This window comes from Topomyia yanbarensis, chromosome 3 (assembly GCF_030247195.1).
Source record: "Topomyia yanbarensis strain Yona2022 chromosome 3, ASM3024719v1, whole genome shotgun sequence".
NCBI lineage: Eukaryota > Metazoa > Arthropoda > Insecta > Diptera > Culicidae > Topomyia > Topomyia yanbarensis.
In genome coordinates this window covers 53901491-53955600 of record NC_080672.1, presented here as the reverse complement: position 1 = coordinate 53955600, position 54110 = coordinate 53901491, and the positions used below count along the sequence as shown (strand labels likewise).

Here is a 54110-nt window from a genome sequence, read left to right as displayed (position 1 = left end):
TAATACATAATTTGAGTTGACCGACCGCTGCAAACAGTGGTGGATCCAGGGGGAGGGTCCTGGGGGTCCGGACCCCCACCGAAATTTTTTAAGTTGTTGAGAAATTCTTCCAATTTTAATTCGTTCTAAACTGAAATTCACTCCAAACCAAATGCGACCATCAAAAATTAATTTAGTTAAATGAGGTTATTACATATTACGTATTGCACAATGACCATTTAAAAATCGAAATTTCGGACCCCCTCCGATTTTTTTTTCTGGATCCGCCTCTGGCTGCAAACTGAATGAAAGTTTGGAAACTTATTCCGAAACATTGAAAAGCTAGAAAATTGTTCCCTGATATAAGAAATAACTATTTTAAATGTATTTTTTATGTTTATTTACAACGATTTACACAACAATGGCTATTCAAGATATAAAGTGGCAATCGAACCAATCAAAGGGTGTCCGGTTATTTCGTCGAATGCTCTTTGGCCGAACGTCATTTGACCGACTGCCAATTGGCCAAATGGGGAGGCTGGCCACATTAGCCGTTTGGCCAAATGGGCAATTTGGCCGAATGGGCTGTTTGGCCGAATGGGCCGTTTGGCCGAAAATTTTGATCCAAGAGTTATTGACAAGTTAGTTTCTTTTGGTTCTTATTGTTTTTAATCTACTTCTAGTAATTAGTGTAAATAGCGCGCATATGTCATCGATTGTATATCCGACATACCTACATAGATTATCGTTGCAGGTATTTCGGTAAGGTTTATTTTATACCGTTTAAAATGTACCTCAGATAGCATAACAATGCGTGCGAATAATTGTAACATAAGAATCAATCATCCGCAGAGGAAGAAGCCAATACATAATTATCATTAATAATAATATCAAAATTTATACACGATTAATGATGCGAGTATTACGCAAACTTTAATTATATTGATATATCGACAAATGTCGCTTTTCATTATATTGTATTGTTTTTGAAAAGCTGTGTTTCGCCATAATGAACGAGTAAGGAATAAAAAATCGTTCACCTAACGTTTGATTCAATTAAACAATCCCGACTGTCGGCTGCCCGTAGCTGAAGTTGCTTTTTTTACAAACCGAGAACTTCAAAATTAACGCAATAAACGATAAATCTATTATAAATTCTTTGCAGCTGGTTGCCCAGAGCATTAAACACATGATAATACTACTGAGAGTGAATCCAGATTTGTGTAACTCTTTACTCCATCCTACAAATAAAAACTCCTCGTTGCAAACATGGAGATGTTGAGAAATACACGGTCTCCATAACAACGTTTGTTACACTAACATTCTTTTCCTTCCCCGATGACTGTAAACGCGTGGCCGGCGCTGTTATTGGCATTTCAAAGTATAGGACTCTCGAAACGTGCACATTGAGATAGCTACTCCCAGGCACCATTCGTTGGTTCTCTGTGCAATTTCGCTCGCACTGGTCAATCATGGAGTAGCAATTACGAATTGTACGGTCATCATGCTCATGTTCATGCTCATGCTCGCCATAACATACAGTGGAGTGTGCGCTAACAACGGCAGGTTAATCCGTCAAAAGGTGTCGGTTTGTGGTCCGGGTATTCGTATAAAATACTGATGCGGGGTCGCCGGAACGGGAAGCTAACCATCAAGGAGCCAAGTGACACCAGTACCGTTCTTACTGTGGAGGATCATCCGAACGAGCCTAGCTCACGAACACAGTTAATCGATAAAGAGAACAAAGCATGGCGTCGTCTACCTGGTCCATTCACGGAGAGTGAGTGGACCCGGCGATTATTCACACCGTCGCCAGGGAGGGAGTGAAGCTTACCTCCCTAACTAATTGTCAAGGACCAATGCCATGGCAGCCAACTGTAACATCTGGAGAACTCGGCCGTTGTGTTCCCGGTCAGACGCAGCAGAGACTACCCACTTTTCTGCCAGCGACAGCAGATCGTCAAGCAACAATTGGAGGAAATAAAGACGGTTAGCGTGTTATTTGTTTTGTTTACTTTTGTTTATTGTCATAGACAATTTTCGCGCCAACTAGAACAAATGTTGGCAGCACCCAGGGTTGCCACAATTTTTCAAAGAAAATCTGGCAGTTCAATTAAAAATATCTGGCAAAATCTGCCACTTGACAGCGACCTCATTTATATTTTAGTTTTCATAGGATGTGCATCAATCGATTTTTGTAAAATTTGGGACATTTTTAACCAAATTTCCAAAATGTGTATGTAGCCGCTTCCAAAATTTAAAAATCTGGCAGAACGAGAGATTTGTCTTTTTGTCTGGAAGCTGCCAAAACCTCTGGGTGTGCCAGATAAATCTGGCATAATGGCATCCCTGGCAGCACCCCCGTAGATTTTAATGAAACTTTCTGTACATGAGAACTTTGTCACAAAAAGCCAGCGAAGTGGCTTTGTTTTTCCAATATTGATTTAGACTGTCTTTTCAATTGTGTTATTGAAAAATTCTTCATGGACTCCTATACCGAAAAAAATCGATTTAAAGAAATTTAAAGCCGATTTACAAAAAGAAAACATCTTTAATTTTGATTAAATTTTGTTACAAGATAGGTAATTATGTTCCCTACCTACTGTCAAAAATTAAAGTTGGGCACTTTCAAAAGTTATTTGAAAAAACTTTACCTTGTCCAAACTGAATTTTGTTTCAGTGTATTTCTATCGAAAACTAAACCAATAAAAGTCATAATCATCTCAGATTCCAATAAAACTTAGTTTGTGAGAAGATGTTGTCTAGTTCAGCAACTAAGTACAGTTTTATTAATCATATTTGTTTTCAGTGTAGGAGTCGATGAAGAATTTTTTCAACGTTTTTATTCAAACATTAGTCAAATTTTGTGAAAATCACCCAACAACTTTTTTCAGGATTTGTCATTTTTAAGCCATTTAAAAAAACGGTAAAAAAGTTTGACCCTTTTCAAAAGACAGTCTAGATCATTTTTGGAAAAAAACAAAGTATGCAAAATGGCTTTTTGTGACAATTTCTTCATATACAGAAAGTTTCAGGCGGTGGTCAGCTATTTTGGTCCGCGTCCCTTATCACCTATTTTGTAAGGTGATTCATCAACAGTGCTATCTTTGAAAATGAACTACCTTGGTTATTTAACTAATTTTTCGGATCTTATTTTATTGCAAATAATTATATTATTATTATTCATTATATTCAGAATTGCACATCGTATGTAATTTTAAATGTTCTTTGATTTGATGGCATTGCAAGGGAACATGTATCCGCCGGTTGATGCCAATCTAGCTGACATCTCTTTGGACTAAGCAAACTAATTTTGTTTGTTTAGTGTTTATTTGACCAAATAGGGAACTAATCCACTGGGCATTTAATGTGCGTGAGGAATACGCATGGTATTGTCTGAGTGAAAAAATGGAAATTGATAGTTTCTCGAGAAGAATCAGAAGCCAGCTACCAATTCGCAGCAGTCATACTAGCACGAAGAACATACGTTTTATTATCAAATTCATTGGCTCACTTTTAGGCCAATAAATCAATTAAATTAAATCAATAATTTATGGTCCATTTTATATTGTCGACAACACTCCCGACAGCCGGCTGTCCGGAGTTCAAGTTTTTTTTCGATGAAACAAACTCTCGATAAACGGTTATCCAGAGGTCAAACACCTTCGCATCGCGAACATTTACGTCTCCTAGCCAATAAACTATTCAAACTTCTTATGTACGAAAATAAATTCTCAGTCGCATCGCTTGTTTAAGGCGAATCCTAACTAACAACCCACCCACTACCCAATCCGTGGTACTTATGAGAATGTCACTGAGTCGGGGCCTTCCGTTAAGAAAGTACCACATCAACACTTCCTTTCTCATATCCCAAGCTACGGTAAAGATGATCGTGGCCAGCAATGGTGGTTCTCAGGCGAAATTCTCGCTTGGACTCGATCAATTGTTATTAACAAACAATGCTCCTCAAATAGTCTGGCTGGAAATGAGAGTCATCAGTCTGCAATCTACGAAGTATACCGTGCTTACGCAATGCAACGCAATGTCTTTATATACAGAAAGTTTCATTAATATCTGAAAGCGTGCTGCCAACTCTGTATATGATTTAGCGCGAAATACGTCCATAAAAAAATTCCAAAAAATTCTTGGTAGAAGTGCCTAGGTCGCCCTGTCAATAAGGATCTGCCGAACAGGTAAATTGAACCCAAGTAGTAGGGAAGCCTCTACTTACACAGGTAGTTCTAATTCATCGGCATTTGCTTGCAGAGCAATAAAAACCGAACCTGGCACTTGCTCCTTATCAGTCTGTGGGTAACATGCATGAAATACAAAATTCGTTCTTTGGTTGAACATGCCAACCATTGGCGTAGTTTACAAACTTGCTTACAAAGGAAAACTTGTAAAACTGTCAGAGCATTTGCTGCATTTTTCCGAGCGCAATTGCGATATTCTAGCCAGGCACTAACTGGACATTGCAAACTCAATCAGCTACGGCTACTATTCAGCGTGCTGAGTATTATTTGCGTGATCTATGTGAATCCAATTACGAAACTTCATATCATTTGATAAGTAACTTCCCAGCAGTAATGCAATTGCGTATCCTGATTTTAGGTTATCCATATATAGATGAACCTATGTACCGAGAACTGTAACTCAAGGATATGATATTGTTCCTAACCTAGTGTGGTAAAGAGCTATAGTTTAAGCCGTATTTGAATGACAACTCTTCGGGGGTGTTGTCGTTCTGTTGTCTCAATATCCCCTCGGGTGTGTTGATATATCCGCTCATCGAGAAGAGTCTTTTAATCCTCTGGGAATGAATAATATTCATATGTTCCTTATCCCTAACCTAACCTCGATTCGATGGCGAGGTGACAGTAGGAATCGGACAATACAAAGAAAGGAAGGGTGACCTACAACAAGCTCATCCCAAACTTGTCGACGTGGGTCAATAGAAATCACGGAGAGGTGAACTTCCATCTGATACGTCTCTTATTGGGTCATGGATACTTCATGATGTATCTTCATCGGCTCGGACACGCAACATCATCGTTGTGAACCTCGAGGAGACACCGGAACACGAGGTTATCGAATGTCTGAAATTTAAAGCGACACACAGGGAGATGCTTGAAATGGTTGGGCCGAACATCAACCCAGATAATGTCGTCCAGTGGCGTAGCCAGAAATTTGGTTTGGAGGGGGTTTTGACGAAAATCTTAGATTTTTCAAAAATGTTGGTGGGTCTATTGATGACATTTAATCTGCAGGCCGCGATCGACTGGGTACTACCGTGTTAAGCAGTAATAGCGAAATGGGATGGTGTGAGCGGGCATGGGCGCTATAACCCTACCGTAGGCAGAGCTAAATATCTGTCCCAGGTATCAGTTATGTTGGGTGGCGGACTGCGAGACAGGTTAGGTCAAGTTCAACGAGTGGCCCAAAAACACCACTTTACTAACAATCAAGCAGAAAAGGATGAGCTGAAAACTCGAAATTTCGAAACTGTAGCATTTGAAGAGCTTTGATAGACGGTGCAGAAGGTGTGGAAATGCGGGGATCGAGCGACGGCACAAGGGCTGGGCAAAATGCGCCAACGCGTGATCAAGTGACAGGCGATCAGCGAAAGGATGTGTGTAGTGTGGATCAAAGGCCATTTCTTCGACTAGAGCATTATCAATGTGCACTGACCTCACGAAGCCGAGAAAGATGCATTTTATGTGCAGCTGGAGCATGTCTATGGTAGCTGCCTATGGCGGAATGTTAAGCTCGTCATCGGTGACATAAACATCCTGATAGGCCGGGGCATTGTCTAAACCGGTTATCGCACAGGATAGTCTGTACACCTTATACATAATGTGCCGAAATTCTCACGATTGATAAGTATATTATAACGAACGCCTAAATAGCGAAGCAGTAGGCGACAAGAGTATTGCAAGAATCAGCTTGGAGACGCGCGTAATCGACGACAGATTCCGGATCTACCTAAGATTCGTGAAAAAATAGGACGGTTGAACCGCTGGCGATGATCAACTGTCATGTGAGCTACTCAAACACAGAGTAGAGGAATTGGCTAGAGCACTCCACTGGGTGCTTTTGAAAATCTGTAAGGAGGAGATTTTACCGAAGTATTGAATGTAGGGAGTAGTATGTATCATCTATAAAAATGGTGTTAAGCGGGATTTTTGCAACTAATTACCGATTAATCATATTACTGAACTGCCATGGTAAACCAAGGTGACGTAAATGCCATCGAGTATATTTTTCAGGAAATTTAATTTTCAAATCTTGCATGGTGCGGGTAAAAGCATGCTTTCGCCCCTTTGCTTTTCGCATTTCAACAGGTTATTTTTTATTTTTATTTGAAGTCGTTTGTTCTGAAACATGCGAATTTTCGTAGTGAACTTAAAAATACGAAAAAGTTAAATTTGACCAAAGTGGCGTTGAAGTCACTTTTGCATACTAGAATAGTAAACGTCATCTACAAGGTGTTTTCCCAAATTCTTTGTTGCCGCCTATAACCGTTAGTAAGGGAATTCGTAGTGCAATATGGCCTATAATGCACAAATACGGGTTGCATTCATATCTTCAACCTATTTACAATAACATTCTTGAAAACTTTGCTGAACAAAATTATGCTGCTAAATAGTAAACCTCCAAAAGCTGATGGTTTCCAAATTGTGGAATCTTGGCGCCATTCACCAGATACCCAAATGTACACCATAAATAGCGAAAAACGTGAAGAATTTTCAATTTTTTTATTACCAATCTTAGCTGGTGGCACTTTATATAAGTGATAACCCAAAAAAAATCAAATGCGCATAAAAACCGATTCTGACCTGTTAGAGACAAGCGTAAACGCAATGCTTCATCAGTTTCTATGTAGGCGTTTTCATCAACTATAGGATCCTCACTAAAATATTAGTTACAAGATCCCACTCTCACAATTTACAAAAAGTCCTCATAACGTTTAAAACATTAGGTTCTAAATTTACTGAACAGATAATAAACTTCCAAAATTATTATTTGAATATTTAATAAACTAGTCAGCATCAAACTTTCTTTTCTTCAATTCAAATATTTTGGTTTGGAGGGGGTTTTAACCCCCAAAACCCCCCCTTGGCTACGCCACTGATGTCGTCTAAGAAATGATAAATGACGTAAACACGTGGAACGCGTTCAACAGACTGGTGACGAAGATCTTTCAGCGGTAATGGCGTGATGAACAGCGAGCAACGATTTCGGGAGAGCAATCACCACGGGAAACTCTACGTCGGACGCCACGCTCTACCCGAAATCACCGGACCGACAACGGTGTCCTACCGGTTGGCCCAATAGAAATATAGCGAAAACAGAAGAATAACAGGTATCGGGAGAACTTTTTTCGTCGGGGAACTCTCCGTTGATGTAAAGTACACGAAGAAGAATCAGACCTTTTTGAAGCAACAAAACGTTTAGTTGAATTTCAAACTTGACGAATGACTGTTTCAAACTGAAATGGGCGTTTCCCAAAAATACGTGTTTTTATTACATTACGTATACATTTTAAATAGAAACATTGTTGAAAAAAATAAAATTTGTTAGATCTAACTGTTCCCTTTGTTAAAAACCAACAGAATCTTTGTTTTATTTCAACTAAATTTGAGTTGATCTCTTCTTTGGTTAATACTAAGATTTTTTTGTTTCTTCGAACATGTTGGGTAGGTTATACTTATCATGATTTTGTTGTTTCAAACGAAATATTTGTTGAAATTACTGAAAAGCCAACAAAAGAATTTATTGGTAAAATCAAGCAACAGTATTGATTAAATCAAACCTGAATCTTGTTTGTCACTATATCAAACGGGAAAATTGTTAATTAAAATCAAAATTTGTTTATTCTTACTGATTTTTTTTGCGTGTAAGTTCATTGCCGGGGACTAGACTGGGTCATATCACGACGAGACACCAGCAGTTGCGGGTCTTTGGGACACCAGCGAAACGAACGCCTTGCTCCACCGGAATCACCGAAACGACCTCAGCACCTGGCTGGTTGGTATCAAAAGAATTTCTCTTTCGCCAGAGAATTCTCCGTTGGAATAAGCTAGGTCCATCGTCGAGGACTAGACCGAGTAGTTCGCAAACAAGTCGGTGAACTGTATGGGTCAGCGAGGTGCTAAATTACACGAGAAGGGAGCCAATGCCCTGGACAGGGAGCCAAAAGGCTCAAGAAGCTGGAGGGCTGCACGACTCAAGGAAATTAAGCGCTCAGTAAATTGTACAATGCATAATTTGACACCCAGATTGTCCGTTAAGGGGAAGAGCACTACTGCTCGATCCACAGCTAGAGTTCGTACTGGCATACAGATATTGCTTACTTTCTGAGGATGGATGAAAACTGGTGGTGTGTCGAGGGGTGGCTCTCCCCCAATTGAAGGAACAAACAACCCCTCCCGGAAGAAATGCCGTAAGATAGTTCCGGGAAGGAATCGGGTTCGGCAGTAAGAGTAGTTGTTTTTGCCACCCGCGGCTCCTCAATCCCGTTCCCTTTCCATGGTGTTTTTGAAATTAAAAAAAGGACACATATAACCTGTCGAGCTGAGTCCATTGATATAAAAGACTTAGCCCGCCAGGCCTTGGAAAAACCGTAGAAAATTTTATTCATATCTTTTATTAGAAATGTAAAAATTAAATGATTAAAATTATTATTCTACCATAAGTTAAAAAACGACTATTAATATTATATGAACATTCAAATATAAAAGTCGTATAGGCAGTAAATGCTTTACAAGACCCGTTTGTATTGTAAAAGATATGAATATAAATATCAAGTGTTAAAATAAACCAAAGCATTAGAATCGCATTAAAAGTTCTCCTCCAAAACAGTTGGCACGGATAAACATCCAGTATAAAAACGAGACGAAACATATATCGTACGCAGAAAACGCCAAAGATTCAAAGATTAAAAGTCGACTAGAAGCTACTTTATATGAACCGGATATTTTTATCCGGTTTTAAGCTGAAAGTTGTTTTAACCACTCTTATACCAAAGTGTGATTTTTCACGCTAGATGTTTATTTCCGACTTTTATATTCTAATATATTTAAGGCGGGTTTTATGATGTATGTTCTGTTCTTCCTAATTTTATTCTCGGTTGCTCATGTTACTGTTAAGAATTTTTTGTAACATGTTATGTACAAAAAGTATCTCAGCTGCAGGAAACTTTCACAATTCCCCTAAAAAGGTAATAGTTAATATGCAAGTTGGCATTCTATTCATGTATTTCAACACCACAACGTACCCTGTGGTACGTTGTGACCGCCAACGAAGTGAAAGCCCTCGACTGTGATGATAGATAACATCTTCACCAGTATCTAGGTCTGTATCGTGTAAACATCGCTATCAGCGTTTCCCCGCCGTCATTGCTGAGGCCATCATACGTAACAGTGCACCTATGTATTCACTTATCTCACGGAAAATGTGTGCGGCTTGACGATAAAACATCGCCCGTTGCAGCGAACTGTGTACTCTTATCAGTCACCAACTTCGATTTTGTCCTCCGTTCGGGCGTAACTACTACCGTTCAAATTTGCTGCCGAACCAGCGATGACTGATTCGATACATGCGACAAAGGGTCAGTCTATATCCGGGAATGATTGAAGTCAGACAGGAAGAAACCCAATCGTGAATTATGGAAAAGGAAAATGATTCTGCCGGAGAAGATGAGCTGGACGTTCTTGGATTTGGAAGCAAGTGAGTAAAGAAAAATGATTCAGCTGGATGGTATGTTCGAAGTTTTTTTTCGCAGATCTAACAGTTCTTCGAAGCTCTCCTCTGAGCGTCCGGTATCGAGACCAACGCTAGAAGAATACTATGACACGACAAACAAACGTCGTGGAGTCGCTTTGGTGTTTTGTCATATGAATTTCAATTCGATGGCAAAGCGCAATGGAACCGATAAGGATCGTGACGACATTTGCAGCATTTTATACGACCTAGATTTTGATGTGCGAGTTTTTGATGACCTCAATCGACAGAGGGTGCTCGAAACACTGAAAGAGGTTTCCCAGGAGGATCATTCTGACAGCGATTGCTTGGTGGTCGTAGTAATGTCCCACGGCGAACAGGGGGTCGTCTACGCCAGAGACAACAAATATAATGTCGATTCGCTGTGGAAGAACTTTGTCGGGAACGCGTGTCCATCGTTGATTGGAAAACCGAAGATGTTCTTTATTCAAGCCTGCCGAGGGGAACAATTTGACCAAGGAGTTCAGTTCAGACCGTTGAAAGCAGCCCCAAAAGATATGGTTGACTCAAAGAAAGACCAGGTTGTGTTTTCAATTCCTGCGATGGCCGATTTACTGGTGATGTACTCCACTTTCGAAGGGTACTATTCGTGGAGAAACCCTCGGCAAGGATCATGGTTCATACAATCGCTTTGCAAGGAACTGAAGGAAAACGGAAAGGTACGGGATCTGTTGACACTGCTGACGGGCGTTTCGAGAAGGACTGCCTACGAGTGGCAATCGTTCGTGCCACACGATGAACGTATGGATGCTATGAAACAGATTCCGTGTATAGTTTCGATGCTGACCAAGACGTTTTATTTTACTAAGAAAACTAGAAGTAAGGTTGTGACAGCTATCGATTAAGGCTAATGTTATTTATTTCGATATGCACTTACCCGAAGCATAAAAAATATAACAATTGCAAAAATATCATATTTTCGGTTAAATATGAAAGCTTAATAACAGTTGTGAAATGCATATAAGACTTCGAAACTGAGGCCGTATGTATGTTTTACAAAAGTTTTTCAAAAAAATGTAACTCGACATCCGTTGGTTGTGACGTAATTGTGTCTGAGAATAAGTTGTAAAGACATGATAAAACTTTATAAAAAATATAAACCGAAAAGAGAATGAATAAGAAATAGATATTAATAGTTATTTTACGAATCCTCCATCTCTAATAAGACAACAAAACATGGACCGAAAAAGATGAAGCGAAAGTGTACAGAAATGTTTACTGAAGAGATTTCGATTTTTGGCGTTTTCGGGTAAATAAGTTAATTTTTATACTGAATCATGATTCTTCAAGAGTGCACTTAGTAACCAACTTCCTAGATGCAACCGTTTTCGAGATATTCGGTCAAGTCACTTTTTTCTCAAAAAACGCTCTTTCCATAAGTCTTAATTCCTAATAATAATTATCCACAATGTATGAGAAATTATCCACAACGTCCTGTACACACTCAAATTAGATTTTTCTGTTCGGTAATTAACGGAATATTGCGGTAATTAGTTGAAATACCTGACAATAGGGGAACTGTGGGTAAGACGGACAGGTGGGGTAAGACGGACACATGGTTATTTTAGGGATATAACATCAAAACTTCAATTGTATTGTATGTGTAGGGTATATTATGAGTAACCATGAATCATGAATCATCACCTAGTAGGCCTTGAATTCTGTTAAACGTGTACAATTTAAGCAAATATTGATAACACTAGTTCACAAAAAAGACATCGAAAAAATACAGAAGAACAGTTACAGTAAAAAAATGAATTCCACCTTTTACGGGTGAATGACCTACTAGGTTAAAACCCGGTCAATAAAATCAATCAATCAATCAATCAATTTCTCCTTTATAATGAAAAGTACATTCAGTAAAATCCAAATTTCTTCGGCTGTAGTGCTTCGATATGAAATATTATTATGTTGAATTAAAGGTAATTGAATGCACTTTTGGTCGTTTAAACATTTTGTTTTAGTGCGACTACTGGTTTTACTGCAGTTTATTGAACTTTTTCTTAGTTTTTCTTCATTTTTTAAAGAAAAATGAGCTTTTGGTCAAGATTTTGGGCAAGATAAAGCAATTCTAAAAAATATAATTTTATGGGAAATTATAGCCTGCTAATATCCAATGAAAAAAAGCTATTACAAGTTGAAATCGGATGAAAATTGCAAAAGTTATTTAAATTTTTGTAGAATGGGAATTTTTAAGTTTCTCTGGGTCAGCTTATTGAACCGTTTCGATCCCAAATTTTTTCTTGGGCTTGCTTCCAATATATGAGAGATTCTCTGTTATAACCCTGTTAAACAAAATGAAGAATTTTGAGAGAATTTAATCCGGGGTAATATTCGACCTCGTTCAGCCAAATGATTCTCGACTACTGATAGCAACAATTTCAGACGCAATGCAGTTATAATTCATCGAATGATTGGTATACAATACTGCGTGTAATATTTACAAGTATATTACCTGCAGTTCGGTTTCTCATCTTTTATTTATTTATTTTATTTATTTATTATTACTTCAACGGACCTCGACGGATCTTATTGAAGGAACCTTACATTTAATGTACAACATCGTAAGCTTATATATAGTAATAACACACATTGCAATCAAATTTAAAATTCATCACCAAAACAATATAAAAGCATCAACGAAACTACATAGACACAAATTTCAATAAGAATTATGAATTCAACTGCCTGGCTTCCAAGTAGTAGTACGCATAGTTACAAATTTTCGAAAAACAACTCCTTGAGGCCAAGTTGTGGTCCGCAAAGCCATTGGCATCCACCTATTATCCACATCAACTTTAAATGATGCATACTCCAATGTATCGCAGTTCTTCCATTTCGGGACAAGTTTCGTTACGTCGATGTGATCAGTTTCTTTGAGGCCAAGAGAATTCGAAACCATCGTTAATAATTCTGCTTCGGTTACTCGGGCATCGATGTTGGAAAGATAGAGCGAAAACATTTGCTCACTCTCTGTCGGAGGATGCTGCGGAGAAAGCATCTCTGCGGTCTTGTTTCTTCTGAAACTTTCCGGCGATCTTGATCTCGTTTTATGGTTCAGTGTTGGTTCTGAAGTAGAGTGATAACACTTAGTTTCATTCGTTGAAGGTAATATCAAGGACAGAGAGTTTAGAATGTCGTTCACTTTCTTACGCAAACAAGATATTTCTTCTTCGATTTTTGGTTGAACGGTGTCACGAAATTCGTAAAATTGCTTTAAACACTCGTTATACATCCAAATAATATTGTTGCCGGTGAGTGACGATAATCCAGCTTCTGATATTCCGACACAATCTGCGTGAAATGTCTTGTTGCAAGCTCCTTCACACACCGTGAACAAATCAGCATCATCGATTGCTTGTGAACACTTTTGGCAGTCCATTGTGTTATTTAGTTTTATTTCGATATTGCGAACAATGGCGAAAAAACTTTCAACAAGTAGCGAGCGAGTTTATTTCAGCAGTTATATCAATTTCTTTTGCCCGTTTGATAAAACTGCTCTTGCTCTTGCTCAGTTCAGAAGCTATAAATCGCTCCGCTTCTGTAGCAGGCCAAGTGATCCAATTTACCCGTGCCCCACCGCTTTCTCTATTTGCAAAAGCAAAATTGGAATCAATTTTCTACCTAGTGCAACGTGAAATGCAAAACAAGAGTATGTCCCGTTGCGGATAAACTGTGTAGCTGTTGACTTCTCGAAATGTCCGGTAAGACCATCGATTCGTCAAGTGGAGCAAATGTTGAAGGTGAACATGAAGCTCAACATAGCAGAAATTAGTGCTGTGCAATTCCATCATTTACGTCATGCGGTATTACGTTCACAAACATTAGCGAAGTAGAATCATTCACTTCGAAGAACAACTTGAAACACGTCGTCGAATGTAATGACACTTTATACAGCATCCCAACGTATATTGATAGTGACAGTATTGAAATATAGCTACATGACCAGGCATCACGTACTAGTTCCGCCGCTATCAAAAAGCTCATGTCAAAATACGGAGAGGTGTATAGTGTTAAGGAAGATACTTGGAGGAATTTCTTCCCACTACTTGGCAACGGCGTTCATGTAGTGAGAATGCGGCCAACAAAACCAAGCTGCGTCAACAAGACCCTATGGATAGCTGAAAGTTAATTTTAATTTTTACACATTGTAAAAATCTTAGAAGACTTACTGCTCAGTTATGCTAACGCATTGAACCGTGTCAAATAAACATGAAAAAGTATATTACATAAAATAACACTCTTGTCATACAAAATTCGTTGTAAAACCTCATACGTCATAAAATTCGAATTTTAAAAAGCAAGCTGCTCAACTGTGTTTTGAACAATGTTATTAGTTATTACGAACTATACGAATCCGTAGATACATGTGATACTACAAACGACAAGTATTATAAAATTAATTATTTGTAAAACTATTAATTTATTTTCCTTCATACAACATCTAACAGTTCGTGTTTGAAACTATGTAGGACATCGCACATCCTCGCTGTTGTGCTATCTTATGACAAACGCCATTTTGGAGTAAACTGAGTTAAATATGCCACATTACTTGTTTGAAAAATCTCTACAAAGTGGCGTTTTCAGAATTTTGAAATTCTACTTGGTTACTTAGATATAGCGAGAAACATGATAAGAAATTGTGAGTTTTTTTTTTTCAAATTACTGTTTCTAGGGATTTGCCCAAGTTATATTGAAGTTTTAGATGTTTTTATGTGTGAAAATGTCTGAGGAACACAATGGCATAAATATTTTCAAAAGAAAATTACACGAGCTGTGAGAAAAACACAGTTTTAGTTTTAAACTGAAAATAAAGGATATTTGGCAACACTGTAGCCAAAAATAACAATTTTTCCTAGATTCCCTGACTCATTTCCTTCAAAATAAATTTCACCGATTGTTTCTAGACCATATGAACGTAAAGATATGAATAAAAGTTAAAAATTGATGATTTTTTTCTATGGAAAATTTTCCATGCACGATTATGACACGTCATACAAATGTTGTCATCAATACACGCCTATGACACGTGTGAGTGCGACTTTTGTTTACATTCGTAGTAAAAACTCACAACATAGTCAACCGATTTTCGTAATATTCGAGAGATTAATGCAGAATAGATAGAAGCATCAATTGTCTTCTTTGGATTGTTTATACCATTTATAAGTTTCAAGATATTCAATCTCAAACTTTAAAAATCGTTTTTCTCAAAATGTGCTAAATGGCGCTTGTCATAAGATAGCACAACAGCGACGACATGACTTATTTTACGTTTAAAATGTGTGTATGCAGAAAGCTGGTGCGCGTAGTATGATGCTGGGTCATTAGGACGAATGGACATTAGGCCGAATGGACATTAGTCCGAATGGACATTAGGCCGAATCGACATTACGCCAAATGGACATTAGGCCGAATGGACATTAGGCCGAATGGTTATTAGGCTGAATTCATCATTCATCCAAAGGCAAAAGTCTGAATGGATATTTAAACCAAATAAACCAAAGAGAGTGATAGATGAAGTGGTTGGAACTAAAAAGAATGATCTGTTTTCAATGAAGGGTGATTTTTTAGGTTTTTCAAAAACTTATGATTATAAACGAAACCTGGACTAATTATAGTTAGTTTTTGTGCCCTTCATGCATAGAGACGGCTTTCAACCAATTTTCTCCTTAGGGAGTAATATAGCATTTGCTAGCATTCGCCTGCTTAGCTGAAAACAAGGTTCGCTTTCAGTAGGTCTCGTCAGCAAACAGAACCTCTTCACCTACGGGGCATCGTAAAGTAGAAGTCGTTTAGTGTGTTCAAAAGTAGTGTTTCCAATTTTGGACTCAGCGTCAACCCGGTGCATTGGTCAAGTGCCGTGGTTCTGAAGAGACGAAGCCGAAACGCAAACACCTGGACTAATTACGATTATAATGTTTAGCATATTTATAACCCATTTCCCGCTACATATTTACTGAGTGCATGGATTGAAAAATTAAATTGACACCAAATGTTGCTACGCCCACATCGCTTCAAACCGGGTGCTGTCCGACATCCGGAGCAAAATCGAACATCAAAATGACAACAAGTAGAATTCATATTTTGATATTAGCATTAAATTGAAATCTTATTGTGCTATTATCTTTAGATTTTTTAAATATGACATCAAATTTGGATCTCAATTTACTATCCTTGTTTCTTTGAAGAATTTTCTATGTTTATATTTCTTTGGTAAAACATCAAAGTGAATACATATTTTGTTATCAAAAAAAAAAAATTCAATATCTCAATGAGCTTTCAATTTACTCTCACTGATAGCGATATTATTTTTTTTTCATTTCGTTTATTTGATAGGCACAAATGCGTTAGCTTGGCGGTGCCAAATTCTTTTGTGTTTACATTTTGGATATTTTAAAACTAGGAGGTTACAATGTTGAAATATTTTTTTTTATGAAAGAGAAAATTTTTACAGCTATCTTAAGACTAGAAATAAGATTCTATATACAAGATAGGGGGTAAAAGATAGCGGAATTAGTTTTCTGTTTGATTTCATAGGACAATTTTGCTGCTCTCCATTTTGATCTATTAACCGATAAAACGTACAAAATGACAACAACCTGAATAATCATTTGCCGAACATCACAACATCAAGTTATGATTTCAATTTGTTGTCAGACTCTGCTCGGGATCGCCATCGCTCTTCGAACTTAAACTAATGCATAGCCTATATGTTTGAATAAACCGGGCAAACAGGTGGATCACAGGTTTGCTTGCGAGGGGCCACCGCTTCCGACGGCGTTAATTAACATAATTGAGAATGAATTTTAGTAAAAGTTGTATTCTTGAAAAGCCACTTGGTTTTATGTACGTGAATTGTCATCTGAGTCAACTTTCGTAATTTGACTGGTTGGATAGAAGTCGTGAAATGCACAGGATATAATTTGAAAGATCAGCTTATATTATAAAGAAGGATAAAAACCTTTCTATATGAGAAAGGCAAAAATCATTGATTTTTTTTTAAATTGAGTTAGTGAAATAATTAGAGATTTTGAGAGAGTATGAAAGAATATGAAATAAGGAAATTGAATTAATACCATTACATTATTGAAAACATTATTACACATGACTTTATAATGCATGAATAATAAAATTGTCATTTTTAATTCAGACAGATTTGATGTGCTTAGCATCCTTCTGCCTTACGGCCTAATGGCGGGACATCGTTGCTGACGTAATATAAAAAATAAATTATATGAACGCCTAACGTAGCTACACCAGCTCGCTTCAATCCGTGTGCCAGACTTAAAATGCTAAAAAAATATTTGTATTATCCAGGCAATGAAAACAATAAGAGATTCGTTCAATCGAGATTCGAAAATTTACCGACAAGCCCCGAAAGCTATGCAGAATAGGCTTCGGTTCCCTTTCCCTCCTCTCTATTAAACGTCCAACCTAATGCACATTCGGCCTAATGTTCATTCGGCCCAATGTCCATTCGGCCTAATGTCCATTCGGCCTAATGTCCATTCGACTTAGTGTCCATTCGGCCTAATATCCATTCGGCCTAATGTCCATTCGGCCTAATGTCCATTCGGCCTAATGTCCATTCGGCCTAATGTCCATTCGGCCTAATGTCCATTCGGCCTAATGTCCATTCGGCCTAATGTCCATTCGGCCTAATGTCCATTCGGCCTAATGTCCATTCGGCCTAATGTCCATTCGGCCTAATGTCCATTCGGCCTAATGTCCATTCGGCCTAATGTCCATTCGGCCTAATGTCCATTCGGCCTAATGTCCATTCGGCCTAATGTCCATTCGGCCTAATGTCCATTCGGCCTAATGTCCATTTGGCCTAATGTCCATTCGGCCTAATGTCCATTCGGCCTAATGTCCATTCGGCCTAATGTCCATTCGGCCTAATGTCCATTCGGCCTAATGTCCATTCGGCCTAATGTCCATTCGGCCTAATGTCCATTCGGCCTAATGTCCATTCGGCCTAATGTCCATTCAGCCTAATGTCCATTCGGCCTAATGTCCATTCGGCCTAATGTCCATTCGGCCTAATATCCATTCGGCCTAATGTCCATTCGGCCTAATGTCCATTCGGCCTAATGTCCATTCGGCCTAATGTCCATTCGGCCTAATGTCCATTCGGCCTAATGCCCATTCGGCCTATTGTCCATTCGGCCTAACGTTCATTCGGCCCAATGTCCATTCGGCCAGATGTTCATTCGGCCGGATGTCCTTTGCCTAGTGACCTTCGGCCTAATGGCCGGACACCGCATAGTACGCACCACTACCGCACTGGCGGATCGCACTCATATTTACAGGGTGACTAACTATCACCACACAGAGATAAATTATTGCTGGGGCATGAAAATATTTTTACGGCTATTCTTCCTTCAAAATACTGCTTAATGGCAAGAAGTTTTTAAATAGTTTATTGAAAGCAAGTTTAAAACAGTTTTGCGTGAAAATGCTAATATGCTGAAAGAAGCATCTGAGACTCAAATAAAATGCTACTTTACTGCATAAACTAGTACATACTCGGTGGTTACTTGGGTAATGTTGGGTTTCGAGATGACTATAGAGCTCAAAAATTGATGTTCGCCGTCATTCTAAAAACAAAGATGGCAGAGACTTCAAAATTCAAAATGGTGACTTCAATCTCTGGCATCTACTCGTCAAGCCCGTTCTGAAAATACTCATATTGATTGGGTTATAGATTCTCAATTTCAGAAATTTGCCACAAAAAATTGGGTGCCGACAACCGATTTTAGTAACCTTTTCAAATCTGAATCAAAAAAAAATGTGACGAACATTTCCTCGCCATTCAATGTTGAATCACAATATAGAATAAATTCACTTCGTAAATATTCGATGCGTATATTTTTTCGATCGATTTACTTCTTGCTATAACACTCAGAAAATGTTAAAATAAACTTTCGAGTAGATTTTGACTTGTTCAAAAAATATTTTGGTTGTAGAACAGAACATACGAAACTGTTTGCTTCAATTTTCGACAGAAAAATAACGTGCGAATATAACACACAAATAAAATTTGTCAGTATGACCATATCTGCTTTCTGTCAAAAGTTACATAAGGGTGCCGACAACCGACCACTTTCTCCTACGTTGTTTAAACAAATGTGAATCAAACATAATTTCAAATTGCAATCTTATAGATGTTTTAATAACATAAAATAAATTGTTAGAAGAACAAAAGTTGACGAAATAGGTGAATAAGTCATCAATCGTGAAGCTAGTGCCAGAATTTAAAATTTTGCTGCGTCATAAGGTTCCGGTATGTGTATCAGGGCGTTGTAGGGCGTGCAGTTTACGATGAATTTTGCAGATGTCTGTATGACACATGTAAATATTATGTATATTTTTAGTGACAATTTTTTGATGACATCACTCCATTGAGCCTGAAATTATTGCTATCAGAAATCTTGAATCATTTGGATAAACGAGCTCGAATATAACCTCAGATTAAATTCTTTCAACATTTCAAATAGCATTGACAGAACTTTTGGATGGGAGTCGACTGTAATAACTATTAGGTTATGTGTTTCGGCTATGCAGTCACAAAAATCACTATTTTGTCTTTATCCGACGTTTCGGTCCGTTTGGGACCTTTTTCAAGAATTCGATAATGTGTGTTCTGTGGTCGAAAATACTGTTTTTGTAAACCGCAGACTGCATAGCCGAAACACATAACCTCATTGACAGAACTAATGAAAAAGAAAAAAAAAGTTTTGAAAGACACTTTTCAAAAAAATCTTCAGATTCCGGAAACTTTTTATAGTCTAAACTTATTACTAGCAAGTAGAGGTTGAAATAAACACCTAACCTTTCGTTGTTATTTTTTTAGTTGTTAAAAAAATTCGTAAAATTGCTGACAATTTTGTATGGATAATTTCGCGGCCTCAAATTGCGTGCTAACTAAATCAAGGAAAACAATATATACACTATATCATAGCAATTAGTTTTCAACAGTGTATTGGTACTAAGAATAGATACTGATACTCACGTATAAGTTTTTACGGAAGCTTTGGTTATTTTACAATTTTAGTCGCAAAAATATCATCTCATATTATAACACGAACAAATAAGGTCGGATGCTGCCTTGCCGCGAAAAGTTAGACAACATAAACCTTTATATCACATGCTAGCTTTTCTTTATCTGGTCGAAGTAGATGCTCACGAGTGCAAAAATTTCAAACTGCTTGCAAGAGTTGATTTTAAAAATTACATCTGCATAAACGGGTTTCAGACTGGGTTGGTTTTGCTCCAACTTACCATTTTTTCATGAAAACCTTACAAACACATCCCCATGAGTACCAAACTGGGTCAGGCTCGCATAATGTCAAGTGCACCCACGTGCTCGATCTTAGAATGCAATAGCAACGGGAATTATTGATTTAACGATGGTTATTGCGAAAACTTCCTATGTAGGGGAACATTAACCAAAAAAACATTAGCCAGTATGGACGGTTCTAGTCAAACCAGCAAAGATCCGTTGATTCGAAAGAACTTTTCCCAAAACATTCTGGACATTTTACGGCCACTATCGTCCACAAAAATGCCATCATTCCAACCGGTTGATAGCCTTTCCGAACACAGCGAGCTTTCCGAGCCGTTCTCGGATTTGGATGAATCCTACATTCTGCTGGATCAGCGGAAACGAGTGAGCTACTAATATTAATTTTAAATATCGAGTGCTTTCATTTAAAGTGTATGGCTATTTCAGAAAACTGACCACGGAGAGGGCGACGAGATGCTACTGAATCAGTTTACGCCGGAGTTCCGAATAGTTTACGATGAAATGATGGCCGAAAAGAAGGACCATGAGTTTGATATCGAAGAGAATGATTTTTTAATCGGCGAAGGAGGAAAAGTACCAGGACCGGAAGAAGAATTCTTGCTGACCGATCCTGGAGAATTTAGTCCTAAATTTAAAGAATTTATAGATGACATGCTGAAAAAGTGCGAATTGAAGTATCATTTAGAGGAAAAAAAGAAACGAGTAAGTTTGAACCAGAACGCCATTAATTGCACATGAGTGATTATATGATTTTTCGTTAGGAAGCCCTTCGGAAAAAGGATCGCCGAGTTCGGCGTGCTCCTACAGATGAATCCTTCGTCCCTCCGGACAACGATTCACTGTCCGGTGTATGGCGAATGCTTGATGCCGTCTCGGTGGAAAACGGATTCCCTATGTCTCACAATTACTATAACCTCTACGACGATCGGCGTTTCGAGTGGCTTTCCCGAGACGAAGTGCCCTGGAATCAAATCGAATCCTCTAAGAAAAAGTGCGAACAGTGGCTTAAAAAGAGCCCCACACCCACCACGAGACCGGACAGCAGGCAGTGAATCGAAAGTGGGATACAACATTGAATAGAGGATTTTAAATGAAATTGTTTGCGAACTTTGTTGAAAACTTTAATAGAACATTGCGTGCAATAGCGTGTTAAAGAATTAAACTTCCCTACAATACTAGACACTGCTTCGTCCCTTTTTGATATAGTTTTCCCGTACGTCGTTCACCATTAGTTCCACTAGCTTTTTGAGGTCGTACTTCGGTGCCCATCCCCAGTCACGACGAGCATCGGAATCGTCAAATACCTGTGGCCACGAGTCTGCAATCAGCTGCCGACTGTCGGGTTTGTAACTAACGTGCAATTCTGGCACATGGTTGGCCAATTCATTCGCCAGTTCCTCCGGTGTAAACGACATCGCCGTAACGTTATACACTCTTCGTTTTAGCTTCTCCGGTGGCGTGATCATAAACTCGTGCAACGATCGTAAGCAATCTTCGATGTACATCATGGGCAGACGGGTATCCGGTTTGAGGTAACACTCGTACTTTCCAGATTTCAGCGCCTCAAAGAATATTGCTACCGCGTAATCTGGAATGAACATAAGTTAGAATAAATTTATTAGAAAATAATAGAACGTTTCAGTTTACCAGTGGTTCCACCACCGGGTGGATCGCTCGAGATGACACCCGGGAATCGCAAGCAACGGAAATCCAGCCCAAATTTGTGATGATAGTACTCTCCTATTAGTTCCCCATGCACCTTTGACACACCGTAGATGGTTCGCGGTCTCTGGATCGTAACGTTCGGAGTAGGGTTCCGCGGACTGTCCGGTCCGAAAGCACCAATCGTACTTGGCACGAAAACCCGTAGTTTGTACTGCTTCGCTAGTTCAATCACATTGTGAAGACCCTCGATGTTGACCCGCACGGCTAGCGGTACGTTCTGCTCCCCGATTGCACTGAGTAGAGCGGAAAAGTGAATGATCCAGTCAATGCGCTGATTCACGACAATTTTCTGGAGGCCCTAAAAATGCATTGCATTTTAGTTTTTATTAGGTCGTAAGCGTAACGGATACAACAAACTTTAAAATCTAGGATATCGGCGAATATGTAGGGCCCACTGTTCACAATCTCTTCGCTCGGTTTAATGATGTCCGAAAGAATAACACTCTCTTCGCCATAGACGCTGCGGAGAAGCTTCGCACATTCCGTTCCGAGCTGACCGAGACCACCTGCAAGTAGGAAATGATTATTAAGGAAGACTAACGTTAAAATTATGCTAGGAAATAGTTATTTGATCGCTCTATGAAGATCAGATGGCTATCGCTCAAAAATTAAAAAAAATTAAAAAGGTGAGATGTTTTGTACAGATAATCAGACCCAAAGAGTCAAAGATTTTGAATTTAAAGAACCAGAGTTTGATTCACGACTCTTCTCTATTTTCTTGGAAGCGTTGCCAATGTTCCAGATTTATCGGTAATTTCCCAGATTTTTCTAAACTAAACCAACATTTGAACAAGCAAGGCCTTTGGTAGATTTCTGGGATTTGGTCAGATTTTTTAAACATTCAGAATTCTCCGTTTTAATCCAGGGTAACCTGTTGACTGCTTTTCAAAATCAATTCGGCTCTCTAATGGGGTTTTTCATTGAAAAACCCCACTGGTTTTTCTAGTAGAAGAGCAGAACACTAGACGTGTTTCATTTCCACTTCTGCTAGAAAGTGCAAAACTGCCCCGGTGCAAACCCCCCCGCCATAAGAAATAGAGTAATACCGATTAACCCCTTTATGCCCATGTTGCTTATAAACAATAGAGCATCGCATTTTTTTTTAAATATCAGGCTATCCTCTCTTCATACTGTGACATATGTCAAAATAAGTTCAGATGCCAAATTTAACATCATTTGGACAATTTTGGACCCCCGCACAGTGGTCAAAATGTGCAATTTCATGCCTTCCACTATTTTGCGGCTAAACCATAACGTTTTGAGTTTAAGTGTCTTCAGACAAGTTTTTGGAGTTATACAGACGGATTTTCAGAAGTAGACGGTCATATTCCAAAATGAAGTGTACAGGCATTTCTGAGATATAAATTATTACTGGAAGGAGATAGACAGTTTGAGTCTTCTGAAAAGTTGCAGCTAATGTTATTTTAAGTAATTTTACTGAAGATACTAACTCTCTAAACACAACCATTTCGTTGTCATAAGATATTTTCGTTAACACACTTTAAAAATCAGTTTTGCCTTTCTCAATAGAAGGGTATTGCAATTGCTCTAAAAACCGACTGCTTAACGGAGGCCCGGAGGGCCGAGTGGCATATACCATTCGATTCAGTTCGTTGAGTCCGGCAAATGTCTGTGCGTGTGTATATATGTGTGTATGTATGTATGTGTGTGTATGAATGTGGCGGAACCGATTTTGACAAACTTAGTCTCAAATAAAAAGTACAACGTTCCCACAGTCTGCTATTGAATTTCTAATGGATCCGACTTCCGGTTCCAGAATTACAGGGTGATGAGTACGATCACGCAGAAAATGTACAAAGGTGAAATTTTTTCTAAAATGTAACCACAACTAAAAAAGATCATATTTTCAGGCCAATTTTCCAAAAAAGTTGCAGAAAAATGTGCAGATGAACAACGGTAAAAATAGAACTAGAATGCACTGATATAATAGTAAAACATTATTTATAAGAGCTGCAAATCCTTGTTGCACTAACCACAATAAATACATGAGAAGATCACATTATTGTTTTTGTTTATTTCTTGGGATGCTATTGATTTACGGTTATCCAACTTTGACAGTGTATGTTCACGGACTTCCGGCTGGTGTTACCATTTTCTAGAAACTTTACCTCATCTTCTCTAGTGGTTTTAACTGAAACATGATTTAACGAACAAATCAACTCGATTAAAGTTAGGATCAAATAGCGCCCTCAACGGCCCAGAATGCAAATTTAGCAGGAATTTTGCGATTTTACTAAAACGAAACAACTTTGCCTTATTAAGTCTTTCGAGAAGTTTTCGTAGTTTGAGAGCCCCTTATTTTTGTTAAAACAATAGTTAGGGTGGTTCTAATTTTATCAAGATCAAAAAATAATTTTTTTAATCATTCTTGCTAGAGCCAAACGACCTTCAACGAAGTTGTAGAACGAAAAATTTTGAAAAAATTCGCTGAGAACATAAAAGCTCTATCTGTCATACTTTTAATTTTACAACTAATTTAAAATCGAAGGTAAGTGTGCTTCCTAGTATTTCTCAGAAAAACTGTTTTATTCAAATAACTCTCGTGGTATTGATTTAAAACTGAAGTAGTCTTCAGGTAACTTTAAGATTGTTTTAAGGCGAATAATTTGTTTCATGGCACCACATATCTAACTATTTTCGCTGTAGAGTTATGAGCACATTTTCGCCAAAAAATGGGGTTCTTTGGAAAAACAACAACACTCATTGGGACCAACAAAAGATTCTTTTTTAACTATAACTAAGGTCATGATTAGAGTTATAATTGAGCAAAAAATGACGAACGCGTTTTTTCTAAAATTTCATAAAGTTGGTTTCAAAAAATCTATTTTTGATATTATAAGTACTTATATATCTTGAATAATAGAAGCTGGCGTTTTGATGTGTTAGAAGAAAATATTCGACATCATCTGAAGGATAGGTTGAAAAAAAAATGAAAACTCAAAAAGTTATAATAAATTTTTGGTTTTTCATGAATAGACCCTTTGTAATATGTTTAAATCACACAATACAATATAAAAAATATAGTTTCGTCTTCATGATAAGAAAATGCACTTTACAATACTTTTCTTTTATTTTAAATAATGGGTAGGGTGATTCTAATTTTTTTTAAATACAAAATATTTACTTTTTAATGGTTCGAGATAGAGCTTCGCTGTTTTCCAGAAAATTGTCCAAAAAAAAATTTAAAAAACTTTTTCAAAGACACTGAAACTTTATGTCATGTACTTTTCATTTTACAAGTAATTTACTAAAAAAATTTGGGTGTTTCTTAAAAAGTGGTTTTCTTTATGTTACTTTTACAAGCTTAATTTTTCATTAAGATCACTTAAAAAATACATTCAGTTATTTTGAAGGAGAACAATTTGTCTCAAAATAGCTTCTCTATTTTTTGAGTAAATATTCAAAGACGAAAAAAATATCGCATTTGCCTTTTTTTGGCGATCTATACTACAAAGCATGCTATTTAATATAACAGCAACGATATTTAATGTTAAGTGCCCTAATCGAAGATAATGCTATTTGAAAAAGTTACATTTTTGTAAAAAGTTCTCGTAACTTTGAATCGAAAAAAGTTTAGTAGTTGGTATTTAAAGAAAATTATGCGCCTTAAAATAATCTTCAAGTTGTTCATAGAGTACTTTAGTGTAAAATAAAAACTTCAAAAGTTATAGAAATAAAACTGTTTTTTAAGGAACACCCTAGAGCTAACATTTGGATTTGTCGTGCAATAGAAAGTATAAAAGCTAAATCTTGCGTAGCTTCATAAAATTTGAGTAAAATGTGTTGTTCTACAACTTCATCGAAGACAGTCAAGCTCTATCTCAATCCGTTTAAAAGTTTAATTTTAAATATTGCTAAAATTAGAACCAGCCTAGCTTCTGTTTGAACTAAAAAAAGGGCCTTGAAATTACAACAACTTTGCCAAATTGTAAAGCTAAATCATTAAATTTTAGTTAAAAGTTAAAATTCCTGCTAAATTTACATTCTGGACCACTGTGCTCGGCAATGATCGTTGACCATGAAATACTGAAAAATGAGAAGTGGTGGTGTTCCTATTGCGGTATCCAACCGGCTATTGTCAAAACGAAACACAACTAACAACAACGGTATTGAGCAACTGAGGGTAAATGATTGCATTCAAGATGCTACTATATGTGTAGGTGTTGTGTATCTTCCTCCGAGCTCTGCTGATGACGCTATTGTTATTCGAGCGCATGTTGACACTGCGCACAGTGATGCCACTCAGAACAAAAGTTGGCCAAAATCTAAAACTTTCGAAGCCACGAAAATAGGTTATTTTAGTAATATGAATTCAATTTCGGCATATATTATATCATAATAAATCATATTGGATTGACTAGGGTGGGCCCAAAACACATATAAAGAAATTTCCTACAAATCTGGAAAACGTAAGTTCTGATTTAAGTGTGTCAATTCGGTTGGACGGTATATTATTAAAAAACCAATGAATGTCAGGCATATTTTAGGCTTATGGTGGCACTAACGCACATGTTTGTATTTATTGGGCTTTATTTAAATTAATTAGCTATTTTGCAATAAACAGTAATTGAAGTTAGTAAGTCTTCGAGTGGATATTCTAATTTTTCTCACGTTTCAATGTGAAAATATATAGGGTCAGAAGCTACCATTAATCCAGCGACAATATCTTCGTTCGTCAATACACGTGACGATTTCCTCGAGTGATCCTTTCAATATTTTTGAACCTTTTTATTCGGAGCCTCTCAAGCTTCTTCAAACAAACGTTCGATTGAAAGAACAGACATTTCTATAATGTCATGACCATTTGATTTTGTGCACAGTTGCCGACATGTTGTACTAAACATACCCGTACATTACCACAAACTTCCTCTATTGCCTCGAAATATCTATTAGTTTAACAAACACTTATAGGTCATAGTTGCATTTGTTTTTCTGTTATTATTAATTAGAAAACATTTCTAAACATATTTAATAAGCGTTTTTTCAACATACTAGAAAGTAAAACGCATAATGGATATACCGATGCGGTCGGACAACGTACCCTAGAATATATCGAAGCAACTTATTACAGCACCAGCTTGGGTTATGCAAAATTTCTACGACAGGAAATACGAGTAATCGCAATAAATCCACTCTTTGGGGCTGGACCCGACGTATGCGAGTTCGTAACAGTACTAACGAGCGCATGGAATATTTAAACTGTTGGATATTCAATTTCGCCAAGCAGGTTTGTCCGGATTCCACTCCGGCACAGAAGATCTACCGCGTCGCATGAAACAATAAAGCTCCAGGGCCAAATAGAATCAAATTTGTTGAAGAATCTGCCAGTCTCTGCCAAGAGACGCTTGTTGAATTTATTTAACAAGTTTCTTGAGGGTAGCATTGTTATCGCCATCCAAAACCACGAAAAACTTGCCTCCGACCACAATTCGTATCGACCGATTGCAATGCTATCTTGCATCCGATAATTGTTCGAGAAAATGATTTTGTTTCGCCTCGACAATCAGTCGAAGCAAATGGCGAACTGTTAGATATACAATCTGGCTTCCGCAAAGGCAAATGGACGAACGATGGCCTTGTGTTGCTCTTCAAATGGCCTACACTAGCAAAGAGCAGATGGCAGTAGTTTCTTGAACATTAAGGGGGCTTTTGACTCAGTTTCTATCAAAATTCTTTCAGAGAAGCTGCAACAGCATGGCCTTTTTACTGGTATTAAACAAATTTTTGCAAAATTTATTGTCTGCAAAACAGATGGATTTTTCGCAAGGTGATTTATCGATATCACGATTTAGTTATACGGGCCTTCCCCAAGGCTCATGTCGAAGCTTCCTTCTCTAAAATTTTTACGTGAATGACATTGACAAATCGTCGCTGTTGTGCTATCTTATGACAAGCGCCATTTAGCACATTTCGAGAAAAACGATTTTTAAAGTTTGAGATTGAATATCTTGAAACTTATAAATGGTAAAAACAATTCAAAGAAGACAATTAATGCTTCTATCTATTCTGTATTAAACTCTCAAATATCACGAAGTTCGGTTGACTATGTTGCGAGTTTTCACTATAAATGTAAACAAAAGTCGCACTCACACGTGTCGTAGGCGTGTATTGATGGCAAAATTTGTATGGCGTGTCATAATTGTGCATGGAAAATTTTCCATGGAAAAAAAGCATCAATTATTAACTTTTATTAATATCTTCGGCTTAATTCGGCCTAGAAACAATCGATAAGATGCATTTTGAAGGAAATTGAGCAAGCAATCTATAAAAAATAGTAATTTTTAATCACAGTGTTGCCAAACATGAAATATTGTCAATTTAAAAGTAAAACTGCATATTTCTCGCAATACATGTATTTTTATTTTAAAAATTATTATGCCATTGTGTTCCTCAGACATTTTTACATATAAAAACATCTAAAACTTCTACATTACTTAAGCAAATCCCAAGATACAGTGATTTAAAGCAAAAAACTGACAATTTCTCATCACTTTTTTCGCTATACCTCAGTAACCAAGCAAAATTTCAAAATTCTGAAAACGCCATTTTGTAGAGAATTTTCAGATTAGTAATGTTGTATATCTAACTCAGTTTACCCCAAAATGGCGTTTGTCATAAGATAGCACAACAGCGACGAAATGTCTTGTCCATTCCTACACGCTAAGATAGCTTGCAAATGACGGTGTAGTCTCTATTACAGGTCGATTTTTAAGAACCATTTGCAAGATACTTGGGACAATCTGTCTGAGTGTTTGCTTGGGTCCTCCAGCTGGGTGAAAGCCAATCTAGTCGTATTCTCAAGGAAGCGTGAACCAGTGCAACTATGGCATCGCCCGCAAGTGATCCCAAACATCTTTCATAGTAAAGTCGACTGCAATAAGTTGTTTTACACATACGGGTCAAGCCTCGACGGCTCCGCTGGCTTCGGTATACTCAATTAAAACCTGAACGTCTCATTCAAGCCCAATGATCCTGTTTCAGTTCACGTCGCAGAAATCACTGATATCCAGTATACTTTTGGGATTAAACTTTGCCCACCGATCATTACTTTATCGTTTCGGACAGCCTCAGCTCTATAGAGACTTATCGTTTGGTGAAACCTAGAAAGCACATTCCGTATTTCCTAAGGAAAATATGGGAGCTCTTGCGTGACTAATCGGCACGATCGAGCAAGATTGCCTTAGTTTGGGTGATCTCACATAACCTCATCCCGGGTAATGGAGTAGCGGACTATTTAGCTAAGGCGGGCGTTTTTAAATGTGATATCTACGAAAGGTCAATCTTCTTCAACGAACTTGCAATATCTCTCGTCAGATGACGCTAGAAAGCTAGCAACATCGTAGAATGAAGGTGGGTCTCGACTTAATTCGTGCGATGTTACGGGGCATGTCCAATCACTACACGTTGGACGCTCATCTACGACGTATTGAACTCGCGAATAGTGGTATCTACGCGTGTGGCAACGGCTATCACGATATCGAACAGATTGTCTGTGTATGCACCGATTATTGTTACGCAGGTCTTAATTATTGTATTCTCTTCGGGCCCCTAGGGAGATCACCCTGGTTCGGAATGTACTGGTAGGCTCCGATCTCCGTATACTCCTTCAAAACTGTCAATATACAGATATAACTGCATCATATTTTTTCTTATCGTTCTCAGAAATGCCTTCTTCAGCCTGTTCCGCACAAGATCGATGGTTTGTTGTAACTTGAAGAAGACACTAAACATGTCTATCGTATAAGTTAACAATCACGGGACCTATAACACAAACTTTACAAGCGCAACGCGGCGTGTTGCCGATCCGCATTTGAGCCGTAAAATCCACATGCAAAATAATTACAAACAAATGTCGATGATAGTTTTGTGCCGATGCGGTAGAAATTTCTGCAGATGAGATACAGATTTGTGCCGCGAATCATATAGCATACACATGACATGGATATAGCCTGGATATAACGATACGACTTATTGCAAAAAAATGAATATCGACAAGAAAGGTCCGGTTCACGATGACAGCCTATTATCGGTTCACTGCAAAGGTGAAATAGATAATGAATTCGAAAAATCTTGCTTTCAAACTATTGTTATTCAAATGAATATACTATTTTAGTTAAGATTCCGATTAGAGTCAAACTTATTTCACTTGAAAAGTTATTCGTTGAGCTTATACGTGTCGCTCGGGCCTTTTTTCTAGTTCAGAGATGCAGAATACTAATGCATTAAATAAAAGTCATTATGTTCATAGTCGCTGTACTTTTTTTAAACTTCGGAAAGATCTTGTAGTGCATGATACTTGAAAACAAGTCTACTTTCCGGAAATAAATGTCTTTTTTGTCCCATACGGGGACATGGTAGTGTTTATTTACCCAGGGTCCTTAATGTAATTTATAGATGTCTTTCCAAATCATCAAAAATTTAAAAATTATTCCTTCTGTTAGAAATTCATTACACTTATTCCTTGAAAATTAAATTTTAGATATAGTGCACCTTAAATTCGTGAATGTTGAATTTTTGAGCCACCCTAAGTGCCAAAATACAGTTGTAAAATAAAAATAAAAAATAAACATTAGTTATTCATTCAGCGTCAAAAAAGGTTCTCGATCGAAAGTAAGTACGAGCAAAGCTAAACTGAAGTGCAGCAAAATGTCTAAGAATTTAATGGCCAGATACTGAGAAATGGCGGCCGTTGAGGTTAACCAGCTGCTTGTCCAGAAGGTTGTTTCATGTATCAAGCCCAAAGTGTAAATTTTCATTTGAGAGGGATAAATAATAATATATAATATAATATCATAATATCCAAACTGTATCTTTAAACTATAATAAAATCATAGCATTTTGTTTTCATTTTGAAACAAACAAATTCCGAGATGTTTCCGATAATGGGCAAAACTTTATGCAGCATCTTAATGTTTTCAAGTTGAATATTATAACTCCGTAATAATAATATCAAATCTATCCATCAAAGACACTTGAATAAAGTAAAGTGCACATAAAACACTCTACGCGTGTGCCTTGTAGATAAAAAGTTCAGCGGGGGATAACGACAATCTGTTCGTACTTGTGAGTGATAGTTAGTGAAGGTTGCGCATTTGCATACATTTACTCCCTCTCCTGCGGACACGGTGCGGTTTACGCGAATGTGTAATATGTAGTTCAAAATAGAAGACACATAATTGATATCAACAGAAATACACACAAAAAAATAATGAAATTTAAACGACATGTAAATCAATACGAATGTAAACATAGAAAGCTTGAATCAAAAATTTGATTGAAAATTACGTTAAAATCAATGCACTCAATTAGAGCATCAAAAAGCATAAGATTTTACACTTTCATACGTGTAATATTACATGTCATCCATTTTACAGCAATATTGGAGTAAAAATACACTGAAGTGCATTGGTTTTCCGTTTAATGAAACTGTAGTTTTCAATGAACGTGTACAATTATGATTAAATTCGTTGAAGAAAGCACCACAAGTCGTGTGGATTTGTGGTAGAACTCAATTTTACATTCATGCTCCAAATATGTGCATGAAAATAAACTTAAAATTACAAAATATTTTTTCTGTGTATATATAGCATGTCGGCGTGCTATCTAGCACCAAACGATTTTGTTAGAAATTTGATCATATCTTTAGGTTTAGTTTGTTGAAGCCTGCATGGGTCATTGTTCTTGGAACCTTAAAAAAATAGTAGTCCAGCGCACTGTATTCGACTTTCTTAAAGCTAGTTTTTACTGGGTTGGCGGCTCAGAACATAATATGCTGGTATCTTTAACCACTCGTTGTATGGGCAAACAACAGCCAGAAAGGATCCTTAGTGGTCAGTAGGATCGTAGCACCAGCCCTGCAATTCTCTTATTTACCAAGAATGGGAGACGAAGTCCGTCGAAATAGAAGGGCACGTTCCGGAACAGAATGTAGTACCTACTGGGGCTTTGCTTCGCTTTCTTCTCGAATTAATAGGGTAGACGAATCCTTGTTCATCTCATTAATCAGAATATCACACTATTTCGTTTATAACTCGACTTAGAGTGACTGGATTGCGCTTAAATTGGTATCATCATCTTTGCTTCGTTCCTAAGAAGCAGTAGAATTAATCTTTTTGTCTGGAAAATGTAAAATGCTGGCGTTTGAGCGAAGAGAAAAGTCGAATACAACTTGCCCTTATTCATCTTACCATTTGAGCTGATACGTTGAATAGAGATAGCAGACATTGCTCTAACTAATGTGTTCAAATGGGAAGGATGAATAGAGGAGCTAAGATGAATTAGGTTGCCCTAACCCTATATATTATAGCGATTCTAGCTAAATTTGAACACAGTCACTCGCAAGAAATTAAGCATTCTACTAGAATAAACCAAATCAAACAAGCTTTCTGCAACAAAGTTTTTTAAATTTGTTTTCTTAAGCGAAAATTGTTCATCATCTTAAAATACTCGTTCCAAAAAAATGCCACCAAGAGGCATGTCACATAAACGTATTGTAAGAGCCCACCAAGACGATTAGCGTTACAAGATTGCCATATTGCATTTGCGCGATGTAGACCTGTGATTCAATTATGCCTTGGATCTCACCACGTGATTGTCGGCCTCTTTAACTCGTTAGGACCAAACATCACAGAAAAACAAATGCACTCAATGTATCTTGTATACGCGTAAGTCAATCAGCCTTAAAGCGATTGAAGTAAAAAATAAAATCCAGCATTTTATGACAATAATTTGTATACATCTAGGGTAACATTTGTTAATTTATTTGCATTCATTTCAGCCTCATTTATCTCACTTTCTTTCAATCATTCCGATCTGTATCTATTCCATTCTTTGATTTCCGAACTGGCATTAACTTACAAGTACAAAAAATTCCTATTTTGACACCATTTGTCTGCCACTACTTTCACCAGTCACTTTCACTATCCATACCTGTTATCAAAATCTTTGGACTACTCCTCCTCTCGCAGGAGATGAATCTTGCCGCCTGTAGCTGCGATTGCAACCGGATTCCACCCAACTGACGAGCTAGTCCAACATTCAGGATCTTCTTCAGGATCATCCTAACCTTGTACGATGCGTGCTAACGGTCCGGCAACTCGCGGAAAAATGCTACTATCACCGGCACTGCCGAAAGATTTTTGCCTTTTCCTCCCAATAATCGATTGACAGGCTAAGTGACGCGGAAAACACGCGATATGAGTGATGGAAGCCGTATACAAGTCAACGTTTCCGTTAAAAATAGCCCCCGCACTAGATCAATGTTGGGAAAATTGCTCGCACAGCATGCTACGCTTTAACCCCTCCAAAAATGTGTATTGTCCGATAAGGGAGCAGAAAACTGCACGGTCACAGCAGAGTGGCGAGGCACCAATGATCAAAGAACGGGTTTTCTAAATTTCAAGATTGTTAAGGATGTTTAACCCAAGAGTTCGAACCGTCCGTTAGAAACGATGAATGGTGACTGTTCGGGAGGCTCGCCAGTGATACCGCGAGACTCCACAAGTATTCACCCTTATTATGGCAAGTTTGATCGAATTTTCGCTGTGCTCGTTCGCAACAACTTGTTCTAATGAACGGCAACGGTGATTGCGTTGGAAGTTTTCTGTATAAAAAATCATATTAGATTTGAATGAAATCTAGTTCAATCATTTTGTGCACTATTTTAGTTCAATCCCAGCAGAGGTTGTTGAGATTTTGTGAGGTGAAAAACCCCTGGTCACGTCTTCCTTCAGAAGGGTTGTGAAACTGTTGGTCCATGTGTGATGTATCGATATCCTGCGTCTAGATGTGGAGTTGCCTCGCTGGCTTCGATCGAAAGATCATAGTGCATACAGAAATCAACGGATAATACAAAAACCGGCTTAATCAACCTACCAGTGAGATGAGACATTTCTTACACATGTGTGTACGTTGGATCATTAATTAGTGTGCAGAACTCATGAGGAATTTCAATTGTTTCTTAGATTCCGATGCAATTTTACATGTTTCACCGGCATGGAAGGCCTAACATTTTCCAGTCAATAAGATTATAGGTTTGTTCCAGTACCAGGAGGAACTGGAAGTACTCCGGAGAAAATCATTCATGTACGCTCTTCTTCTCTTTTTTCTTCTGGTAGCAAACCAGAGTAAAAAAGAGCAAGTATTTTTTGCTCCTCTTTACTCCAGAGTGACTTCCGTGTATTGGTACCAACCTTATTTTGACTCAAGAGCATTTTGAAAAAAAAATGTTCGAATATCGTATTTTATACAACAAAACTATCTGAGAACGAGTTACAGGGAATGAATACTTCTGCATAAACAAAATATACACTAAAACATTTTTGTGTAATTTTTCACATTTTTCTCATTCCAAATCCATTTTTTGATATTTTATTGACAAAAACCTAAAGAAAAAAGAAACATTTTAAATGTGATCATATGGAGAACTTATTGGTAAAATTTTTTTTCCAACGATAACTTTATACATGTTTATAAATTTCATACTAATTTACATACAAAACTGTAATTTTATTACAGAATATGATTCTAAGTATCATTTTAAAATAAAATGCATTTAACAAAAATCTTCCAAAATGCGATAGTTGTCGAGATATTTGGAATTTCGCTACAATGAAAACAATGAATTCGTATAATTGTGCAATTTTTAAAAGTTGTTCAGTTTTCCCTTATCATAAACTGTCAAAAATCTAATGCTTATCATTTTAAAAACGTAAGAGAAACTTTTTCAATATATTTGGATCTTCGGAAGGCTTTAAATTTGAATTTAATAGTTATGGAAAAATTCTTATGCCTCTATAACCCGGGCTTGCAAGCAGATTGTTGAGCAATTCAGGTAGTGTATATAAATCTGATATTTCGATAAAAAAATAATTTCTGTTGAGCTCAACGGGTAAAGTTGATTGAAACTGTCATCATGAAGATCCCTGTTTCCCTACGAGTTGGCAGCCAATCTACCCTTAATCTTTCCGGTTAAGATGTCGACGATGTATAACATTCTGAGAACGTTAGGTATTCGACGTGCAAGAATGGTACAGATGAATGAATGAGGGAGCGCTGAAGGCTTGATCTGTTTTATAAGTCAAGATAGCCATGCCGTTTACTGGTATATTATTGTTCGAAAGTTGACCTGAAAAGAAAATCCAAAGGGGAGGCCAACTGCCTCCACCAAAGAGACCAATGGATAGAAGTATAAACAACGAACGTGCTTGAGTTGCACGATACGAAAATTTCAACTGCAAAAACTTCAAATTTAATCAAAATAGCGAAAATTTCTGCATTCGCTCATTTTCTCAGCTTCATAGAACCACTAGTGGGATAGATATGTGGTCATGGGCAGCAAAGCAGGCTTCAATTTCTGGTTGAAATGTCACATGATATTTTTAAGACTAAAGTCTGTCAGACCAGATGGTATATTTGACAGTCTCTCAAGTGAAAAAACGAAGCTTTCACAAGAAACCTCATCGCCTATAGTTTTTAGGAGCAGTAAAAGATGTGAGGTTTCAACAGACTTCCGGAGCCAAGAGCGCATAATGATTTGTGATGGTGAGTTACGAAACTCTTTATTACTATTTCTGCTAAAGTGTAGCGGAGCGTCGTAGGTAAGGTAGACTCTTCTCACAATAGGTACACTTTTCTGTGCTTCAAATGCAAGAACCATCCTCATGATTCTCTGAGCAATTGTCACTCCAAGCCTTACTGCTAGAATGGTCCGTTTGGATAAACATCTGAACATGTAGACGATTCCTATCGAAGAAAACGTAATTAAATGCAAGGCAATCCAGCAAAAGGTCACCCGACATGAGTTTGGAAAATGACACCATTTTGACCCACCCAGTGCGATTGCCATTCAAAATCTTTGCTCACTGGAACAAGGGATTCGTGGAAAAGCCAATCCCGTGGTTCAGTAGATACACGCATAACAATCTCGAAACGGTGACTTCGCCGTCGCACTTAACTTAGTGAGCGGGAATGTAGACGTGGTAGTCATAACTGAGCGACCAGTCACCAGTAACGTCAATTGCTTGCTTTATATAGACCAACATAATGTTTAGCTTATTTGAGCGAACTTGAGAGATATTTGTAATGGCTGAAAATTTCTGAGTCAGTACTTTCGAAGTCATTAGCGAATTATTTTTGATCCGAAAGACGATCCGATATAGTCTGACCGAGTGCAAAGTATATTATTTTAAAAACGGAAGTCGGAGTCTTTGATGACAAATCTTATTCTACTTCCTATTTACGATCAGTTGGGTCTTTTCAGGACAGTTTCACTTTGCACAGGTCTAGATTCCACCGCAAAATGAAAACTGAAAGAAAACGAAGAAAGAAATATAAATTACGGAAGATGATAAATATAAAGACAAGTCACAGAATTATGCATCAAAAATGGGGTCAACTATTTCCATTGATGTGTGGCTGGATACAGGGATGGGAATTATTATTCATTCGCATGATTCTTGGCGAATCCGTTCATTGCTTTGAGAGCAGCCAGTCGTTCATTCACGATCCGACTAAAACTCTCCAAAAGAACACATCTGAACGTAGGTGGAGATGAACTTCCGAAGATGTGAGCCAGGTAAAAGAATGACACGTACTCTGTTGAATGAAGAAGATCGTGTTCTTCATACGCAGATTGAATCGGAAGATTGTACTGTAAACATTCACAAGTGAATCAACTTTTAGTTCACAAATGAATGTGACATTGTATTCTCTGGTTGAGTTAGGTCAACTTTATAGTACAAATGTACACTATAATCAATGTTGAGAAGTAGATTGCACTACAATCCACTTGAAATTGATATTGTGATATGCACGGAATCGTTTCAAGAAGTTATTTTTTTCACCAGCACATTGCAAACTACTTACTCAACAATAAGAGATCACCAAGTGAAAATTTCATAGGTCTATAAACAAGAACGACAAGTTTTTTTATTAGAACGATCCGGTGAATGTTTTTAAATGAATCTTTGTAAATGAAAGAATGCATTCATTTGCGATCCTTTCTGCTTTCATTCAAAACATTGCGTATGCGATGAAGAATGAATCATAGCCGGGCGCTGACGCTTTTTTTTCAGTTTTGTGTTTTGCTTCTCGCTTTCGCATGAACGCGTAAATCTGCACAAGAAGGGTTGCCGAGATCGGGTTTCACAGTAAGAGCATGTTGGTGGATGATTTCAAATTGATCGTTTCTTGAAATAATTTTTGCTATGCCTGGCTGGATGCTAACGATTTTCTTAGCAACTGACACGAAGAAATCTTCATCGGCTATTGATCATAAAAACATCTTTATTTCACTCACATACGAGCAAGAAGTTGAGCGGGTAATGTCTGGACATAACCGGAATGCCGTGACGGAATTCCTAACTCAAAGCTAATGTAGCATGCCAATATGTATGGCCGTCCGGAATCTTCACACCGGATACACCTCAATAGTTTCGGTACTTCGAAAAAAAGTTCCTATGCAAAACTTGTGCTCAATCGGAAGAAAAAATGTCTTATCAATGTCATGAAACATTGAGTTGTGGTAATCTGGTGTAGTCTCGTTAAAATTACCTTATTGGAGCATGGGAACTTGAGTTGAAACTTGAGTTTGGAAATGCTGTTTTTATTCTTTTGTTGTATGCACAATGGTAGAAAAATTCATCAAATGTAGAGACTTGGTACAAACTTGAAAAAAAATTTCTTAGAGACTATCCTCAAAAAATGCGGTATGATATAAGAACCGAGGACTCATGCAATTTTAAGACATTTGGCATCATAAAAATTAAAGCTGTTTTTCTTAACCCAAGTCTCAACTCTACTTAAAACTCTACTCTAAAAAATGTGTTATTCTACAGCTTCATCAAAGACAGTCAAGGTCTATCTCGAACCGTTGAAAAGTTCAATTTTAAATCTTGCTAAAATTGGAACCACCCTAACTTCTGTTTAACACTGTTTAATACAACAACTTTCCTAAGCATATTGCTAGGTTAAGTTATTTAGTTTTAGCAAGAAGTTAAAATTCATGCTACATTTCTATTCTGGACCACTGTGCAGTGGTAGGAGCCGTTATGTTGGACCCCCCCGGGTCTGGATTTTATCTCCACGCAGTGGTTGGATTACATTTCATACAAAATTGGTATTGGTTAGCAAAACGTTAAAGGAATCAAGCTGGTATAGAGGAATACGTTTCAGAGTATCTAAAAAACGATTGCAGCAAGCATGGCAGCCGTAATACATTTCTGTAGCAAATCTTGAATTTATTTGCTCTATGTATCAATGTTTTCATATATTCACGTTAAATTTGATATACCTTCGTTTTCGTTAAAGTTATCGGTATGTTATTCTATAACTGTGAAGAGAATATTCAATAAGATAACAGTTGATTTTTTTAAATGCAAATGCAAAAATACAAAAATACAAAAAAGCAGTTGGTGCAAATCTGCCCTAGCAAATTCTTATGGGTTCAGATACCATAAACCCCTTAAAAAGATCGTAAATATGGTCGATGCCAAATTTCACCACCATCAAAACACCATCAAACGGTCTCAATAACCCATAAATACAGCAAACTATGGTTTTTGTGTTGGATCTACCGGACCATGGTGATAGTGTTTTCATGGCTTGATCCCATTTAAAACACCAGCAAAACACCATGTAGTGTGAGTGAAATTGGAACATGACCATGAGAGTATTGCTGGCTCTTCGTTTGCTCGGGTAATTCACCCCTGGCGGTGTATTCACCTCTAGTCAAAAACCACTAAACTAAGTACTATTCAGAAGCGTTTTGAAAATATATTTTTTTTACATTTTTTTTATTTATTTATTCGTCAATCAATCGTAGAGTACATTACATAAAAAGTTTTTACTTAAACACGGTAATATCATAAGCAGTTAAAATATTGCTTCAAACTCGTTCGGGGCGTATTAAGGTGAATAATATTCAAATGCCCGTTAAAGACAGCCATCATCTGGCTTAGCGGTACGAGTTTAGCGTAATTTGTTCGCGAACAGATTTCTATTGCGCAATTGGCAAGTTGGCGCAGAAAAAATTAGTTTTAACACAAGGTAAGAACAGTCAATACGCTGCATAACGATATCGTTTATGAACGAAATCGTAACATAGTCCCAACGATCTTTCGATATTTGAATATTTATACAAAGTGCTTCATAAGATGGAAGAGGGAATGCTATCTATATGCATATAATGGGAAATGCTTTTGAATCGACTTAATTCTAACTTCATGTTTCTTTGTGTCAGGTGACCAAACAATACTGCAATATTCTGAAGACCGAAAATGATAACCGAAGCAGGTGTTTAACAAAGTGAACTTGAAACGAAAATAATCACATCCCCAGCAGAGGGTTCTGATTTGTTATTATGAGCAGTTTTGTTTCGAACTTTAAAACTGGTGTGTGCTGCTGTTTTCTTCAGTGATGTCCTTGTTGAACCAAACTGGATTTTTGGATGCATTGTTTTGTTTTTGGTTTTTTCGTAAGCGGAGCTTCCTCCTGTATTATTTGCCGCAAAATATTATAAAAGATTTCTACTGTACAATTAATATTTTCTTTAACAGGGATTGCCAATTCGCGCTGCGTAAGTCATATTTAATATTTTCATAATCATCTTCGAAATTACGGTTAATGGAATTGTGATCCTTGTGCACAAAAACAGAAAACTCGCTTGCTATGTGAAAGATTTATTCTTTCCATAAGGAAGAATGAGATTCATCAACACAAAAACCTAAATAAATGTTTGTTAACACCAGATCCAAGTAACGCATTTGTTGATTTTTGTATGGTTGATTTGATTTAGCCCTAGTGACTCAATTTTCCTAATAAATATATTGTAGTCTAAGATGCGCTGATTTACACATCTCCATATATGTGAACTTTAGGCTCAAAATATAGATGAAGCTGCGAAGAAAACTCCTCCACCTGACATTCTTTGGGCTAATCGTAAATCACGATCAGCCCTAAAAACATTATAGTCACTACCATGAATCTCTTCACTTTTGGAATGTAGTTGCTGTTATTGTCATTGTTGTTGTTCTTGTTGTTATGGTTGTTGATTCTGTTGTTATTGTTTTGTTGTAGTTATAATTATTGTCGTTGTTGTACTTGTTGTGGTTCCTGTGCTTATAGTCATTGAAGCTGTGTTATTGTAATTGTTATTGTAGTTGTCGTTGTTATTTTTGTTGGTGTTACGGTATCTTGTAACCTGTTTTCTTTGCAGCTTAATCTTTCTTTTCGTTGTTCAATACGACGCTGTTTACGGAAGTCATATTCTGTCCAGTCAGAAAGCCTTTCGAGCCAAAGGTCCGCCATCCATTTATGCCGCTTGATTATCCAAGCAATCATAAGCGCTAATTTAAAACTCTAAATTCACTATAAATTAACGTTTACATTGTTAACTAGTTATAAATATGTTTAATGCGTCAATGCACATAAAATGAGAAGAAATAAATCTAGCACTACATTCACAACATAGACATCTCGCTAAAAAGCTTTTGAGGATAAGTGCTATGAATCTTTTATAGAAAACTCTAAGTGCTAGTATTAAATCTTATTATTGTATTCATTGTGGTCCATTCACAATGCTTTGAAAACACCCAACATCAATAGTTCCTTTTAAAATTCCTGGTTTGAAACACTACAGAACATAAGTTTGATGAATAAGTACTTTAGTTTGTGAAGTTTTGGCTTTTTTAAACCAGTGTGCACATCGATCAAAAGATAGTTGAAAGAATTCTAATTTGGTCGCACGAGTACAAAACACATCTCGATAGGTGATTACATCTTCAAAATAATTAAAAAATAATAATTGATAAAATCGATCTCCCTTGAGTCGTAACGAGTGATCGAAAATTTCAATTCCATAATATAGCTGACATCGTAAATATATTATCACTGGTTGACTGGTGCTCCAAAACAAGCATTATGCTCCGACTGAATTGGACTCGGAAATGGCCTCATAGGACGATTATTAATCTACTAAAATGATGAAATCATTGCTGGAGAAGAGGCGCATCTTAGAAGGCTTGACGGCAGTGTAAAAAGAGGTATTGATTTGATCGAAGGCCGTTATAATTGTTGTATCACGCTAAAAGATCCGATTTTTTTATATTTTTTCTATATTTTTGATCCGGGACTTTTCAACTGGCCTAGTAATTATCCGTTAAAAAAATGCACAGCTCCCCATAAGATCGATTAGATGAGATGATCTATCGTTTCTAAATTATCTCCAAACATTAAAAGTAAGTCTAGAATGCATGCACCGCTAAACTAGTCTCCAACTGGCCGCCGTTAGTGATAAAAGAACTTGGTGGACGTCGAATGTCGTTAGATGCAGAGGAAAGGAGCTAGCAGACAGGAGTTTGTGGTAGGGAGCTGTTGCTAGACGTTAATACTGCTTTTGTTGTGCCACCAGGAATAAAAAGAAATTCAAAAATTTGCTCCACGTTCGAACGGGGACCATCAAATGAAACGCCGTTTTACAGATCTCTTGATACAATATTGTTGCTCGTTGATTGATGAATAATCATATTTTATTCGAACAGTTTTCAAATATGTCGCTGGGTGTTATGAATGATGAGGCTCGCGCTTCTGATTATTCTTTATTTTATTACTAAATACTCAATTCTTGTAAATTTATCGATCGCTAGTCACCCAAACTGCTCAAATCAAGTGCATGGCAGAACCTAAAACCAGTTTTTGTTTCACTTTGCATCTCCGCCCAATTTTTTGCATATTCAGTAAAACCGATTATGGTAATTAATTGCAATCGAAAGAAGCACAGAAAACGTGTTTCTCGGCAGTATCATATCACGTGCCTCAAAACTATGTCCTTGGACATCGAGATTCTGATTCTCGTTGAGAACATGCTGACTTTAACGAACATTAATTTGGCTAACTAAATCAAATCTGTATCGTTTGTACTATCACACTGTGCTACCTCAATCAAAAATATTTGTGACGTCGAAGAGGCGCGTCATTCACGATACCGTCAGATATAGGTCATCTTGCTCCATGTAAATTTCCTCTGGAAAACAATTTGGCGAATATCAATCAATTTTTATATTCAAATTTTGACTATCAAACTGACATACTTAAAAGTATTCCGTTACTAAAGATGTTCGTTTTGATTTTGTTTGCAATTGGGGATCACCCTCACATTAGTAAGGTTCATATATCATCGAATAGAATAGGGCTTTTAGATCGCAACTGGAACAAAATGAAGCCAAACCAACCACAAACTACAGCTTCAATCAAATAACTGACTCGAAAGTGCTATCAATGAACACAGTTAATTTCAATTTAGATTCTAAATAGACGGTACGCAGTTGTCTCTGCGTGGCAGTCGCTTGACTGGACAAACTCCACAACCACTAGATGATGACCCATAGCGCTGCTCTACTGGTTGTGATATAACCAACCAAACCTGAGAAGCGGGTTCAACGATTGACATTGGCCCTCGGCCGGCACTCGCGGAGAGGCAATGGGAAAATATTTCGTCTATTTCTGGGTATTATCTTCAAGCAAAACTCTCACGGTAATGGGAGGAAAACAAAAACAACTGACCGAAAGAGGAAAACAAATATTTAGTTAGTATGATGATAAATTTAGTCATTGTGAGCCACTGTTGAACGGAAGGAAGAAACGGAGTCTGCACTAACTGGTGCGCAATGAAGCCGACTGCGCAGATCGCGTGACACACCTCCAAGCGGGGTTTTTGGACTGAATGATGTTCTTCTGACTTCGATAGATTTTTATAGCTCTAAGCAGTGTTTCTTAAAATGCAAATGTACAATCATTCATTACATTTATAGTAAAAATATTGCACAACCACATACACCGTTGTTTAATAAAGCAAATGGCACGGTTGACATATCGTACCCTTGCTACAAATGACCCACTTACTCGCCGTAATATTGCGACAGTTGCATCTGCGGTACTGTAACAATAAAGCGGCTTAACCCAATCATCGAGATTGGAAATCGTTCAAATGATTGAATAGGGTGTACAGAGGACAAATGAGTAGCGGAGTAAGATCGTTGCTGTTGTGCTATCTTATGACAAGCGCCATTTAGCACATTTCGAGAAAAGCGATTTTTAAAGTTTTAGATTTTATATCTTGAAACTTATAAATGGTAGAAACAATTCAGATAAGACAATTTATACTTATGTCTGTTCTGTATTAATCTCTCAAATATTACGAAGATTCATTGACTATGTTGAGAGTTTTTGCTAAAATTGTAAACAAAAGTCGCACTCATTTTTTGTTGGAGACTACTGCGACCAGTAGTTAGATCTTTTGTGATAAATCGCAGTCATACGTGTCATAGGTGTGTTTGATGACAAAATTTGTATGACCAATTATTTGTCACTCTATTGTGCATGGAAATTTTTTTATACAAATAAAGCATCAATTATTACCTTTTATTAATATCTTCAGAATTATTTGGTCTAGAAACAATCGGTGAGATGCATTTTAAAGGAAATTGGTCAAGGAAGCCAGAAAAACTAATATTTTTTGGTACAGTGTTGCCAAACATATTTCCAGTTTAAAAGCAAAACTGCATTTTTCTTACAACACATGTGTTTCTCTCCTGAAAATTATTAAGCTATTGCGTTCCTAAAACGTTTTTACGCATAAACACATCTAAAATTTCAATATAACTTGAACCAATCCCAAAATACAGTGATTTTAAGCAAAAAACTCGCAAATTCTCATCACGTTTCTCGCTATATCTCAGTAACCAAGAAGAATTAAATAACAGGAAAGACAGGAGTTCAGGAGCTTAACGACTCCCACCACGCCCCGGACCTGCTGCGAGCTGGGCAGTCTTGCTAGGATATGGTGGGGTTTTAATTGAGCTCTAAAAAGCCATTGATCCGAAAGCAGCTCCGGGAAAGCAAATCTGTGCCGCTTCTGCTAAGATCCTAAGAATGCAGTAATCTATGATCCTAGCAATAAAAGCACTCTATCCCAACCGGAGTGCCAACCAACACATCAGAATCGACGTCAACATCCTAACATCCTGATTATTGCCTACGAACGTCAAGGGACTGGGCACGGATCACGAATTGAACTACGACTTTGGGATGACAAGCGTGCTGTTCTACTCCCTGAGTAAGGAAGAATGACACTGCCTGAAATGGCGAGTGGGCAAACAGCTGGGCTGCCTCCATCCCGACAAAACCCTGGCAGGTCTCTGGGTACGTTCAAAACTCGTCACCATTTAGTTAGTGGTATTTGGTTCGAATCGACCATTCCCGATTTTACGCCGATCCGATTCTGAACACTACTCCCCATGAAGGATAGTGGCAATCCTAGCATGACCTCTCTGCTGCTAAGATTATGGTAATATAGACAATCATGGGAACACGAGAGGCGACTATGTGCAGCGAGTGGAGATAGCAGCCCGGAGTTGGAACTCAACAAAATGGGGAAAAAACAAGAAACTCACACATACGGAGCGGTGAATCCGTTCACCAGAGGTAGTTTGGTGAGGTTCTTACCACTACAAGTAGCTGAAGTCATTCAGCAAGAGCAGGAAGAGGAGAAGCAGCAGCCAGAACAGAGAAAAATTAGTTACACCTCACAGAAGCCAAAAATAGTTCAACCAAAGCACTTGGTGGAGGAGCTCCACAAGTTTTTGAACGCTAGAAATAATGTCCACATTATCAGAATCCGAAAGGCGCTACTGTCTGCCATGAATGAGTATGACACGCCAACGCGAAGGGCTAATGTAGCTGAGCGAGCATTGGCATCGGCATCTTCCTACCCCCTCCGAAGCAGGGTAAGGAGAAGCATATTGGAGTGAAGAACACGCGAGTTTCCGTGACTCCAAAGAGGACAAGAACCTCACCAAGTGACGGAAGACCAGGCGGACCCAAAAGGTAGACGCTCAAGGACGCTGTTGTGGCCGAAGGAAAGAGCGACACCCAACAGGGAGAAAACTGGAGTTCCGTTGTAAATCGGAAGGAGAAATACGGAAAACAGCAAAAGCAGAAGGAAGAACGAAAAAGACAGCAGCAGAGGAAAGGAAAACCTTCGGCTTGTCAGAAGGCGCCAAAGGGAGATGCACTGATCATCGAAGCGAAGACGTCCTACGCCGCTCTTCTCAAGAGTGTGCGAGGACCTAGAGCTGAAGGAGTTGGGAGAGAACGTTGTTAAAACGAGGCGTATTCAGAAAGGCGAGCTGGAGAAGGATCCTTACATTAAGAGCTTGACCTACCGCTCGTTGCCAAATCTTTGGGCAGCGAAACAAACGTGAGAGCCCTGTTGCAGGAAGCCGCAGTGGAATGCAAGGGTCTAGACGAGATAACGGCCGTAGAAGAACTGAATGGTGCACTGATCGAGCAATGCAAACAAGATGTACCGGCGACTAATCGGATTTGGAAATCGTATGGAGGCAGTCAGAGGGCAGCGATTCGATTACCGGTAGCTGTTGCTAACAAGCTGGCGGAGACCGGCAAGATAAAAGACGGATGGTCGGTGTGTTTACGCTCCGTGAGTTACCAAGCAGATGGAGCGATGCTTCAGGTGTTTGGACCTCGGACATCAGGCGAGGAACTACAAGGGCCTGGAGAGGTATGCACTGTGGAGAAAATGCGGAGGAAAGAGGTACGTTGCCAGAGACTGCACGAAGCAACCAAAGTGCATGATCTGTAAACCAGAGGACGGAAACGACCGCACGACAAGCTGCTTCAAATGCCCTGCGTACATAAAGGCGAAAACAGGCAAACATTGATAGAAATAACCCAGCTTAATCTCAATTATAGCGACATAGCACAGTAATTGTTGTGGCAGTCGACAACAGAAACTAAGTGCGACGTTGCAATTATTGTAGAGTCATATCGTGTTCCTCCCGATAACGGTAACGGTGATCGCCAAGATCAACGGTGTATTCATCTGTAGCTACTATGCTGCCCCAAGATGAACACCAGAGTAGTACAGTAGGATGCTGGACGTACTAATCGACTCGTTAGTCGGACGAACGCCAGTTGTTATGGGAAGAGACTTTAACGCTTTGGCTGTGGAGTGGGGTAGCAGGCTGACCAACGTAAGACGTTTCAACTTGTTGGAGCCCTGGCGAAGCTGGATGTGTGACTGCAACTAAGGTTCCGCTAAAGACAGTCGAGAATCCATCATAGGCATAACATTCTGCAGTCCTTCGGTGACGGATAACATGAATTGGCGAATTAGTGAGCAGTACACACATAGTGACAAACAAGCGATCCACAGCATCATAAGTCGGAAGAATTGTTCGGTAACGCGTAGAGTGAGAATTGGCAAGCGGAAATGGAAAATAAAGGACTTCGATAAGGACATTTTTGCGGAAGCGCTTCGTGCTGACAGCCTCACTCCAATTCCAAATGTCGATGAGCTGTCGGAAACAGTAGCCAGATCACGTGATGTAACAATGCCGAGGAAAATGGAGCCGAGAAATTACGAGCGTCCGGTGTACTGATGGAACGAAAAACTCAGCATCCACTGGAATGCCTGCCTAAAGGCCACAAGACGCATGCAGATAGCAAGATCTAAGGCAGTTAGAGAAGAATGTATGGTAGCATTCTGGGCGGCCAGGGCCACTTATAAACGCGGGATAATGCTAAGCAAGGCCACCTGCTACCAGGAGATGTGCCGAAAAGTAGCCGCTAACTCCTGGGGCAATGCTTACTGTGTCGTTATGGCCAGGGTCAAGGGTCCATCGACGCCAGTCGAAATGTGAAGATTATCGTGGAGGATCTTTTCCCATGGCCACCTACACTGTTGCAGACGGTGGAAATGCTAGCGATAATCGAGTCTCCAATGATGAGTTCCTTACAGTGGCAAAAGAACTGAAAGTGAAGAGAGCTCCCGGACCGGATGGTATCCCCAATGCGTCACTGAAGATCGTGATTCTGGCGTTTTTGGATATGTGTAGGATAGTCCTACAGAAATGCCTGGACGATGGTTATTTCCCGAACAGATGGAACATCCAAAAGGTGGTGTTGTTGCCAAAACCAGGGAAACCACAAAGAGATCCAGCATTGTATCGACCTATATGTCTGCTGGAACTAATGGATTGGCAAGGATCATGCCGAATCACGGAGGAGCAAGAGCCAGCACGAGACGCCTCCTGGCGGGTGTCTCATCCTCAATACTGAGGTATGGAGTACCGGCCTGGGCTGCTGTGCTGAACTAAAAGCGGAACCGGAAGTTGACCAGCACGAAATGCACGTAATGCAAGGAGACTGGTCCGAGTGGACTCGTTGGCTAAGTGTCAGCAAGAGTGGGACAACGCGGAGAAAGGGAGGTGCACCCACCGACTCATCCCAAATGTGTCGGCTAGGGTCCACAGGAAGCATCAAGAGGTGAATTTCCATTTGACGCAGTTTTTGTCTGGGCACGGATGCTTCCGGAAGTACTTGTATCGGTTTGGACACGCTTCGTCACCCCTTGGCCAGGAGTGCGTAAACGTACAAGAGAGACTCGTGGTCTTCGAATGCATTAGGTTCGCCATTGGCTAGAAAGCCGCTGTGAAACTACAAATCGTGTGTAATTCTGTCGCCGAGGAATTCTCCGACGGTATAGACTAGGTCCACCGCCGGGGACCATTTGAGTAGTACGCGACGTATCACCGGGTTCAGGTAATCGAGGCGCCAGTAAACTGAAATTGCCGGATCGACCTCGACACCCTACCGGGTAGCTTGTGAGTAGGTTATATCCACTGCCGGAGTTTGAACTGAATAGACCGCGTCGAATAGTTGACAGAACTGGAAGCTACGCTCCACCCGAAATCCCTGGATAGACCTCAGCACCCTACTAGCTGACCATTGAGTAGACTAGGTCCATCGCCGGGGACTAGATCGAGTAGATCCGGCCAAAGCGGAGAGCGGGTTCGGGAGAGAGAGTCTGTCGCCGGGGAATTCACAGTAGGGTAGATGCCGTGATCAATCCGACAAAATCGCGACGAAAATGGGAGCTAATTGGCTCACGAAACAAACACCGGTACCGAGAGAAATTCCGTTGCCAGGTAACTGTCAGTCGGTGTAGGGTAGTTCAACGCTGGATAATATCCGTGTAGATCTCAGTAAAGCTGGGAGCTAAATAGCTCATGGAAGCAGGTATCGGTGTCGGTAGAAATTATTTCGTTGGGAAACCATCGGTTGGAGTAGGGTAAGTTCACCGTCGGGTACTATCCGAGTTGATCGTGCTAAAACCGGGAGCTGAATGGCTTACGGAAACAGCAGCTAAATGGCTCATGGAATCAACATCTAAACGACTCACGGAGACGAGAGCTAAGCAGGCGAAGTAATAGATGGAGACAAGAGTTAAATCAAAGCTCAAAGGTCCAGGCATTTCATGAACCAAGTGAGATTCCGAGATATAACAGAAGAAAGAGGTGCGTCGAAAGCATAATGAATCAACCCCAAACCCCCCACGAAGTAATACCTTGATGTAGTTCCGTGGGGAAGAATGGCGAAAAAATAAAGAAAGTGTTTTTCGTGGTTAGGCACGAACATGAGTCGTGAGCCCACACAGTGCCAATACACCAGTACACTACAGGCCAGGGTTTTGAAGCTTTTTAAACCTTACTGTAAAAACACAGACATTGTCCCAAATCGTCGAGATAATTGGTATATAAGACTCGGGGCCTCGGAAAAAAAATCTTGAAAGTTTAAGCGAATTCTATACAAAATTGGATTTGGACAAAAGCATTTTTAAATAAATTTCATAACTATCGTTTCATACTTCGATATCCAGCATACACAGAGTTTCGATTTCTCCAATGAAGTTATTTCAAATGGACTCGAAAATCATCACACACAATTTGTTATAAATCTGATTTGGTGATTATTCTATCGTCTACAAGAAAACTAAAAAGGCGTAGCGCGTTGAGCATAAGCATAAGCATAAGAGATCGCCCGTGGTTGCTACTCTGTTACTGATCAGAACCAATTGAGATTGGAAAATGTTCATTGCAACAACATGCTTGGGACTAGCATGATGAGCCACATTGTGCAATCTACATTGATCCCTGCATGCGGATCACTACCGACACCGGCCGCGTCCGAATGCAGATATTCTGGGAAAGGAAGGAATGTTAGTCCGATACAAGTTGCTGCTAGAGACCGAGTACCCTCTGCATCTCCCCATGCATCACGGGAAGGGAAGATTTGTTGGTGAGTGTGCCAATAGGATTATCATGTAAAAATTGCTCTAGGCAACCGGCTGCCGACAACTAAAAAGGCGTAGCGCGTTGAGGTAACAAAGATCTCTGAAAAAGTTACCTTAATCAAGAGTGACATTTGATAGTAGTTTCGTAACTTTTTACCATTCAGAACATAATGAGTATCAACGCCCCAGTATGGCACACAACTCCCCATCGTCCCCTACTATTACTTAACCTAGCTTACACAAAGTAATTTTTGCTAAGGTTAGAGACATTGTTCATAAGTTCATCACAAGGTTTCGCTTCAATTTGGTTTCCACCTCAAAGGCGGTATTTTACTGCCTATGAAGGTATATGCACGTGAGGCATTCAGGCTCATTAAAATGTTACAATTCGTAGGACTCATATTTCCATGCCAACCTGAATGCAGCCAGTTATGGATAACCGATATAGAATCAACATTCTACATGCTGATTTTATATTTTGATTCGCTCAAAGCTGTCATTTGGATTTTGTAAATATTAAACGAATCTTAAGCGACTCGAAAAAAGAATATTGAATTATTGGTAAAAGAGCACAAATGTCCGACTTTCAAAGAAAATGTACGAATTTTTCGACTGGTGTTCGCAATACCATGGCCTCTTCCTCCATGGAATGAGTTAATTCCAACTAAAATACAATAAAATTGACAATGAGCATAACATCAAGGAAATACTAGTTTCCTTGCTCCATGAATTGAATTGAATCTTTCGGATTGGTAGGAACAGTGACGTGTTTTTTTTCTGTGGAAGGCCAATGTTTTACACTGTCGGAATGGCAATAAACGGTGACGATGGACTCAAATTAACCACACTTCTCATGTGCACCAAAGCGTTGTCGAGTTGTCGCATTGTTCTCGCTACCTTGTGGTAGCTAATTCCTAGATATTTGCTAGGTGATGAAAGAAAAAAAAAACACGTGTCGTTGGCTACAGGAAGTATTAATTGTTTTTATATGTATAGCAGATGGTGAAATGGAGTCCTCTATGGCGTCGGAGTCTAGTGACCTCAAAGCGTAGGAGTATGAAAATCGCGAAACTTTCAAACCACCTTTTGTCAAAGTCTAATTGGCCGTTCCTAAGTAGCTTGTCAGGTAACAAGGCCTGTGCTTTTTTACCTACAGTGCTTGAGCGGAATAGCCAAAAAACTACCGTACCAAATACAAAGAACAAATTTACTTTGACATTGATGAACGATCGGTCGCAAACAGACCCGCGCCCGCCGTGAAGAATAAACGATTGATCAACAACAATAGAAAGCTCTATTCTCGCGATTCAATTACCGGTGATGCAACCTGAATAGCTGCAATATTGTTCGGTATGGACGGGCGGCATTTTTCGCATGCTTTTTCGCCACCCCCGCCGCCTAACCAACTGCTCGTTTTGTTCACCGGTGAGGGCTGATGAATTTTTGATTTGCAGGAACAAGAGATTCAAAGTTGAATTGACTATGATCGACGTAATGCAATCTGACAATCGTTTGTTCGCTCCTAGATGTCACATTTTATTACGATTATGCCATTGTTATGACTATTTGAATAATTGGATTATATTCTAGTAATAACTTTAACCTTCACATGGAACAGTCAGAACATTGAAATATCGATCATGACCTTTGAATCAATCGTCAAGGTGGGAATCGTTAGTCTAATCAAATTGTTATGAGAGTTGAATCAGTTTCCATTACCTAACCTAATTAAATCTCAGCTGGTTGGGTTCTAGTTTTATGCACATATGCACTTTTTATGGAAATCAATGCGTTTTCATTATTTGCTGTTGTTGCTGGCAAAACAAGGTTGCCAAACTACTTCCATGGCTTTATTTGTAAATGAATGAAATTTTTAAATGGCTGAATATCTGGATTTCAACTTATCAATCTTTTGTTTTCCATTTATATGTCAGTATCACTCCAATCGAGAACGATAACTATCAGTAGCACTTGCTCGAGAAGGATGCAAAGAGTTTTTCATTTCATTTTCATCATTGTACTCGAGTGGAATGGCACTGACAAATATATGGTAAATGGAAGATGTCGAGTCTTTATTCAAAGTTTCAATTCAAAAAAATTTGAAAAATATAGTAATTTTGATTTTGAGATTTACTCTTCAGGTATCAAAGAAAAGGAGCAAAACATCAAAATTTTGCTTGCGCATTGCGAAAATCGGTAAAAGTGGCCAAATCAACTGCCATCAACGTCAAAACCCCACTCTCCTAATGAGCGTTTTGAACTACATCTGAAAATATCTTTCTGATCAGAGCCATTTTAACACATACTACAGCGAGCCATTTTAACACGTAAAAAGTCATTTGACTGCGTTCGGTCACTTAGGATTCTAATGACATACTTCTCAGGAGTCTGACGGAAGCCCGTTTTAGATTCTGATACAATCTTTCATCTTCACGAATCTGTTTGAATATTTTTCAGGATTGTGATTTGAATTCTAATGGAATCCTTCGCAGCTTTCCGATGGAATCTATCTCAGCAACCCAGTGGAATCCTTTTCCGAATTTCTATGCTTTACTGTTCAGATTTCCAATGAAATTTCTCTCAAAATTGTAGTATTCATATCAAGGTTCTCGTGGTATTTTACGCAGGAGTCGGATTGTACACTGCTCTTCATTCCAATGGAATCTGGTAATATCCCTAGCAAGATCATGAAGAAACGCAGTGCTCTGGTGGAATCCTTCTCAAGATCGCATTCTGTTGAAGATTGTGAAGATTATTAATTGTTTACAATTGTGATTGAATCACGCTCATGTGTTTAACAAATTATTCTGGTGAAAATCCTGCTTAGTGTTCTGGTGGGATTCTGATCAGTAATTTGACACAATCTTGCTTACGAATCTGATATTCCCTTCAACATAATGATGGAACCTTACTCAGAGTTTTGACGTTAACTAGCATCAAAATTGTAAGTAGAATTCCGAAGAATTTTGAACAAATTTGTTATCAGAATTCATGGCAGGACTTTATAAAAATTCTGAATAAAATTAACTGAAAAATTTCAGCAAACTTTCACCAGAATTTAGAACAGAATTTCATCAGATTGGTCTGTAGAACTCCGTCATAATCAGTGCGGTGGAAATCAGAGGGAACCCGAAATGGACTCTACAAAAATCGAACAATGTCAAAATAACATTATACCATGTATCAAAATATGGCCAAGTTTAAATTTAAAGAAGCTTAATATGTCGTAAAATGAGTTTATATTTAGATGTTCAATATGCCATCGCATAAGTAACCGATATCTGTTGCACTGTCCAAGCTCGCTAAAATATATCTGGTTTGGCAGACCATCTGTTTTTGAAGCTATAAAAACGGCATTTTTATAGCAACTGACACAATCATTGTGCAGATGGATGCCTGAAAACAAGCTAGCTGTCTTTCCCGTAGAAACACATTTTTTCGTACTGCTATGGCCGTGGAAAATGCCATGGAGTACTGCAGGCAGTGTGCAGTCAGTACCCAAACACAAGAATCCGCTGTGCTCTGCTCAACGTCATGCGGAATCTGCTGAAAACCCAAAACACTGTTGGAAACAAGAAGCAGTTTAAGTTTCCGCCGAACAAAGTGGACGACGCACAGTGACGCGACGTGTGCCGATCCCCAAAAATGTTATATTTTTTTGCAAATATTTACTTAATTTTGCTCTAAGCTTGAAAAATATTATCTCACATTTTTACGATAATAGGGTAAAAACCAATTTTTAAGATATTCTTAAAGCATTCGATTTCAAAAGTTTCTGTTCAATTGAATTCAATTTAAATAATATTGTACGTCAAATAACGACATCTCAAGAACTACATTGTCGATATGTGCAGTTTAGAGTTCATGGAGAGAAGAATTATTGTGTTAAACTATAAATTCAAGCTTTTCGTGCAAAAATCTTATGTTACATTCACACTAGGAGTTAAAACGTGTTTTAACTCTATCTTGATGACATTATTATAACGTGTTTTAACTCTGTAGTGTGAACATTCGTTCGTTTTGTATTGTAAAAAAGCAATTGAGGAAATGAGTCCAAGAGGAGTCATTTATATTAATGCGATTTATAATTTTTGAGATAGCCTCTCATGGATCATTTATTATGAATCTGGTTGAAAATTTAGTGTAGTTTCAAAAAATACTCAAAATGAGGCTTTTTTGAGCATTTCTTGCACAAAAGACTTGGATTTTGAAAACACGGCAGCTCATAAATCTTCTTACGACTTAGTTACCCAATCAACTTCATAATTTGTTAAATTAGAGATTTTTACTGGTTTTGGATACCATTTCTGCTATCAGATGTGATTGGCTACTATTATTGATGTTAATATTAACCCTCTAGCAATCAAATTTCAAATGGACTTTTATAAAAATAATTCACAGAAAGAAGAATGGATTTCAGCTGAAATGGATTCAGTGACGGTAAAGCTATGTAAAGACCCAATTTTTAGCCAAGTAAACCAATTTTTATAATTTCTTCATAACTTCTTACGAAGAGGTGCCACTACGCGACGAAGCAGAAGAACTTGATGATAGATGTTAAGGGGGTAAGGGATAAGCAGCCTCGGAAAATTTAAATTTTTCTAGAATTTTTGTCCAAGACAACAAAATTGCTGCCGGAAACGTACTTTATGGATCTGGGGGATGACTCAGTGCAAGGTGCAAAAAAAAAATCCTCACGAGTTGAGAAACCCTTTTCTGCAAGCCAATTTTTCAAAGTCCGTAAACACGATGCTGCAAAATCTACTCGACAGATTCTTTTCAAATTTGGAACATATTTTCTTGGTATAAAATGTTTCCTTCCTGAGTTTTTTACATTTCTCCATTGTCATGTTAGGGTAGTTTTACAATGGAAGAAACATTTGCGTTAAATCGCGCTTTGCTCTTAATTAGTCCATTATCGAAAAACAAATATGATAACGTAACTGCGGCATCCATTTTCGAGCGCTCAATCGAGACAGAAGTGTTTTATTGCCAGTCCGTGCAACCTATACCAGGCTTCAGTCTACTTTCTACTTCTGCTCAAGTCAGACGTACAATCGAACCAAGTGAACAACAACTAGCAACCTCTCGATCTAGTGTGCATTGTATCGAGAACAAAGGAAACATTTAATTTATTCTTGCCGT

At 38.3% G+C, this 54110-nt stretch overlaps 3 protein-coding genes across 3 annotated transcripts; 2 read left to right on the top strand and 1 right to left on the bottom strand.

Annotated features, from left to right (window-relative positions):
* The first annotated feature begins 9488 nt into the window (after positions 1-9488).
* Positions 9489-10683, top strand: LOC131690127 (caspase-1-like). The gene is made up of 2 exons (XM_058975667.1): positions 9489-9708; positions 9764-10683. Exons 1-2 carry the CDS (start codon positions 9647-9649, stop codon positions 10605-10607), a joined length of 906 nt encoding a protein of 301 aa, XP_058831650.1. The 5' UTR covers positions 9489-9646; the 3' UTR covers positions 10608-10683.
* Positions 10684-20137: 9454 nt separating this feature from the next.
* Positions 20138-21233, top strand: LOC131691944 (uncharacterized). Its single transcript, XM_058978724.1, has 3 exons — positions 20138-20434; positions 20498-20773; positions 20833-21233. The coding sequence occupies exons 1-3, from the start codon at positions 20234-20236 to the stop codon at positions 21121-21123; spliced, it is 768 nt and encodes a 255-aa protein (XP_058834707.1). The 5' UTR covers positions 20138-20233; the 3' UTR covers positions 21124-21233.
* LOC131691943 (L-threonine 3-dehydrogenase, mitochondrial) lies at positions 21180-33290 on the bottom strand. The gene is made up of 4 exons (XM_058978723.1): positions 32747-33290; positions 22154-22302; positions 21719-22094; positions 21180-21659 (listed from the first exon to the last, which is right to left on the bottom strand). Exons 1-4 carry the CDS (start codon positions 32874-32876, stop codon positions 21247-21249), a joined length of 1068 nt encoding a protein of 355 aa, XP_058834706.1. The 5' UTR covers positions 32877-33290; the 3' UTR covers positions 21180-21246.
* Positions 33291-54110: the final 20820 nt, after the last annotated feature.

Bases quoted from the DNA above. Each gene is read 5' to 3' on its own strand.
- LOC131690127 (XM_058975667.1), top strand. From the start codon at position 9,647: ATGGAAAAGGAAAATGATTCTGCCGGAGAAGATGAGCTGGACGTTCTT. The intron at 9,709-9,763 runs GTGAGTAAAGAA...TTTTTTTCGCAG, and splicing joins GTTCTTGGATTTGGAAGCAA to ATCTAACAGTTCTTCGAAGC.
- LOC131691943 (XM_058978723.1), bottom strand. From the start codon at position 32,876: ATGATCCTGAAGAAGATCCTGAATGTTGGACTAGCTCGTCAGTTGGGT. The intron at 22,095-22,153 runs GTTTGTTGTATC...ATGCATTTTTAG, and splicing joins CCGATATCCTAGATTTTAAA to GGCCTCCAGAAAATTGTCGT. The intron at 21,660-21,718 runs GTAAACTGAAAC...TGTTCATTCCAG, and splicing joins ACCCGGTGGTGGAACCACTG to ATTACGCGGTAGCAATATTC.
- LOC131691944 (XM_058978724.1), top strand. From the start codon at position 20,234: ATGGACGGTTCTAGTCAAACCAGCAAAGATCCGTTGATTCGAAAGAAC. The intron at 20,435-20,497 runs GTGAGCTACTAA...TGGCTATTTCAG, and splicing joins TGCTGGATCAGCGGAAACGA to AAAACTGACCACGGAGAGGG. The intron at 20,774-20,832 runs GTAAGTTTGAAC...ATTTTTCGTTAG, and splicing joins TAGAGGAAAAAAAGAAACGA to GAAGCCCTTCGGAAAAAGGA.